Here is a 72,089-nt window from a genome sequence, read left to right on the forward strand (position 1 = left end):
GCATTTGCCACAGCAGGAGAGTGGGATCCATGAGGTTCTTTGGAGGACCCACTGTAGTGCCACCAGGTGGGCAGGGGCTCCAGAGAGACCCACCAGCAAATGCCACAGCAGGAGAGTGGGTGCTGCATCGCTGGTGGGGCTGGGGGAGGAGTGCGCAATTTGCCACTGCTTCCACTTCAGTGCCTGAGGCTGTTGATTCACCTTGCCTCATGGGTGGGCTGGCCCTGGGTCTATGCAAAGCAACACAAGTTGGAGATTTATGATGAAATTTGGTAACCCTTTACTGAATGCTTTGCAACTGCGCAATGCTTAATGATATTGATCATTTTCTGTACCTCCCGGCTGAGAACTCTTTGTCTATTTTTAAAGGTGGTTTGTGGTTGTAAAACAAACCATTTTGGGTGGAGAGAAGGAGATCTAATGTGGAGAAGCTGTTAATGGACAAGCTGAGCTCTACACATTGCATGTATTTATGGCCATATTAGAAATGTGGGTGAATTAAGGAAAAGCTTCTCAGAGTTCCTCATAGCAGAGTTTCATTCTAAATTATAGGAGGTGACATATGAGTCTCTGACCCTGTTCAGACAACATGCTAAGCCACGATGGTTAAGCAGTTTGAGCGAAACATTATGGCTTAGCGTGTGGTGTGAACCATTCCTAATCATGGTGGCTATATAACCATGGTTTAAACACACTCACTAAACATTTGCTTCAAAAGGGTTAGTGGCCTAACCATGGCTTAGTGTGTCATCTGAACAGGACCATTAAAAACAAAACAAAACTGGAAAGAGTCAAAGGCAGGAGTGGGAACCCTCAGAAGTAACACGGTCACTAACTGGATGACTAAGTAGCTTTTCAAAGGTTTCCCCTTCTCCTTTTTGAAAAGAAAACAGAAAATACAGACATACATTAAAAATGGCATTGTGGTGAAGTTGCCTCAGAACCCAGTCAAAAAATAAAAGCAATTACTCTCTGTTTAACTCCAGCCACTGCAGACAAACTTAAAACACAGACGGAAGGGGGAGGGGAACCAGTCACACTCACCAGACGTTCTAAATTTGGTTGACAGTTTTCCATCTTGGCATTCTGACTGTGTTGAACAAGCTTCCGAATGTTGCCGGGGAGGAGATTGTATGATACTTCCACTGGCAGCCACAAACGTGGGAAAATATAGTAAGGGGCATTTCCCCCCTCCCTATATTTTTTCTTTCAAAGTGTAAAGATAATCTTAAAAGACAAGCAATAATGGAGAATTAACCACAAAAGAAACCAGGCCTGTCCAAAACCACAAGGGGCAAACATGGCAAATTAATATTTGGATAGACTCAGGGAAGCTAATTTGTAAATGCTACCCTTAGGGGTTGGAAATTTCACTGCAGCTGTTGGTTCCACCTCAGCCACCATTGCCAGTCTTCTAGTCAAGTTTCCTTCCCATAATACGAAAGGAATAATGGTCTGTTTAAAGGGAGAAAATATGACCAAGGAATAAAAAGTGATCTAGAAATGTGTCCAAATTCCCTCAGGGATCTCTGGACCCAGACTGGAGGTTTGGCCTCTCTGAATGAATGGAATGCCAAACAACAAAAGAGTTCATTCAGTTCTCAGCCAAACTGTAGTGGTGGCCACATTTATCGCTGCTTGTGGTGGTAATACACTTTTCATCGTGCCACATGAATGCCTAATCATAGTCTGATTACAAGACCCCTTCAATTAGCTGCTCAAATAGATCCAGTAAATACGACAGAATGCATGCAAGATATTTCTGAAAGGCCTAAGACCAGTCATAGGCCTTAACGTACGTCAGTGCCTGCTGTTTCTTGTTTTTGTTTTTTTAAATGAGATATGCCCCTGAAAAAAATACTGTAAATAGCTAGTAAACATCATGGCCCATCTTAAATTCTATCCTAAACCTACATTCCACTTTGGGGAATTTTTTGTGTGCGTATAACTTAGAACTAATCTTTCCATCATGTCTCACAAAGGGGAGAAAGGTAAATACCCTCATCAGTGAACGGTCCAGGCTCTTGAGGGTCCTTGGGCAAGACACCCTCAATGGGTCCCTCCCTCAGTGAGTTTACCATCTAACTCCTCCTCCTTTTTCACATCATGGCTACCACTTGCTTGCTTGAAAGGCAGAGAGCCAGTGAGCAAGTAGAAAGTGGCATCTGCTGCTGCTCCTCCTCCTCCTCCTCCTCCTCCTCCTCCTCCTCCTCCTCCTCCTCACCACCACCACCACCACCACCACAGTTGTCTGGGCCAGTGCAAGAGGCAGGTGGCAGTGTTGAAGACAAGAAGCAGTTCCAGGGGGCCCTTATCAATGGGCCCCTGCTGGGGAGTGGGTCCTTGGTAGATGCCCAGACATGCTTACTCATGACGTTGGCCCTGATTCTCAAATGTCCTTCATCCTGGCTATTTTCCAACCACTTTTGTACAGCATGTTAAGGCAGGGAGAGAAAGAGAGAGAGAGAGAGAGAATGAGAGTGTGTGAGAGAGATAAAGAGAGAGACAGAGACAGAGATCTGATTTTCTATTACCTTCTTTGGAGGTGCTGTCAGTTTAACCAACCTGCCCACAGGGATATTCCACATTTCTGAGAAAAGGGATCATACACGCAGGGCCGGTGCCAGATTATTTTGCGCCCTAGGCAAGGCGAACTACCTGCACCCCCCCCCAAATTGCCAACTTCGATTCAGCTGTTCAAGAAGAGTTTCTGAACTATTATATTTTCCTTTTATTATGTTTTCTTTTAAAACAGCTAATTTGTGTAAAACTGTGACCCTTAAAGGGCAGTACTGCACCCCTCTGATGAACCTTCCCTTCCTCCCACCTGAGATGGAAAAAGCTGCTTTGATATGCTGCTGTGCTGACCCTAGCCCTTTCCCACCTTCTCTTAATAGCTTGACCCTCTAGCCCATCTCTTCGGAGTTCAGTTATGGAGGGGGAGATCTAGCTAGAATCACGATCTGGAGAAGGAAAGAAGGAGTTGGAAAAAGAACAACCAGGCGGGTGGGTCTCCGGCAGGGCCCGTGGTTTCCCGCGGCTGTGGATGGCGTGGCTCTCAATGCAGGGGACTCGGGTGGCCTGGCTGGGGTGGAAGTGGGGAGGGAGGGGGGCAGCCCAGCCTGTGAAATAGAATCATCTTGTTCCAGCACACTGCCCTCCATCTGCTCCCTAGGCAGCTGCCTAGTTGGCCTAATGGTAGCTCCGGCGATGCATACACACAGACGAAAATCAGGAATAGTGGTGCCAGGATGTTGCTGGAGAAGCAAGAAATAAAGGAATTGGTTGCTGGTGTAACCACACATTGGTCTGTGTATGAAGAGTTGGCTTCTTTCTCCTTGCATTTATAGTTATATGTGATGGGAAGTAGAAAGATATCCCGGTACGTACAGGTGAAATTGCTATTGAAACCAAAGGCATTATTTCAATTTTAGTATATCAGAGAATCTGGTTAATGGTATTGAGCAGGATATTTTTTAAAAGTAAGATTTAAGGAGCATGCATGCACACAGGCACAAAACAAACGAGGCTTGAGACTTTATGTAGTGATAGTAACTGGGAACTGGCAGGTGAAGACAGAGAAAATAATGTCCATTGATACTGATTAGAAGAGAACTGTGTATCAGATCTTGCTTGAAACGTAGCAACAAATGCCTGTACCTATGCAAAAGGACACTGCATGCTTCAGATAGTTTGGAGATCAGAGACCTTGCTGACAGAAAACGGCAACAGTGGATAATCTCTGTAAATAAGGAAAATAGTTTTCAAAGCACACACTGAGAAAGTGATCCTCAGCCTGGTTCTGCCAAACTCTGCAGTACTGTACAATATGATGGGTTTGTTTGTTGTGCCATGCCACATAAATCTGCAATCTTTTTGGATTTCAAGAAAAAAGGAGGAGACTGATTATGATGGAATGCTGGGGAATTTCATTCAAAACTAGTACTGTGCTGAAAAATGTCCCCACATTTCCCCCCCAACTGTGCTCATTCAATTCGATAGAGAAGAAATTGCTTCGAAAAAGAAATTCAGTGGTGAAGAAAACTTTAGAGTAATTCTCATAGTTTTGGTGGATGCAAAATGGGGGCCAGCCTATCAACACTGCTGACACTGTCGCCATTTGCAGTAGGGGTGTGCATGGACCCCCCACTCCGCTTCACTTTCAGATCCGCCATTTTCGGATCGGGCCGCTCCGCCCCGCCCCCACTCCGCCTGTGCCCACTCCGCTCCGCTCGGAGCTCCGGATCCGGATTGGAGCTCCGTTCCCCCCCATAGGGGGGGTTACCGGGCCCTGCCGCCATCGCCGCCCATGCGGCGACGGCGGCAGAGCCTGGTAAGGGACCAAGGGAGAGGGGGACCTTACCTGCCTCCGTCCGCGGTCCGTCGCCGTCTTCAATTGAGCCCGCAGTTCCACCAGGAAGTCTGGGCCGCAAGGGGCCCAGACTTCCTGGTGGAACCGCGGGCTCAATTGAAGACGCTGATGGACCGCGGACGGAGGCAGGTAAGGGAGAGGAGGGCGGGGGGGGGGTTTACCGGGCCCTGCCGCCGTCGCCGCATGGGCGACAGCAACAGCGGCAGGGCCCGATAAACCCCACTTACCTTTCCGGCAGAGCTCTGGATCGAGGTGAAGGATCCGCCTTCACCTCGATCCTCTCCGCCACACTCCGCCGGCCCCCCAATCCTCTTCGCCTCCGCCTTAAGGGCAGGCGAAGCCCCCCGCTCCGCTCCTGCTTCTCCGGTCCGATTAGAAGCGGAGCACATCCCTAATTTGCAGTAGAAGCACAAAAAATAACAACCACCTTACAAATTCACACCTCTTATAATACAATGGATCGAGGCCTTAATAACGTGATCAACTTTTGAACGAGTGTTATATAGACGCAATTTGCAAGTGGATAAATATACGGATATTTTGTCTGCTTTTCTTGAAACCTTTGTATAACTCTCTCCCCTTTTTTTTAAACAGTTCATACGATGGAAATGATGATAATTCTATATACACCATCTATGGTTCACCCCCCCACCCCAGGTTTTCACAATGTATTTTCTGTTTTGTTTGTTGATATTCACAATAAAAAAAAAACTTTACAAAAAAAGAAAGATATTGTGCTACAACCACTGACAATGGTGAGGTTTATCTGTGAGAAACTGTTGAGAATTTCTCCTCCTCCTGGAGAATTGTAGTGAAACTATCTTCTCAATTTCTGTGCCCATAATTGAGGTGGAGAATTTCAAGAGGACATTGCTCACAACTCTAAAACAAACATAATTCACACACCCTGGACCAATATGTGATTCCGAGTCCAGTTATCCTTGAAAATGTGCACTTCTCTGAATTTTTAATGTAATTCTTGGCTCAAAAATGCATACAAAAATGTGTATTTTATGGGAAATGCCTAGGACTTAAATACAAATGTGCATGTTTATTTTATTTTATGTTTTGCAAAAAATGGTAAGGAGCAAATTTATGACTGAAGCCATACAAAACTGATACAGACTGGAAATATCTATTGCAATTGGTTACAGAAAAATGGATGATAAACAACTTTCAGACTTGGGTAAATTTGTACATATAACACTGCAAAGCAATCTTCATATCAGTATGTTGAGCTGAAACAAATTGCTGAAATACATCTTCCAATATTCTTCAATAGAACTTGAGCTATTTCAGGTTTCATGCCAGAAAAGGCAAACAAAAAAACATCAGATTGAATTAAATTGATACCATGTAATCCCTGTTGAAGTGCTCTTTAGAAATGTGGAAACACAATCTGTCATTTTACATACACAGAATTTTAACCCAGTAGTTTAAGTCATATACATGGCTATCTGAAGGTACAGGTGAAATTTCATATGGAAGAGGGGATTTTATTATGCAAATTATTATATGCCAGTGGTTCTGTTAAATATAGTATGTGGTCAAGTCACTCTTTACCAATCATAAACTTGCAACAGTTTTCTTGATCAGTCCGATGAAGTGTTCTGTGTTATATAGAAGCTTCCAAAACCCCTTTTACTAACAGAAGCTTATCTGGAGAAAGGTATATATGTGTCAGGCCGAAGACTGTCCTACATTCCTATTGTTTTTGAGAATCAGAAAAGTAGGATTTTCTAATTAATCAAAATGAGCCTATTTTTGCTGGACTGCAGACTACAAAGGACAAATCATAGGAGGCTGGTGTTAGAAACAAAATATATTCCCTGGTTGGGGGAATGCAATGAGATCCAGATAAATGCAGGACACCTTCGTTTACTTTGGGCTGCAATCCTATACCCACTTACCTGGAGTAAATCTTATCAAACCCGATGGGATTTACTTTTGAGTAGACATGCCTAGGATGATGCTTTGAATTTCCCTTCATGGGAGGTAGCCAGCTTGCTTTTGCACTTCTGGAGCGCCATACTGGAGGGTCCTGGCGTAGCTCCAGCCTTTCTTACACCCCCCAGGGTAGAACCTGCATGAAATGGGAGCGGGGTATCCAAGTTTCTGGTATATAGTGAAACCGACAAGTGTTGGCTCCTGGCCAGTTTCAGAGAGAAGCAAAGAGGGAAGAACATTCTTTGAAGTTACAATTTGGTAAGGGGTGTTATTATTATTATTATTTTAAATAGGAGCAAACCAGTCTTGTCTGGTAAATAATGTGTGTATGCGTGTGCATGTTTGGGGAAAAAAAGGAAAGAACTTCAGACAATGTCACGAACAAGGGCTTTAAACTTTGAATTAAAAGCATGAAATGTGGTGCCTGAATTTAGAGAGAGGAGTTGTTTATATCGCATTGATGCAATCCTGGAATAGGGATGATGAGAAATTCATTTCAGTTTGTTTTTGATCAAGATTTATCCACTTCACACTTTCTAGGTCGAATATGGACTCAGAAACAATCTCCCGTCAAAGAGCGCACATTTTTGAGCTTGCAATGTGATTCATCGACACACACACATCCCAAATGTGTTCGGTAGCATGCATATCTTTTAAAATTGCACACTAAAAAAATGCATATTTGTGAAAAGTGTGCAAAAATATGCTTTAATCAATGGGAGGAGATGCACGCGGCTGCACATTTCGAATATGCGCACACAATTGATGTGCATGTTTGGAAAAATACACTTGGATTTTCATGTAAAAAGAGGAAAAGAAAAGATCGGAAACTGATTCGGCGTTGAGTCAGAACAAGCTTGAAAATGGAATCTGGATAACTCTGCGGTCCTTGGGTTTTGTTGGAGCACACCTCTTTCGCCTGGGACTGCCATTCTCTCTCTCTCTCTGCCCAATGAACCTCATAGGGCTGTTTTGAGAATAAAATAGGATAAATGCATGTGTGCTGCCCCTGAAACTAGCCTATTTCTATAGTGTTGTTTCCCACTCATTATCAGCTTCCTCTCTCCTTCCCCACCCCTCCACAACGATAATAACAGTTCACTTTGCTGATTATCTTCTGCTGATTATCTTTTGTGACAGGAAGTAAGGGGCCAAATTAGGCACAATGCTAAATGTGTCTTTGCATTGAACATGTTCGTTTTTGAAAAGGTGAAGAGCATCTACTGATAATTATTGGGACCGGGTGGGTGGGATTTAAGTCTCTCCTCGCCTGCCCTGGTTGTGATGAAAAGACCTCTTCTGGCATTTCTTTTCCTATTGGGAGGAAAGCACCTATTGGTGAGAGAATGAGATACAATCAGCAGCCCAAGAGGAGAGATTTTCCTCAGCATTACAGCAGAGAGGAGAAGGTTAAATATTCCCTCTCCTACTGGCTGTAATCCCGATAATTCTCAATGTCTCCCCCTGACAGATGCTACTTGCATTTTTTATAATGTGCACGTTAAAAGTAAAGACGAACACCTGTGCCTGTAGTAAATGTGATAGTTTTTAAGGTGCCACAAGACCCTTCCTTGTTTTTATTCAATGCCACATCTGCTCAGCCCACAGTCTATAGTGGTGTCTGAATGTGATTACTTGGTAAGGCCTTGGGAGCAGTGCTGTCCCATGCTTTCAGAGCCTTCCGGATTCCCTCCCCTCCTCAGAAGTCACCTCCAGCAACAACAAGACACTTGGGGCATAGCTAGACCTAAGGTTTATCCCTGGATCGTCCAGGGGTCAAACCTGTTCACCTAGGTGACACACAGGGGATCCAGTGCTCAGGCAGGGGCGAACCCTGGATGATCCCAGGATAAACCTTAGGTCTAGCTGTGGCCTTGCATGTGTTTGACATTCAGCTGCCAGTCTACCTTGATGTTAATCTCTCTCTCCCCCCCCTCTCTCCTTCCCTTTCCCCTCTCCTTTCTCCCCTCCCTCTCTTTCTTTCTCCCTCCCCCTCTCCCTCCCTCTCTCCCTCCCTCTCTCTCCCCCTCTCTCTCTCTCCATCCCTCCCCTCTCCTTTCTCCCCTCCCTCCCTCCCTCTCTTTCTTTCTCCCTCCCCTCTCCCTCCCTCTCTCTCTCCCCTCCCACTCTCTCCCTCCCTCTCTCTCCATCCCTTCCTCTCCCCCTCTCTCTTTCTCTCTTCCCCCCTATCTCCCTGCCTCCCTCCCTCTCCCTCACCCTCCTCTAAGTTCTTGGCTGCTGCTTGCACAACATGACAGTTTTCAGCCTCTGACTCATCCATTTTGTCTTTCCTTCAGGCCAGAATGTGTGTGAGAGAGCTCCCGAACCCTCTGCAGCAGATTTGGAGGCACACATGGTGCTGCAGAAGAGAGATAAATCTGTTCAACGAGCAGTGGATCCAGCCCGAAATCTTTATCGTTGATGTGTTCATATTTCTTGGAAGGGTTGCGGGGAGGTGCAACTTCACATGGGGAGCCAATTTGGGGGGAAATGAAAATGTACCACGTCAGACACAATGATGCACTACTTGGGAGTGTTTTAAAATAATTCATCAGAGTAAGCAATAATACGGTATCTTCAAAATCGCTTTCTTTTAATAAATTGAACTGAGTTCCCAGAGACAGATGCCAAGCCCTCTACGTTTGTTAAAATACCAAATATTAACCCCAAAGTCTAAATTTAGATTTATAGTTTCCAAACTTCTGTTCCGTTTACAGGGAGGATTGCCCTGACCTATGAAGGACCACACTAGTTGGTGAAATCAGAAACGTGCCTGAAAACTCTCTCACTTGCAGCAAACATGATTTAATCAGGAAGTAAGATATTGGCTAATCAGAAAACGGTGAGCCTGATATTTCTCTGGGAATGTATTTCAAACAGAGCAGGCACGTATTGAGATAAGATAGTGTTAACCGCACTGAGAGCACCAAAAGAAATCTAGACCTTTCATTCCCATGATGCTCAGTGTGATTCCCAAGGATTGTATATAACATCTTTGCTGTATGTAGCAGGAAATTAATTACTTCCATGAGCTTTATAACTTGTGTACTAGATGGTGTAGTGCTACACTAGAAAGCTGCTGCTTCTTCTTCTTCTTCTTCTTCTTCTTCTTCTTCTTCTTCTTCTATTATTATTATTATTATTATTATTATTATTATTATTATTATTATTATCATCATCAGTTTAACTATCAAGAACTGCAGTTTGGTGGGGGTGCTCACATCCCTTGTAATATAGATCTGCCCCCTCCCCCATGATACAAGTTTTCCAGGCTTCCTGGGATTGTGTAGGTGGGTGGATGAACATAGTGTTTAAGGGTGAGATCCTATGCATGGTTTGAAAAAAAGTCCTACAACCCTCAACATTCCTCAGCCACCAGGTCCCACCCAAGGTGGGTCACCACCTGAAGCGGGATCTTTCACACCACCTCCTCCCCACCATGGCCTCCTCCTTCTCCTGCCTCCTGGCCTCCCCCCCCCCACAAGAAGCAGCCACCCACTCACCCCAGCCACACCATGCCTACTGATCCTGATAGTTAGCCAGCTTACTTTTCCTAGTGCAGGCCCATATACTGCCATTAAGATCTTTCTGCCTTCAAGAGCTGCATGGTGCCTGCATGTCCAGCAAAGTATCGTGAGAGATCCTGGAACTTCTGGGACTTCTTACAATTGTCCAACCTCATACAGGCACAGCGTGGGCCCACACTAGGGAAAGTAAGCCAGCTGGACACTGAGGCAAAGTGGGGAAGGGAGTGGTAAGGTGAGGCAAGTGGAGGAGGGATGAGTGGGTGAGTGAACAGGTGGCTGATGCTTCTTGGTTCTGCTGGTTGAAGCCAGCAGAACCAAGCAATAGTGGAGAGTGACGCTCTTCCCATCCTCTGCCACCTGTTGCACCCGCTTCCTACCGCTTCACTGGTAGGGCTGGCCCTGCCAGCCACTCATGGGAGCTGTAAGACATATTTTTCTGCATAGCATTGGGCCCTAAATGACTTTAAATCCATGTTGTAGACAAATGCTTAGGGTGTGAAGTAAGAGCCCCTGGACCAGTTTCACATCTCATCACAGCCTTGAACTCTCTAGGTGACCTTAGATAAGTCTATCAGCTTTAGCAACCCCCTATTCTACACACAATACAGAGAGGAAATCTTTGTGTTCTTCTAAGTAAGCCAGGGTACAGAACCTTTTTTGGCCCAAAGGCTGGATTCAGTTTCAGAGAGGCTCTTGAAAGTGGATCCTAGGGATGGGTGGGGCCAGAGGCAAAAGGGACATGGGCAAAACACCCCCAATGGCAGCATGTTTAGTTTAAAGCTCTTACTGACAGCCAATAGGCCTTAGGAGAAAACCATGCAAAACTAGCAAAACCACCCAAAGATTGGCGGTTGGAGGAAAGGGGTGGAGCCAGGGGGAGGAGTGTGATCATCTGGGGGAATCCCAGAGGGCTGGACTAGGAGCCCAGGTGGGCCATATTCAGCCCATGGTTCAACACCCCTGTGATAGAGATACATAACATTATGCATAGTCTGGAATGAGGGTTTTTCTCATCTCTCATAATACTAGAAATTGAGTTTCATCCAATGAAATGGATTGACGGGAGATTCAGAACAGATGAAAGGAAAGATTTCTTCACAGGGTGCGTAATTTTGGAATTCACTGGCACAAGATGTTGTATTGGCCACAAGGGTAGATGTCATTAAAAGGAGATTAAGCAAATTCTTGGTGGAAAGGCAATATGCAGCCTGGTTCAGAGGTAGCGTACTGCTGAAGTAATATTCGGCAAGTTTCTGGGGATTAGCAATGGGAGAAGGCAATTGCCACCATGTCCTGTTTGTGGGTTTTCCATAGATATCTTATTGGACACTGTGGGAAACAGGATTCTGGCCTTTGGTTTGATCCAGAAGGGCTCTTCTCATGTTCTTATGCTCACAGGCTCCAGGGGTTCTCTCAGTGACACTGGGCACGTCTACACCAGCCCTATATCCCGGGATCATCCCTGTGCATGCAAATGACACACAGGGGATCCCAGGAGCAGGCAGGGACGATCCCTCCATTTGCCTGGGGTAATCCTTAGGTGTAGAAAGGGCCCATGTTCCAACTTGCCAGGTGTCTGGAGAACTGTCCCAGAGTTTCCAGATACAAACATTAAGGACTTGCCAACCAGCTTAAATCCAAGTATTCCACCTCATCTCATTTGTAGATCGAACGGTTAGGGGACAATTCTTGACTTCGGGCAACATCCATTCCGTTAGCAGAAGACTTCGGGCAACATTCATTCCGTTAGCAGAAACTAGGTTCTGGTGTTAAGAAAGCCCCTGCATTTTGAAGGAGGGGCTGGAGCAGCATAGGGTCAGGAGGTGAGCATGGCTCACCCCCCCCCTTCAGCCCTGAAGCTATTGAAGGGGTTGAGGCTGGAGAGGCTGGAGCACGTGGGGAGTGGGGAGGCACATGGCTTGCCGCAATCACTGGTTTCATCGGTTGGGTGCTGTCTATGTTTTTTATTCCTGTGTTTTCAATAGAGTTGCTATCATGTTTAACTTTTATTTTATTGGTTGTAAATAAATAAGTTTTTAATATGTTTTTTATTAATGTCTGCTACCTCCAGTACCGTTTTGGCAGAAAAACAGGATTAAACATTATATAAATTAGGGAACAATCCTGTACATGTTTATATAGGGGGGGGGGAACATTCTATAACTCCCAGCATTCCCCAGCCAGCATGGCTGACTGGGGAATGCTGGGAGTTGTAGGACTTTTTCTTGTCTGGACATACATTGATGGCACCCTAAATAAATCCATTTGCTGAGCTTAAGGCAAGCTTCCTGGTGATATATGGGGGGTGATGTGAGGAGGAACAGCAAAAAGGAATCGTGTTGACTGTATCCTGCCCCTCTTCCTTGCTCTTTGCTTTTGCTTGTTGGTTGGTTGGCTCCTGCTTATATACATCTGAAAATCAGCTTCAGTTAAATTGTTGTTGTTGTTGTTGTTGTTGTTGTTGTTGTTGTTGTTGTTGTGTGGTGTTCCCTCTTCCACAGAGCTCTGTGACCTTTCCTCATGCACCCCATTGTTTCCAAGACAGAAGGAAGCCTTATGTTCAGCCTTCACCGGCTGCCGCTAAACTTGAGGCAGTGTTCCGCTGAGGCCCACCCCTCCGCTTGCACATTTTCTGCTCACGCTGTGTCAAGCCTGATTATCTTCATAATCGCCGTCCTGTCACACTCTATAAATACAAATCCCAATAAACTAAACAGCGTTAATATTTCTGTTCTATTTTTGACATGGGGGAGGGAAAGCACAAGGAAGGGTTTCATTAGGGCCGTGCACAACATTTTTACCCACCACGCTTGGGAACTAGATAGCATCCAGACGTTGGAAACAGTCGTGCTGATAGGCTTATAGTGTGGAAGTAGATGTGGGGAGGGGGGAGGAGCTCACCAAGGGACCATGTATGGAGTAAGTTATTACTTAGTGGATGTGTGTGTCCTGTGCTTCCCTCCTTGTCCTATGATCTCCTTCACTGTTTCAATTTTCTCCTGAGCCGTTGCCACTAGCTAATCTGACCTGCCTTTGTGAACAGACATGCCATGGCCACTCTAGCTGCCATTGTCAAGTCAATGTATTGAGGGCTGAGGGCCAAGTTCGATTATGGAGAAGGTCTACCCAGAGATGGGTGGGGCCAAAGGAAAAGGGGGTGGGGCCAAAAATGCCAGTGTATTTTAGCTGAAAGCTTTTATTGTCAGTAACCAAGCCTTGGGAGAGGCATTTCAGCTTTTTGGAATGGGGGAAAAGCCATGCAAAAGCCAGGAAACCACCAAATGATGAATGATTGAAGGAAAGTGGGCATGGACAGATGTAGAGGGCGTGGCCATCTGGGAAACCCTGAAAGGCCAGTACGAAACCCCACATTTGGCCCACAGGCCTGAGCTTCAACACTCCTATCTTCTTATATCACAGCCTGGACAGCTTTGAGGGACAGATAATTGAGTTTTAAGGTGCACTTGGGATATGTTAGAATTGGAATTCTAAGCTCATTCAGAAACATCAGCTCAATTAAAGCATATTAAAAATTGCTTGGAAGCTGCACGGTATGTATCATCAAATCTTTCATAAGTAGTTGCCAACTGAGCCAAATTCAGTTTCCCAGCAAAGCATGATAACGTATCCAGGACTGAATAAATGGCCTTATTTCACAGTCTGCCTCAAACTACAAAAGCAGGGCAGTTGGGACAAACATCCTTATGGCCTCAATGTATGGCTAAGTGAGCTTCTTTCAGCTTAGTACATCACAAGTATGCAGACTTGTTTCAAGGTATTTGACCTTTCTGAGAAATTAGCCTATTATCTCTGAATCTCATGCCTGCGAACATCTGAGGCATCCTTTGAAAATGTCACGCACACACACACACACACACACAAGTTTATTTCATAGTGTAATGAGTTCCTCTTAACGGACAATGAGTCTCATATTAGATAACGTGTTACCTAACACAAACATTTCTGGGATGGGAACTCGGAGAGAAAAACCTGTTATTTTGCCTCAGGGTTGACTTGTTATTATGATGCTCAATTATTTTTATTTCATTTTCGGGGTAACCAAATTCATCACCTAAAAGAGACCATTTCGCTTGTGTGTTAGTTCATGTCATTTGTCTCCCTTGTTTTATTACATGCAGGTAAATGGTTGAGAATTGTACTTTTGCCAGACTTAAACAAAAGGCTAGAAGATCTGTAAGTGTTGGAAGTAGGAGCAGGTACTTAGTACCTCTTGCAATCCACGACCAGTTCGAGGGGGGAGGGCAGACTCCCCACCTGTGTTCTACCTGCAAATCCATAGTTCCTCAGTACTATCAACCAGTGGAGGAGGATGGCTTTGATTTTGGTGGGCCTATAAATCCATTCTGGGTTTCAGTCAGAACCAGCCAGAATTCAAAAGGAGCTCTCGAAGGTGCTGAACCCTATCCTCAAAATGGATACAGCACCTTGAATAACACCAAAATTATTATTATTATTATTATTATTATTATTATTATTATTATTATTATTATTATTATTTATATAGCACCAACAATGTACTTGGTGCTGAACAAAATAAACAAATAAAACAGTGATACCCTGCCTAGAGGCTTACAATCTAAAATCACATTAAAACATATGAAGGGGGGGGAAGGGGTTCACAAAGCAGAAATAAGAGAAAAATCATAGTAATAAGAACAGTAAACCAAGCTAAAATACCAAAAGCTATTGAAAACAAATGAGTTTTCAAACGCATTTTAAAATCTACAATGGAACTCGTGGTACGTAGTTGCCCTGGAAGAGCATTCCAAGCAAATGGGGCAGCCAGAGAGAATGGGCTGCCCCATTCACCCCATTAGAGCAAATGGTCAGGGAACAGATCTCTATTTTTATGAATTGAAGATGCACAACTGTGCATCAGCAAAGTAAAGGATAGGTCCTGTACAGTTTCATGTGAGTGGGTATGTATGGGTGGTGGGTTTTTTTTGAGGTTTGGTTCTTTTTTTAATATATATATATATATATATATATATATATATATATATATATATATATATTCCTAAAAATCAAGGAATGAAGGGATCTGCTTTCAACTTGGCATGGCTAAAGCCCTACTTAAGAGCTACCAGGGTGCTAAGTTTCATCTCTTTATCTATAAAAATGATGGAGATGTATGCATTTTGTTAGTTCCCATTGACACTAATAGCATGGTGCTACGAAAATGGAGTGGTTTTCCTATGAGTAATCCAGCAGTGCCGCCCTGAAAATCAGGGCAGGGAATCGCCTCATCGGAGTACTGTCCCGAATTTCAGAGAGGAGCAGACTTGTTCTGCACACCCCTATTAGGTAGTCTTTCAGCTGCCCTTGTGGAACCATCTCATCTCCCTCAGTACAGACTGCTGGAAACTACAGTTGCCCCATCCAGTCCCACCCTCCATGGCAGCTACAGCATGAACTGTCTTTTCCAGTAAACTGCTGTACTTGAATAAATGCATCTGAACCCTTCACCCTCCACTTTTCGCTGCTTAGCATTTCGAATGCCTACCTCCAGTATCAGAGGCAGTACGCCTGTGTACACCAGTTGCTGGGGGACGTGGATGGGGTGTGTGTACTGTTGCATCACGTCCTGCTTGTGGGTCCCTGTTTGACAGTTGGTTGGTCTCTGTGTGAACAGAGTGCTGGACTAGATGGACCTTTGGTCTGATTCAGCAGGGTTCTTCTTATGCTCCTATGTTCTTATTAGATCTCTCTATTGTTTTGCCTTAATAAATCCTGTTTTCTTTGCCTGTATATGTGGGGTTTCATCATTGTTTCCCTCTGTCTTTTCACAAGGTATTTGCGAATCATGGAATCTCCTAGTCTATTTAATCCTGGCTATTTTCGTTGAAGGACTAAAAAATAAAATCAATACTGACGACAGCAGTTTAACACATCAGATAGTTTTCTGGGAAGCTGAAAGTGGTGAAAAACGAGCTGATATCCCTTCTCGTTCTAAAAAATGATAGTTGCTGAAAAGAAAACTGGGATTAACAAAAAATGTGAGAGATAAAATACAAAGGGTGGAAAATCAAGTGTTGTTGGCTTTCAATTTTGTAGTTCCCTTCAACTTAGCTTCCAGGAATATGTGTGCGTGTTGTGGGGGATTTTCTTTTTCTTGCAGGATCACTGTGCTTTTAAGAGTTGCATATCTGGCAGAAATGTAACTGGTAAAGGCTTTCCCATCACCGCATCTCTGTACTGAAAACACCTCTGCTGTTACATTCTAGCCAGTTATACAGCTTTTATAGGTATGGGAACCTGCCAGGAAAAAAAAGAAAAAGCAGCAATCCATAGGGCAAATCTATAATGCAACTGATATTGATATTCACTGTCATGACTACCCCCAAAGTACCTTGGGAATTGTGGTTTGCTGAGAAACCTCTATTAGTGACTTCTTCCCAGAATTTCCTGGTAAGAGGACCAGAGCCAGTCCAAGGCATGTTACCTGAGTAAGAACAGCAAATCTACCCTGTTCCCCTGACAAGTCAAGGGGCATAGTATTTATCTATTTATTTATTACATATTTATACCACCCAATAGCTGAAGCTCTCTGGGCGGTTCAAGTTATTTTGGCATCTGAGGCCGAAAAGAACATCATCATCATCATCATCATCATCATCATCATCATCATCATAATGCAATATTCCCTGACAGCTGCAGACTTGATGGGGGGTTGTTTACAAAGATCCCTTCTGTTTAATAAGCCCTTATACACAGGCTTTATCATATTTTTTTGGCTCTCTCTGTTGTTTATCTTCTGTTTGCAGCTGTCCAGCTGGTAAACTGCTGCCAACTAATTCAGTGAACTTCTCAATCCCACTGCTGACACCATGTAATGTTTTTGAGTCTAAAACCAGGCTAGAGGAATAACTCATAGTATAACTTTATTATTAGGAGCATCTAAGAACCTACAGACCTTTGGAACTCCCAGGTCATGTGAGTTTAGAGCAAGTCCTCAAATTTCCAACCCCTTAATGCTAACTCTGTGATTACAATTGGTATTAACATTTTGCTGCCCTTTTATGACACCTAACATCAACTGCTTGAGGCAACAACCATCACAGTCTTCCTTATGGTAGGGCTGGCCCTGCTGAGAGTGTGGTTTAGATAGGCCCATACTAGTAAACGGGTTACATACATAGCAAATGATGTAACTAAGAGAGCCACCAGGCAGAGGCTCCTAGTGCTACAAATGAAAAGGCATTGTGTACCTATCCCATTAAATGGAATAGGGCTACAGATGGAAAATGTGGTCTGCCCTTCCTGTAAAATTCTTTTGGAGGCAGGGCAATTTCAGGATACAACTGTAAGCATCCAAAGCATCTACAGCATGGCATACACTATATTTTAGAACCATCAGAAAATGAAATGTGAACAACATCCCCATAAGTGGCGTTTAGGTTGACCATATTTGGGAAACAAAAGGAAAGAAAAGAAAAGATGCACAGTGGCAGGGAGGAATTACACACTTTCCTCTCTTCTGCTCCAATTTTATTTATTTATTTATTTATTTATTTATTTATTTATTTATTTATTTATTACATTTATATACCGGCCCACAGCCGAAGCTCTCTGGGCGGTTTACAACAGTTGGGGCCTTAAAGGACCTGATTGGAGCAAAGGAGAGAAAAGCATGTCATTCCCACCCCCACCCCCACCCCCACCCCCACCGCTCCAATTGGGGCCCTTTCCCCTTTAAGGCTCCAATTGGAGCAATGGGGGGGGGGGGGACTGATGCCCTTAAAGGGGAAAGCATGTAATTCCAGGTCATTATATAGAATATTACAGAAAATTCACCTGGACGCCCAGGATAGAACAAAAAACAGGACAAATCCAGGGAAATCCTGGCAGTTGGTCACCCTAGTGGCACTTCCTATCTATCCCATACAACATGGTTCTCAATCTGAACCAGAGTCATTCTTCAAATATGTGTGCAGAGCTCGGCGCAGAAACCTGACCAAATGCAGGCAGTGGCAAGACTGCACCCGCTCACTGTCATTTGTGAAAACCAGAAATGACTTGGTAGCGTATCTGTGATTAGGTAAAGCTTGTAATTTGTGTTTGCTGCAGTCAGCTCGGTGGTATTTTGGGACAAACAACCACTATATGCTACTTATAGCCTGGAATTCTGTGGCTTTCCTTTTTTGAAGTTGCCATTCTGCAGTTGAGCGGGGATTGGGAGAGAAAGACAGATGGCCATAATGTTTCCAATATATACAGTTTCGGGGCTAGACGAAGACATCTCTGGGCAGCCCAAGTCCCCATTTGACTTGTGACATTCCTGAAATAGGCATATCAAAGTTATTTCCTTATGCTTGTGTAGCAATACTGAGCTAGGTGAGGAGGGACCCATTTTAAAATAGGACAGAAAACTACAATCCCACTTCCCGACAGGCAACATGGGTGCCATCTCTTTGTTTCACTCTAATGTAACCAAGACACAGAATGGAAACCAAGGCAGGACTCCAAAGATTGAGTTGAGCTATGCAGCTAGGGCAGACTTCCCCCACTTGGTCCCCTCCAGATGCTTCAGACTACAACTCCCATCAGTCCCAGCCAACTTGGTTCTCAACAACTGATCTTGCATGGTAGGGAATAGTTGATGGGCTGCAATCTGGATTCAAGGTGACTGTGATTGGCAAATTGTGGTTTGCAAATTGCATGCTTGGAATTATAGTATTTAATATAGTAGGAATTATTTTGTGAACTGGCCAGAGAGCTTCGGCTATTGGGCGGCATAAAAATGTAATAAATAAACAAACAAACAAATAAATAAATAGTAGAGGCATGAAAAGGAGCTAGGAGGAAGAGGAAGTGGAAATGGTTTCAGAAGCCTGGTTCAGACAACACACTAAACCATGCTGCTTAACCACAAAATGGTTAATGGAATGCATTGACCTTAATGCATTCCATTAACCATTTTGTGATTAAGCTGCATGGTTTAGCGTGTTGTCTGAATGGAGCCAGAGTGAACAATCAGGATGTTTTCTTTTTATTTGAAACACAGTGATAACAACAATACCCAAAGCCAAAACAAAGCCAAAAGGGGGAAAATTCATACCACGAAATATATCATTATACAGTAAACATTACCTATAGGGAAAAGGAGAAAATAAAATAAAACAAAACAAAACGACAAATAAAAAAACACATGAAGGGGGAGCGAAAGAATTACCATTTCCATTTCAAACACATGCATTAATATATTGCATTTTATTCTATTTATATTGCACTATACTGTATTTTAGTCCTTTGAATAGTTGCATTGTATTTTATATTTTTTGCTGTTCTATGGCATTTTAGTTTTTAACTGTCTGCATTCTGCTGGGAGAATATTAGTTATTGGGCAGATTAGAAATGTAATAAGTAAATAAATAAAAACAGCCCATGATGCTAAATAAGTATCCATACAACGCTGACCGCTGTAGGAGATCCGCGCAAACATAGCAAGAGCAAGATGATCTTCAGTCCATTCAGCCATGGGCGGTTCTTGTTTTTCCTCCCAAGCTTGTAGTATAAGTCTCTTTGCAGCTGTAAAGCATCAGGACGATTGCAGAGTGACCAACATGTTGGCTTTAGTTTCATTTTTAGTGAGTGCCTGGAATAAGGAAGCTTTTAAGAATTTGTCCCTGGTATTTTGGGATCCTGACAGTGGAGGCTGGTGACACTGATTTTGGTGGGGCTATGAATCCTTCTGAGTTTCAGTCAGAACCCTAAAGTAATGGTCCAAGGAGCTGAACCCCAACCCCAAAATAGATTCAGCACCTTCGATAGCTCCTTTAGAGTTCTGGCTGGTTCTGACTGAAACTCAGAACAGATTCAAACGGGAGCCACCAAGTCTCCACTGGATTCTTGCAGTACTTCCGTTACTAGGAGCACATTTAGCCCAAAGTTTATCTTCTTACTTTTCCCCAGGTAAGTGAATGGCTATGAGTCACTCCTGTGGGGGAATGTCATATGCTGCTGGTCTTGAATTGGAAGCCCTACACATCAGGCTCATTTCTTGCTTCCTGCTGAATCAGGGCTTCTGCTTAAAGTACAGGTGGGTAACTGTGGGTGGTCCAAGGGGGCATTTTCACCACCTGGACCCTTCCCATGGCCCATACTGGTGGTAATTTTTTTTAAAAAAACAAAACTGCTGGCTTGCCACTGAAATTTGGCAGGAAACCACCCTGTGGCACTCAGCACTAAAAGGGTTAACTTTTGCTTGACCCTCTTTGCACTCTGTAGTCACTGTAGACTGCCATTTTGTTTTTGTTTCTTTAATTTTTGTGAGTTGGGGGCATTGCAGCAGTGGTGGTAGGGGCTGCATAGAACACATGGGCCTTGCCTTACCCACTGCTGGCTTAGAGCATGGAAGTCTAGGCAGTTCAGGATGGATGTCAGCATTGTTACACACAGAATTTCAGGTGGTTTCAGAGAGCCAGTCGTGTTTCAAAGCTCAAAGACATGGGTGGGGAAATTGTGGCCCACCAGTTGTTTTGGCCTACAACTCCCCTCACTCCTCACCATAAGCTACGCTGGCAAGGGCAGATGGGAACCGTAGGTTAAAACATTTGGAGTGCCACAAGCTCCAGGTGGTCTCCATTGCTCTCCATTGGTCTGGACAACTTGTCTTTGAGGAGACCTGTGGTGGACTGGCGAATGCCTACTGGTCTATCAGTCTGCTCCAGATGTGTGCCAGCTCTCAGGCCTGACAGGAAAAAAAATACTGCACTTGGGGACATTGTTGTAAGGGGTGTGTGTGTAAAAAACTTGGCCTTCATCCCTGACTATTCCTCACTGACTGACTGGAAACCCACAAGAAAGATACATAGACAGGGAATGTGGTCATCTTTGTGGAGTACTTGCAGTACACAGGGTAACGATTCAGCAGCCATTGCTATCTTCATAATAGCGTCTGTCTGAGCACCCATGATTACACATAAGGCAGCTGACGCTCCATGTAGGCAGATCAAATCACAATGACTTTTCTCCGTGATGTGGCCATGCATCTGCATATAGCATCGCTTGTGGGAGCTTGGCAGTGCGAACTTTTAAGAGGCCCTGCTCGGCAAATGTAAAGGGAACCAAGGCAGTCATGCGTGTGTGTACGTAGGGCAAGGGAATCATCATAATATTTCTCTGCTGGAAAGCTCGCTGCTCTGTTTCTGCGGCTTCTTTCCCTTCTTTCACAATCTATTCTTGTGGTCATCCGTTGGTTTTATAGGAAAGTGCTGCCAGATGGGAAGAGAATTGGCAGCATTGGCTTGTTTGTTGGGGTGTGTGGGTAGACGCTGCAGAAGGAATGCCACATGGAAAAGTGAACAATTGTAATAACTTGACAGATGTGTGTTGCATTCTGTGTCATAACAAAAATAATAATAGAACTCGGGCAAGTAGTACATGGAACCTAAACTGGAGGAAAATTCCCTCAGCCCATATATACTTTTCTTTTATATCATTCCTTCATATTTTGGACAGGATAAATGGACATTCACACACAGCAGCTGACTTTCTCTGAAATGGTAAAAAAATAATTGCCATACAAATGGGTTACTATTAGTCATTCTGTGATTAACATGGGATTTACCTCTGACATGCAAAGTGTGAATGGGGGCCATTTTCAGGAAAGAAATAGTGTGTAGGGAGTCCTGAACTCTTTACATGCCCACTGCTTTTCATCTGCAACTTCATCTGACAGCTGCTTTCCCCCCATTTGACTAAGAAACATGTTCTCAGAGCCAGGTTGTGGGGGAAAGCAACAGTTGAAGCTGATTGTTAGGATGGTAGATCCTACTCTCTCACACTGTTACTTCTTAGTAATGGGTGAACCACCCTTAGGTTGGCTTAGAATTGGCTTGGATGGAAACTTCCTTAGAACTTTTTCTACATTAGGCTATTAATCCACTGTATCTATTTTCAGTGTTCACAGAATTGAGATCTGAGCTCTACAGAAAGAGTTCTTGCTTTCCTGCTTTTCCACTACCAAACATTTAGGTGGCGCTACGCTATAGGGGACAATTGCACAATTAGGAAAATACTTTTTTTCCACTTTCACAAAGAATACTCCATTTTCCCGGCACTAAAATAAATAAATAAATAAATAAATAAATAAATAAATAAAAATGGGCAAGTGCTCTTAAAAACAGAAGTGAAACTAGCGGGTCACAACATTATCTGAAGATCCCATAAACAACCACGAGTAAGGAATGATTCATGTGCAATAAATGCCTTGTGTAGAAAAGCTTTCAGTGAAGCTAACATGAAAGAATCTGAGTTGCTGAACACAGTGTGAATGCGACCAAAAAATCATTTAATACCCTGAACAAGAGAAGAGCTTTGAGTGAAAGCTCACAGTACAACAGAACATTACAGCCGGTGTATTCCAGTCCAGGTATTTGCAAACTTTGGTGTCCCAACTATTTGCGAGTGGAGGAGGAAGCATGGAATAAAGACACAGACGCTAGAGCCTCTTTATTAAACAATAAAGGAGATTCAACCCCTCCCTGGATCTGCATGTGAAAGTGCAAGAATCAATGTCATTATCTCTGGCCAGTTGCCTGCCTTTATGGGTGAGCCACTCTCCTAAGCCAGGAGTCGGGTAAACCCGGCCCCTCTTATGTGACACTTTGGAAGTGTGGAGAGACTGCCCCATGTCAACTCCACTCCGAGCTGTAAAACGCTGAGTAAATGAGGTAGGAGGATCTCCAAAGGCATACCATGTTCTGATGTGGGAGCCGTAAAACTCGTGAGGAGCAGGACCTCCGGACGTACCAATCACCAGAAGGTGCCAGAGTGCTCACTGTCCATATTCTCATATAGCAAGCTCCAGAGAGGCTGAGTTAAGGTGGGGCCAGCCTTTTAAAGGCTCTGCCCTCACCTTCGCCTCACGTGAGCCATGTGCATAGGACATGTGAGGCCTTTATTCCCCTCCTCCCCACCCGCAGCACCTGTTTTTCCCGCCCAAGCCATGCTGGCTGGGCGGGTAACGGATTTCTTATCTGCCTATCCACATCAGAGGAAAACATGAGCGTGGGAATTTGTGTCTGCCCACAATTTCCACCCTCTGACTGATGGAAGCCAGACAATCATTTTTCAGCAAACTGAAATAGTTTGAGAGGTTGGACTTCCCATAGAGTACTAATGTATTTCTTTTGCTCCACTGTTGCTGTTGGTCCAGTTGGGGCTGTCATTTTTGGTTTTTTGAATGATACGAAAATCTGCAAAACGGTACCACTGAGAGCTTTCCTTCTGGGGCTAATAATCAGAAGGGGCTGGGGTTGTTGGGATTGCAGTATGATAGGAAAGGGTAAAATCTCTTTTTCCTATGTTCTGTGACACAATGAAAATAAGACTTCAGTGCTTCTAATAAAGTTTCTTTTCTTACTTTTTTAATGATGTGATTCATAAAGGCAACTTTAGGATTGGATCCAGCATCATGCTAGTAGCAGCAGAGGCTACTGCTTGTGGAACAGGACTTCTGCTTCCTCTCCTTTGCCCTGCAGCCTCCCCTTTGATGTGGATTAAACAATCCACAGTGAATCTAAGAACTAACTGTAGGATGTGGATTGTTTAAGCCATAGTTAACCCATATTGTCCAGACTCACATCTCATGAAATTAACCCCGGTTGGGCCAATCAGAGGTTGTGTATTTAAAATGGCAGCAGCACATTGTGGGTTAATTAAATGCCTTAATTAACCCACAATTTGTCACTGTGATGTGTGAGCTGGGTCTTAGTGTCACACCTAGTTTGGCTCTTATTAGCCATGTAGATCCCATTGAATGAATGAGGTGACTGCAAGTCCTCTCTGATTGTAATGCAATGTAACTGTCCCCTACACTAGCCCCCCCCAACACTGGCTGAACAATCCATGGTTAACCTAAGAACTAGTTGTAGGTTAATTGTGGGTTGTTTAACCCATGATTAAACCATAGTGTCCAGGTTTACATGTCATGGAATAACCTCTGATCGGGCCAATCTGAGGTTGCATATGTAAAATGGCGGCTGCACAACCAACACATTGCGGGGGTAATTAATCCATGATTTGCCGCCGTTACATACAAACCAGGTCTTAATGTCACATCGAGTTTGGCCCTCATTAGCCATGTAGATCTCACCAAATGAGTAAAGAGACTGCGAGACCTTTGAGATTTTAATGCAACATAACTGTCCCCTGCACTCAAACTAAATGGTGGATTTTATCTTCAAGGGCTATGGGTAACCTGCTCACCAGAATCTAGTTTTTCATGACGGGAGGATCAGGATATCCGTATGAAACCCAGATAAAATCCAGACTTTCGCCATCATTATTGTACTGCCATTTCCAATATAGGTTGATAAATTCAATGCGCAAGGCCTTTTGGCACAACCCTATATACAATCTCTCACGCTTGAAATGTTACTGTATACATCCCAGTACTTTTATAACCCATTAAGAAGCACGTTCTGAATAATTGCAAGCTACAACCAGCTGTCAGGCTTCTTAAGGCTCTCTAAACATTTGGGTTCAGGTTTAACTAGAAGAAGAAGAAAAATCAGCTAATGCACAGCACTGCTGGCCCTCCAGAAACTTAACAAATATACTAATTCTTCTTGCAAGACAGAAACATAAAAAAAAACCCAAATGGCTTCCATATGTTCCATTGTCCTATTGCTTCTTTAATTCCATCTGAAAGCACAACACTTAGCAACCTTTATATTGATGCTAAACACATTACGTCAGTCCCGGCATTGATCTGTTTTCTTCTAATACAATTAAACTTGCTGTAGCATAATCCCCATAAGATAAACATCATTGTTATTATCATAAACATTCCTGCTGTGTGTCGAGAAAAATATTACGGTCCTCTGAGCACCCTATGGAAGATAAGGGGGAAAGAGTGCCATTGCACTCCCCTACCCCGACAGACCAGATGTTTTCCTGAGATTTGAACACTGTCACTACCAATGTAAATATGGCAAAAACAAGAACAAAAGGTGTGTGTATTGGGGGCGGGGCGGTGACATGTGTAATGCCACACTTGCATGACATATGAAATTCCTGGGTAAAAACAATATTGCATTCTCCACTCAAAGGCTGTAGCTAGACCTAAGGTTTATCCCAGGATCATCCCAGGTTTGTCCCTGCCTGAGCGCTGGATGCCCTGTGTGGCACTTAGATGAACAGGTTTGACCCCAGGACAATCCTGGGATAAACCTTAGGTCTAGCTATGACCAAAGTCTATGGTTCTAGTTAATTTTAAGAACTTAACTGCATTGAGGGGGTAGCTTTAGCATTAGGGGATAGGCCATAATTATCTATAAGAGGCCTGTGGCTAAAATGAATTGTCTTCTCTCTCTCCTGCTTTGCTAAATCCAATCTCAAATACAGGGAAACAGCCTAGGCTGCCTACATTTTACTAATGGAGTTGACAGGGTCCATATATTTATTTCTCTAGCCCACAGTACACAACTCAATTTCTACTTGAGCACACTTGACATGTTATTCTGCTCACCATTTAAATCCAGAGTACTAGGAATGTGTTTTAAAAATGAAAATTATAATTTTTAATTCGCCCAGGACCTTTAATGTCCACATCTGTGGATGGAAAAACAAAGAACAAACAAATTAAAAAAAAATTACAGAAGTTATTTTTTAACTGTTATTTTTCATTATTGCACAGGGGACATATAGAATTCATGCTAAAAAAACTCAACTACTTCACAGACTTGCACATTATAGTGAGATTTTTCTTTTGGTGAGACATTTTCTCTTTTTTGGCCTAGAGGGCATTTGCCCAAGGGATCAAGTTATACCAATTCTGCAACAGCTGCACTGGTTACCAGTCTGCTTCTGGGCAGCCTAGGGGCACAGCTAGGAAACTTTTATATATAAATAAATATATTATAAATAAAAATTAAATAAATAAATAGGTAATTTTTACACCCCACCCATCATTCCATGCTTTACAACAGATTCTGCATTCCCAGTGTTAGAACACACACACACACACACACACCTGATAAAACGAAAGACTCTGACCATGTGCAGCTTTGCATTTTAAATTCTCTTAAATTCTAGTATCATCATGACTACAGGAATAAAACGGCATTTTCTTCCACTGCCCCAGTTCTAAACACATTTACTTGGGAATAAGTAAAGAAAAGGATAATATCTAGAGAGCTTTGGCTATTTGGTGGAATAAAAATGTAATAAATAAATAAATAAATAAATAAATAAATAAATAAAATATTTTAAAAGTAAAAAAAATAAGAAAATGAACGTCTATAAACATGTAACAAGAAGAAAATGAACATTTATAGACATGTAAAAATAAGAAAATGAGCATTTGTAAACATGTCTATGTCCAGCCAGGGGCCTTCTTTCTATGAAACGTTCTTAAAAATAAGAAGAAAAAAATGACCATGTCTAGCACACTGCTCCCATCACCTGCCACTCTCTGAGTGGTCATTTGAAGGCCATTTAGGCTGAGGGACCCTGGACTTCAGCTCCAAGATGCAGCCCTAGCCGTACCTCTATTGGACGTGTTTGCAATTACCGTTTTGGTCTTAACTGCCTAAGGCCTGAGTTAGTGTAGGGACTGCCTCCTTCCATATGTTAACACCTGCTTCATCAGGTGAGAAGGAGAGTGCTACACAAGATACTTTTGTGAGGTTTAAGAGAGAGAGAGAGAGAGAGAGAGAGAGAGAGACAGAGAGAGAGAGAGAGAGCCTACTTGGTTTCTGCAACCTGTTTATGGAACACCTTGCCCCATGAAGGACATTTGGTGCCCTCCCTCCCTGTTTTTCACCAGTTGTTGAATTCCAATTTCTTCTTCTGGCAGGCTTTGGTTGTGTGGAGCAGATAATGTTTTGGTTTTAACTGCTGCCCCTGTCTTGTTTTATACGTGTTTTTTTATATATGTAAATGTAATTCTTATTTATTTATTTATTTATTTATTTATTGCATTTATATCCTGCCTTTTCCCCAAGGAACCCAAGGTAGCATACATAATCCTCCTCCTCTCCATTTTATCCTCACAACAACAACCCTGTGAGGTAGGTTGGGCTGAGAGTCTGTGACTGGCCCAAAGTCACCCAGTGGGTTTCCATGGCCAAGGGAAACAGAACACAGAACACAGATCTCCCGACTCCCAGTCCAACACTTTAGCCACTACACCACACTGGCCCTCCAGTCTGGTAATTCTTAAATGTTGTAATCTGCCCTGAGTGATGCTTTTCCAAAGAAGGGCTAAATAATATAACTAAATATTTAAGTAAGCAGTGCTGGTGTCAAATGTAGGGATGATCGGGCATCTGCCCAAGGCCCACACCCAGCAAGGGCCCACTCACAAGAGCCTTCCCCCACCAGGCTTGTTGCTGCCCTTCACCATGACAACTGGCTTGTCCACCTGCCTCTTGCTCTGGCCCTGACAAGGATGGGGGTGAGAAGGAGGAGCAGGAGATGACATGGCCTCCTTGCTCCCTGGCTGTCAAGCAAGAGTGTGGTAACAATGACAAGAAAGAGGATGAGGAGGACCAACAGCCACCGATGACAATGATGGTGAGAAAGTAGGGCCCCCATTGAGGGTGTTTTGCTCAAGGCCCCTCAAAAAGCTGGAACCAGCACTGTAAGAAAGTAAGCAAGAAAGTAAGCAAGCAAGACTCACTGCAATTAAGACTCGCACTGCTCTGTTAATCCTCTTTCAGGGTATTGTACAGGGTACAGCAGACATTCTCCATTTCCATTTGTAACTGCAACAGGAATTGCTTTGAAAACCAAAATTCCATAAACATCTGGAATGGAAAATAATAATAATAATAAACTTGTTTGCACAATGTGACTCTGGAAGGCACTTTTCAGACACTGCCTTGGGATTTTTTTAAAACAAATCTTTTACTCTTTCTTGTAAAAATATCATTGAAATAGTTTTGTAGCTTAAGCTCCAAATGGCCCAAGACGATGAGCAGAGAGAGATGCAATTAAACAAATATTTCACAAGCAACATTTCCTCCTCGTCTTCCTCTTCAACAGGTAATGCTTAAAACCTATACTTCTCTCTCTCTCTCTCTCTCTCTCTCTCTCTCTCTCTCTCTCTCACACACACACACACACACACACACACACACACGTCTTTTATTTTTATGCTAAAGTCCCTATGATGCAAACACACACACAATTGACCTATTTGTGTGAATGTAGGGCGGGTGTGTGTGTTACAACGCTCATTGGTTGGTGGAAAAAGTTAAAGCCTGCTATATAAATAGCACTATACTAAACCATATAGAGAACAATACAATTCATCTTTCTACTCTTATGTCACTTCAATTTGCATGGGGTGTGCATATATTATTATTATTATTATTATTATTATTATTATTATTATTTATTTATATAGCACCATCAATGTACATGGTGCTGTACAGAGTAAAACAGTAAATAGCAAGACCCTGCCGCATAGGCTTACAATCTAATAAAATCATAGTAAAACAATAAGGAGGGGAAGAGAATGCAAACAGGTACAGGGAAGGGTAAGCAGGCACAGGGTAGGGAAAAACTAACAGTAGAAAGTAACAGTAGAAGTCTGCACAACATCAAGTTTTAAAAGCTTTAGGAAAAAGAAAAGTTTTTAGCTGAGCTTTAAAAGCTGCGGTTGAACTTGTAGTTCTCAAATGTTCTGGAAGAGCGTTCCAGGCGTAAGGGGCAGCAGACGAAAATGGACGAAGCCGAGCAAGGGAAGTAGAGGCCCTTGGGCAGGCGAGAAACATGGCATCAGAGGAGCGAAGAGCACGAGCGGGGCAATAGTGTGAGATGAGAGAGGAGAGATAGGAAGGAGCTAGACCGTGAAAAGCTTTGAAGGTTAACAGGAGAAGTTTATATTGGATTCTGAAGTGAATTGGAAGCCAATGAAGAGATTTCAGAAGCGGAGTAACATGGTCGGAGCGGCGAGCCAAGAAGATGATCTTTGCGGCAGAGTGGTGAACAGAAACCAACGGACTGATGTGAGAAGAAGGAAGGCCAGAGAGAAGAAGGTTGCAGTAGTCCAACTGTGAAATAACCAGTGCATGAACAAGCGTCTTGGCAGAAGAGACAGACAAAAATGATCGAATCCTGGCAATATTATACAGGAAAAATCGACAAGATTTAGCTACTGCCTCAATATGAGGAATAAAGGAGAGCGAGGAGTCGAAGATAAAGCCAAGGCTACGAGCTTCCTTGACCAGAGTAAGCGTAACATCATTGACAATAAGAGAGAATGAGAGATGAGGAGAAGGTTTAGGAGGAAAAACAAGCAATTCAGTCTTTGCCATGTTAAGCTTCAAGCGACGATGAAGCAGCCAAGCTGAGATATCTGAAAGACATGCCGAGATACGATCGTGAACATCAGGAGAAAGTTCCGGAGATGACAGATATAGTTGTGTATCATCGGCGTACAGATGATATTGGAGGCCATGAGATTGAATAAGCTTGCCCAAGGGCAACATGTATAAGGAAAACAACAACGGGCCAAGCACCGAGCCTTGCGGAACCCCTACTGAAAGGGGAAAGGAGGAAGACGAGCTGCCATTAGTCAACACGCTGAAAGAGCGACCCGCTAGATAGGAGGCAAACCAGTTATAGACAGAGCCACAAAATCCAAGGTCATGAAGGGAATCTAAGAGAAGATCATGATCAACCGTGTCAAAGGCTGCAGTTAGATCAAGGAGAATAAGAACGGAATAATGGCCTTTAGACTTGGCAGTAAGGAGATCATTGGTGATCTTAGTAAGGGCTGTTTCGGTGGAATGCAGAGGACGGAATCCAGATTGAAATGGATCCAAAGCAGAGTTACTAGAAAGAAAGTCAAGACAGCGAGAGTAGACCGCACGCTCCAGGATCTTTGAAACAAATGGCAACAAAGAGACAGGCCGGTAGTTAGATAGAGATAGCCTATCAAGAGTAGGTTTCTTGAGAATGGGAGAGACTGTAGCATGTTTAAAAGCAGAAGGAAATGAACCAGAGGACAGAGAAAGATTAATAATATGTAGCAAGGAAGGGAGGATAGCGGGAATAAGATTAATAAAGACGCGAGAAGGAATCGGATCACGAGAACAAGTGGAAGGCTTCGAAGAGCGCAGTATTGTAGACAGTTCATCCGCAGAGACCGAAGAAAACGCAGAGAAATTTGCAGGAGGAGCTGACAGATGAGGAACAGGAACTGGAAGAGGAGCAGAGCTGGCCAGATCAGAGCGGATAGTTTGGATTTTAGCATTGAAAAAAGAGGCAAAGTTATTAGCAGACAGAGAGGCGGGGAGAGATGGCGGATTAGGCTTCAGAAGAGAATTGAAGGACGCAAAGAGCCGCTGAGGATGCCTAGCATTTGATTGGATCAGCGTTGAGTAGTACTGCTGTTTGGCCAGTGAGATGGCAGAAGAGAAAGAGGAGAGTACAAATTTGTAATGGACAAAGTCTGCCCGGTCCCTGGTCTTACGCCAAAGGCGTTCAGCTGCCCGGGAACAAGAGCGAAGGTAGCGGAGGGAAGAGGTGAGCCACGGTTGGGGTTGAGAAGGGCGAGCTATCCGAGTTGTAGATGGAGCAAGATTATCAAGAGTTGAAGATAAGGAGGAATTAAAGAAGGAGACAGCTGAGTCCAAGGAGACAGCCGAACAGACAGAAGGAAGGGAGGAGGCTAGAGACTGGGAAAAAGCCTCATAATTGATAGATTGCAAGTCACGACAAGAGCGAGAAGCGGGACGTGAAGGAGGAGGATTATGAGTAATATTGAAAGAAACTAGGTGATGATCTGACAGCGGAAAGTGAGCAGTAGAAAAGTCCAACACAGAGCTCCCCTGCAGTAAAATCCTTATGTGCATAAAATCCCAAGGAGAACCTGATTGTTTTCAATGTATAGGAAAATTACTGCTGCTGTTGTTTCAGTATTGAGGAGCACATCTGTAGTCTGAGGGCATGTCTAGACCATGCCTTATCCCGGGGATCGTCCTGGGATCATCCCTGTGCATCCACATGACTCACAAGGGATCCCAGGGGCAGGGAGGGAAGATCCCTCCATTTCCCCAGGATAACCAGCATGGCTTTTAGCTCGATTTTTATCATGGTCTCGGGATCGTCCTGAGTCCACGGGATGTGTAAGCCGCACAGGCTATTATTGTTGTTGTTGTTGTTGTTGTTGTTGTTGTTGTTGTTATTGTTATTAATATTTGAAAAAAGAGCCTGCCTGACTGCCCACCAGCTCAGCGACAGGGAAGGTACCCTGCCCACCCAGCACTTCTTAGCTAAAAACTGGAGATCCCCTTCATGTCAAAGGCTGAAACTGCTCAAGATGCAAGACCCCAAAGAGGAGGTTTGACAACCTGAGATATACTTCAAACTTGGCATAGCTAAAGCTCTACTTAAGAGTTATCATGGTGCCAAGTTTCATCTGTTAATCTTTAAATTTTTTTGTTAATTTCCATTGACTCTAATGGAGGAGTTATTTGAAAACGGAGCGGATCTTCGACAGAGCTTCGATGAATTGGAGCAACTGAGCTGCTTTGAAATTCAAAGTGGAGCAGCCCCTCAATAGAGCTTTGCTTCAAATTTCAAAGCAGAGCAGACCTGCTCCACACAGCCCTACTTTTTATTCCACATTCATAATGATTTGACACAAGGTGTGGATCTGGCCCTGGTCCCAAACTCTGCAAACATGTAATGAATTCAGATGCCTTAAAAAAACCCAAAAAGCAAAACAGTACACGGACAGAGTGTTTTGAACACACACACATACACACACACACACACAGACACAGAGAGAGAGACAGAGAGAGAGACAGAGAGAGAGGGGGAGGAGGGAGGGAAGTGGAAGTTAAACCCTGCTGTCTCCTGCCTCTAATTGCTCTGAATTGCACCCATCACTGCCCCCCCCTTCAGGGTTCAAAGTTGTGGGGAGACATGTGCTTTGAACTCATGGAGGGGAGAAAATGCTGCTTGGAAAAGATCAGAGTTATGGCAGGAATATTTCCAAGCTGGTTGTAGAAGTGAAGGTTTGTAACTGATTAGAATAGAAGCAGGTGTTTCCTGTCCACTCAGTACATCACTTTCCCAAGTAATAGGAAGTTCTCAGGGTAGCTTTACCGGGCAGTTTCGATGTGATGAAAGAAATGTGGAGAAGATTCACTGTCGATGAACCAGTACGTTCTGCGTGGGAATGCTATACAAGAATGTAAGAGAGGGATGATTAGATTATTTCGTGAAACCTACGATCTGCAACAGAAAAAAAAATCTAAACGTATCTTCTAAACACATATGATCTGCAAAAGAAAAAAAAACCTGAATTATTTATTTATCACATTTCGATACCACGCCATAGATGAAGCTCTCTGGGTGGTTCACAGATATTAAAACCTCAAGGCATAATGTAAAACAATATAAAATATAAAAGATTAAAACTACAATATAAAAGTACAACCAGAACAAAACTTTGCAGCAGCAATGCAGAGATTTAAAACATAGGTTTAAAACAGCAGAGCTAAAAAACCAAAAAGCAAAACAGCACATGGACAGGGTGTTTTGAACAGAGAGAGAGAGACACGGAGGGCTAAATGCTAAAATGCTGGGAAAATAAAAAGGTCTTCACCTGGAGCCAAAAGGAGTACAACATGGGTGCCAAGCGAACCTTTCTAGGGAGCTCATTCCACAACTGGGTGCCACAGCAGAAAAGGCCCTCTTCCTGGTAGCTACCCGCCTCACTTCCTTTGGGAGGGGCTCCCAAAGGAGGGACCCCTGAAGATGATACAGGGTCTGAACAGGTACATATGGGAGGAGAGGCCCCAAGACTTGTTAAGCAGCAATTCACTTTGTGCAATAGACTTTGGGCCTTGCTAGACGACGGGTTAGCCCGGTGTGAGGCCTGGGCTCATCCCTGTGCGTCCAGATGACGCACAGGGGATCCCGGGCTCAGGCAGGGGTCAAACCTCCATGGCCCCAGGGTAACCGGCACTGCTTGCGGCCCGGTATTTCTTGCGGTCTCGGGCCGAGCCGCTTTTACTTGCGAATAGCTGGGAAAAGCGGCGGATGGTGCGCAGCACTCTGCAGGAGCGCTGCGGCCATCAGGGCAGGGTGGGGAGATGGGGGGGGAATTGGAGCCGGGGGGATGGGGGGAAACAGAGTCAGGGGGATGGGGGGAAATGGAGCTGGGGGGATGGGGGGAAATGGAGCCAGGGGGGCATGGGGGGAAACGGAGCCGGGGGGATGGGGGAATCGGAGATCATGGTTGGAGGGAAATCGGTGATTGCGGTTGGGGGAGATCAGAGATCATGGGCGGGGGGTGGAATTGGAGATCACAGGGGGGAATTGCTGCCAGGGTGGGGAAATCTGGGGCAGGGGGGGAGCAGGGACCCCCTTTTTAAAAAAAACAAAACAAAGACATGCCTACCTTAGTTGCTGGGGTGCTCCTGTGCGCCCGGCCCCTTTAAGATATTAAACAAAATGGCCAATGCGATGGGGCTTTCCTTTACCCCATCATATCTGATGTTTGGATAGGAGCGACAGCCTGCACTACTTCTAGCATGGGCTGGCCCCTCCACATGCCCAGATTTTCAGGTAGGTCTAGCAAGGCCCCCAGTTGGGATTAGGGTGGACATGTTTCTTACTTTACAGAGGGCAGTCCTCTTTTTGAGGGGATGCCCATTCCAAGTCCAGTTTAAACATAGAGAAACGAAAGTAGGAAGGGCGATCAGTGGCACCTAGAGAGCCGAAATACACAGGTCACCTGGACAAGATCTACACCTCATGTGATATTGGTATGATCCCATCATGGAGAAGCTATATCCCTCTTGCGCACTGATATGCACACACAATCTGTTATGGCATTTTGGGTAATGCAAAAATTAAAAGCAGGAAATATTGCTAGAAATGTGGTATATGGAATGCATAATGTGCCCCAAGCCATATCAGGGCCTTAAAAAAGTGCCAGTGTTGTTCTAGCCTTGGTCACAGTCTTATCCACTATGGTAAGTTGTAGGGATGTGCTCCGCTCCGATTAGAATCGGAGAATCAGAAGCGAATTGGCCTGCTCTGCCTTTCCCAGAGGCGGAGTAGAAGCAAACCACAGACCCTTAGAAGCAAGGCGAAGAGAAGCACCCATAGGCGGAGTGCTTCTCTTTCTGCGGAGCGCTCCGATCGCCATTTTGAAAAATTTCGCCCATAGGATTGCATTGCGGAAAAGAAAAGGGGATAACTGTGTTGTTTTTAAAGCTATCTTTCTGAAACTTCTTGTGCTTAGAGAGTCATGGCTGGGGGTCATTTTGAGCCTACTCTCAGCTCTCTGCATGGTGCAGTTCGCTTGCTAGAATTTTTTTTAAAAAACGGGTAAAAAACCCGGGAGATTTACCTTTTTGAAGTGCTGAGGGGCAGAGTCAACTCCCGGTCATGATCACATGATCCCAAAGTTGGAGGAGGGGATAGGCAAAACAGGATACTTGGGATACTGGGAACTTCTCTTTCTTAGTCTGAACGGACTTTTCCCAGTGTTTTTTAAAACAGTAGCCCCACCAAATGCACAAACACAACCTGAAATCATATACTAAGCAAATAAATAACAGATAGGAAACACAGCACTGCTACCCACCCTAACCTTGGTGAACAACTGAATAGGTGTGGTGCAAGGGGATGAGGTCCCCTAGGGCATGTGGATGTGCCCAGTGAACACACTCTCCCACCCTTGGAGGGTCATCAGAGCCCTCCAAAGGTAAACCAGTGGAGAAGCAATGCCTATCATGAGTTGAAGTGTAAGTTTGCTCTTAAAGAGTGGTCCCTAGACAGGGACAGTCAAAACTGGCATTATTTCCCCCTCCCTCTGGGCACGTCCACTTCCCTCTTACTGGTAAAAGACAGATATAGCCTTTTTAAAAAAATTCTTCCTGTTGTTTATTCAGCAACACTGCTGCTTTTAATTCTACTCCTCCTTTGTTTATTTATTTATTTATTTATTCCATTTTATATTTACACCCCATAGCCCAAGCTCTCCTGGCTTTTCCTCTTCAGTGAAGTCAGGCAGGCTTTCATTGTGGTTCAACTCCCTATTGTTGTTGTTGTTATTATTATTATTGCTATTAATATTAATTAGTACTAGTGTTATTAATGTTACTATTGTTGTTGTTGTTTAATAATGGCTGTGATCACAGTGCAGTCAATCAACTCTGAAGCAAGGATCACAAAGCTTTACTCTTATCCTCCTGGCCTCCTAGTTATGGGATGCAAAAGAAAAGGCATCTCTCTGTGCTGCTCCCACCTCACAGGGATGGTTTGCATTATTGGCTTTGAAACTATCCTTGGCTCACTTCCTTGTGCCCCCAAAAATGTCTGCTGCCTGCCTGCCTTCCCTCCCTCTACCCCTGCCCACCTCGCAGGGATGGTTTTTGTGTGTCTTGCTTTGACTCAGGGGATAAGTCCTTCCTGCGCTCACTTAGACTAAGTTCCAAATCAATTTTTCAAGTGTGGAAGAAGATTCATATAGTTTTATCGACTCCCCAATTCATGGCATGTTGGGATTTCTTTTGAAATGGCCCCTGTCTGCAGCTTTAAAATCCCTGAGATACTGGGGTGTCCGATTTTCATAAATTCCCCCAAAATCAGGGGATGATGGGATTTGCTTGAAACTTGGTGTCCATGTGGACACATGGATAAGCTGTCATGGGACTGAATGTGAGGTTTCTGACATGCAAATTGATGTAGTTCTAGCATGGGACTTGATTTGGGGTGAGTTAAAAGGTTTAAGCCCTGCCAAAAATCAGGGGATGATGGGATTTGCTTGAAACTTTGCATGATTGTGGATCTAGATGGCATCTGGGAGGGTGCCCACTTCAATTTTTTTTATCAGTCAAAATATCGGAGAACAGTCCATGTCTGAAAATGGGGTGTCCGATTTTCATAAATTCCCCAAAAATCAGGGGAGGCTTGGATTGGTTTGAGTCTTGGCATGCGTGTGTATACATCCATGAGGTGTCATGGTGCTAAACTTGAGGTTTCTAACTTTAACAGAAAAAAAGTTGTATACTTTTTTAGCTTAATGCAAGCTAAAAGGGGGGGGAAGCAGAGCTCCGATCCAGATCCGGAGCTCCGCAGCAGAGCGGAGCGGACTATAGGCGGAGCAGGGTGGAGCAAAGCGGCCTGATCCACAAATTGCGGATCTGCAAGTGAAGCGGATCGGGGGGTCCGTGCACACCCCTAGTAAGTTGGTTTGCATTTCTAATTTCTATGGAAATTATAATAATTAGTTCTACATTGGCAGCTTTACATATAAATTAGTGTGTGAAAATTTTGTGCAAATGTGCCTTCTTTGTTCTCGTTTTGGGTGATGCATTTCCTCTTTTGGGGCAATGCCACCCTAGGGGATGTTTGCTTTAAATACTCTGCAAATGTAAGAGACAATTGGGCCATAGCTAGACCTAAAGTTTATTCCAGGATCATCACGGTTTCGTCCCTGCCTAAGCGCTGGATGCCCTGTGTGGCACTGAGATGAACAGGTTTGACCCCAGGACAATCCTGGGATAAACATTAGGTCTAGCTACGGCCTAGGTCTTCCAGAGTAGGGTGGGGGGTCAAAACAGTGTGGGCAGTGGTGGTCATTTTCAGCAGACAAGCAGCAATAGGACAAAGAATGAAGGATTATTTTTATTTATTTATTTATTACATTTTTATACTGCCTAATAGCTGAATCTTTCTGGGCGGTTTACAAAAATCAAAACCACGAAGAGCATAAAAACAACCAACAATTTAAAAACACGAATACAAAATACAATATAAAAAGCATTGTATTTAAAAAACCCATCTGCCCAGTGTTTGATGGAAACTTTATGTTTCTTTTTAATATTCTCAGGGGTGGGGTGGGGGAAAATATATATTATCTGCAACGTGTAGTTTTACCCTGGGTATGCTTGTTTACTCCTCTTTGTGTGTGTGTGCGACTCTGCCTGAAATACCACTCTAGAATTCTTCCTTTCTCCTCGGGGATTTTTTACAGAGCTAGATGGCAAGAAATTGGTTTGGCTTCCAGGCACACTGAGGCATTTAGGCAATGCTGGATTTCCCACTGTTTACACAAAGATTTCATTCTGGCGAGCAGCTCATTCTCATTTCAGCAAGATGGCACAGCGATCTGGGCAGGAGTATATTAAGCGTCTAATGGGCATCAGAGTTGTATGGACATTATGTTCTTCTGACTCACTTTTGCTTCAGAGGTATTTTTAAATTTTTATCCTTCAGTGAATCAGCTCTTATGTAAATCTATACCCAAACTCAAGCCCTTTTGTGGTCAGGAGCTTGTGTTTTCTTTTGCTTCTTTATATTTTCTGTGGAAATTTCTGCATTTTGGACTCCCGTCAAATTGAGCGGGCTGGCCTGCTCTGTTCAAACAATTAGGGGCAGATAGACTCCTCAGGGCCATCAGTTTCTGAGTAAGTGTTCAAGTTCAACAAAGCAATTTACTTTTTCAAAAGCCATAAATGAGGAACTAGTGTACCTGTTCAGAAGTGGAGCTGATTCACAAGTAAGTGTAGACAGGCCTGAGGCCTTTTGGTGGGTCTATCACTGTGGTGCCACACAGCACTTCTTATAGGGTGAAATCCCCACACTATAGCCTTGTTGAACCCAAGTGGAGGCTGGTGGCTGCAATCTCAGTGGCGCTGCGAATCCATTCTGGGTTTCAGTCAGAAGCAGCCAGAACTCAAAAGAAGCTATCCAAGGTGCTGAACACTAACCCCAAAACAGGTTCAACACCTTGGATAGCTCATTTAGGATTCTGGCTGGTTCTGACTGAAATCCAGATTGGATTCGCAGCCCCCGCAAAATCGGAGGCACCAGCCTCTACTGGTTGAACCATTTTCAGCCTGATGGCTGAGTTCCATTTCAGAGAAGCTCTCTGAGGTTCCATCCCAGTGGTGGGAAGTACCAAAGGCAAAAGTGGGTACAGCCAAAATGCCAAAAAATATCCGCATATTGTAGCTTAAAATTCTTACTGCCAGTAACTAATCTTTAGGAGAGGCATTTCAACTTTTCAGAATGGGGCAGGGGAAGGCACAAAACCCAACACCCCACAAAGGATCAGGGGCACCAGAAAAGGGCAGGGCCAGGGGAAGGGGGCGGAGGCAAGGTAAGGGGGCAGGGCCAACTGGGGAATCCCAAGATGGCCAGATTTGCCCCACAGGCCCAAGTTTCTGCTCCTTCTTGTAAAGAATCCCCATGTCCTTGGCAAAGGCAAAGTGGGTGGTGTGTGTTAGTGCCCTGGATGTAGCAGATCTAAGCCCAAAACAAATACAAATGCTGGTTCATTTTTGAAATGCGATTGTTTATCAGCACACGTCTTGCATTTTTCAAGAATGGAAGGAAAAGAAAGTTCCCCCACCCTTCAAGCAAGCAAGTGGATCAGAGCGCAGCTGAGCTGGCTGCCAGATCCTTGAGTTAAGCCCATCCTTGAGTTGAACCCAGAGCTATCCTGCTCTGCTTCCACTCACTCCACAGGTTGGCTGTAGCCTGACCTTCTCCCTCTCTTTGGGTGCCAGGTGTGTTTAGCTGCCATACCCGAAGCCTCCTTCCCAGTTTAACAACATGTTAGAGCCAGTGAGAGAGCCAGTGAGAGAGCCAGTGTGGTGTAGTGGCTAAGGTGTCAGACTGGGAGTCGGGAAATGCGGGTTCTAGTCCCCACTCGGCCATGGAAACCCACTGGGTGACTTTGGGCCAGTCACTCTTAGTCCAACCTTCCTCACAGGGTTGTTGTTGTGAGGATAGCATGGAGAGGAGGATTAATATGTACACTGCCTTGGAGAAAAAAAAGCGGGATATAAATGAAATAAATAAATAAATGTTATGCAGATTGGAGACTGAAGCACTAAAACATGGGAAGCACAATCAGGTTGCACCAGATCTTCACCAAACAGGATAGAACACTTTAAAAACGGATTGAAAACTGTATATGGAGTGTGTCCTGGGCCCCAACAGTTGTCAATGCTGTTATGAACCATTTTAAAGCAGTAGTGTAGATTCTACCTTGGTGTCAGTGATAGGCACCATTGGGCAGTTGTCAACATCCTGAGCCCTCACCCACTGCTGATTCTGCGGCTGACCCAAAATGCTGGCTACAACCACCAAGGCGCCAGCGCTGGACAAAAGAAAACCAGCAGCCTTGCAGTGCTGCCATTTTAATTCCTCCATGATATATCTGGGACTCCAGCATAGCATCCCTCTGGATGTAGCGAGTCCAGAGTCATTGTGTGTGTCTGTGTGTGTGGTGGTGGTGGGCTGCCATTGCTTATGGAGCCAGTGAAAAGTAGCAACATGAAGTTTCTCTTATTTCTACTGTGGAATGAATTGTACCAAATGGGAGGGCTTCCCAGTGGTGGTGGTGGGGGGAGGGGGGAGAAGAAATATAGCTATCCTTCCCTTTCCTCTTCCCTGTTTGTCCTTTGCCACAGAAGCTAGGGGATGAGAACAACAGGTTACTCTGATCCTTGCCTAAAAGAAAACAGAGAACCTAATTTCTATAGACTTCTTCATGGTGCATTACTGGCAGTAGCATCATAATCCTCTCTTAATCACCCTGACAATGGGAAATACCTAATGGCAATGTATGGGATTAGGAACCAGCATAACTTTGAACATGAAGGCAAACATACACAAAGGAAAGGTATAAACAATGGCGTGTATTCCGAGAAGGGCACTTTGTTTACAACATGCAAGCTTACACGCACAAGATGGTGTGATTTCAAAAGGCAATCCCATAGGTTGGTTCTTTGTTCTTTACGGAATGGACTTAAAAAGTATATGAAATTCCTACAGGCAAAACCATAAGGCAGGGATAGAGCCAATGAGTGGCTTCAGAACACAATCTGGACCCCAGGTTCAGGCATAGGCCCCCAACATAGCTTCCAATCTCACTAGAAACTCCCCTATTATAAATTCAGCTGCTCACTCTGCACGACACCTGGGCCATAGCTAGACCTAAGGTTTATCCCTGGATCGTCCAGGGGTCAAACCTGTTTGTCTAGGTGACACACAGGGGATCCAGTGCTCAGGCAGGGGCAAACCCTGGATGATCCCAGGATAAACCTTAGGTCTAGCTGTGGCCCTGGTCTACATATGCAGCAGAATGGGAGAATGTGCTTTATCATTTCAAACTATAGGTTGGGAGTAGCAGTAGTTTGAGAAATCACTGAAAAGCTAGCCAGCAGAGCCAGTGATCAGGGACTTTGGGAGTTGCCGTCCAAAACATCTGCGAGGAACCAGGTTGCCTACCTGCTGGCCTAGATCTTGAGCTGAGGTTGCTCATAATGCGTGATGGTGGTGCCACAAACGAAGTGGCCGTGTGTTCCAGGCTGTATCCTCGTTTCCGGAGAGAGGTTGCTGCCAAGTTAGCTATATAAAATGACCTCTAAATTCTTTGAACATTGCATTCTCATGCTCAGACTCAGGATGAGTCAGTGCAGGCGGCCTTTCTGAATCTAAGGTGGCGGTGCCTATTTCCATCCTCTCCCTTGGCAGCAGCTATTCCCTTGGAAAAGGGATGTGCTGCCTGAAATGTGTCGGTGTTTTGAGTAATCTGTTGAAATAATACATTTCCTATGCACCTTATACTCTCTTAATGCAACAGAAATGGCCAGCTGGCAACATGGAGGCCAAAATTTGGCCTCGGCCCTGATTCTTGGCATTCCCTGCATTTATTCCATGTTTTCAACCTTGGCAGGCTTTGCATGAAATGGTGCAGAGGCCCTTGTGGTATTCTCTCATTTTGCATCAGGAGTTGTCCCTGCCAGATGCTACTTCCAAGCTTTGAGAGGGGAGGAATCCAGGTATTTATTAACAGCACCATGTACATTGATGGTGCTATATAAATAAATAAATAAATAAATAAATAATAATAATAATAATAATATTGCACTTGCATCCACGGCTGGTTCTCTTAAAGTAGGGGTGGGCAACTCGTAGCCCTCCAGATGTTTTGGCCTACAGCCCTAGCCAGTGGGTGTAGATGAAGACATCTGCCTACCTCTGTCCTAAAGGATCTACATTACCTGGGGCCAGGTTATCTGAAGGATCACCTCCTCCCATATATGAATACCCAGACCAAAAGACCATCTTCTGATGCTTTTCTCCTGGTGCTTCTTCCAAATGAGGTCTGTCAGGTGGCTTCTAAAGCAAGGGTCACCCCAATTATGGAATGCCTCCCCCCCTGCTGTAAAATGGTCCAAAATATTAAAAAGCAGAAATCAATCGCAACCACTTCAAATAGGCACATCATTATATATTATTATTTTTATTTTACTTAAAATATGTGTACCTTGCTTTTTAAGATAATATCCTCACAGAGTCCTGGTGTTCTCTAGATTTGAAGCCACCGCAGTGTCCATATAAAACTCCCAAAGAAGTATTTGGCGATCAGTAATCTGTAGCACAGCATTTAAGAAAGTGAGTAGACACAAAACACTAAATCCACAGGCAATTTTGTCTATTAGATAATATATATATATTTAGTGTTAGGAAATCAGAAGCATACAAGAAACATTATTTCAAAATCTGCTAAAATCTAGGTAACCAGTTTTAATGATCAAGGGTTGTATTAAGGTGAAAAGGAGGACAGGGCTCCTGCATCTTTAACAGTTGTATTGAAAAGGGAATTTCAGCAAGTGTCATTTGTATGCATGCACCACCTGGTAAAATTCTCTCTTCATCACAACAGTTAAAGCTGCAGGAACCCTGCCCTCTTTTGCATCTGGTCACGTTAGGCAGGGCTCCTACAGCTTTAAATGTTGCGATAAAGGGGGATTTCAGCAGGTGCTGCATGCATACAAATGACACCTGTTGAAATTCCCTTTTCTGTACAACTGTTAAAGATGCAGGAGCCCAGTCCTCCTTTCCATATGGTCACCCTAAAGTTGTACAGTATGCAATGGTTCACTAGCAAAAAAGCATTTCCATTTGTGTAGGCATGACATTCAATGTCTATGGGTCCCTTTTTACCTACTGCAGTCCTCCACATGATGTTCCATATGGTTGTGGAGGGTTCCCCAAACATCAGAAGCAACTTTTCAGGGAGCTCTGGGGCAGGGGAGGTGGCTGCAGCAGAAAGGCGTGCTTGATGGAAATTGGGTACTCCACCTTGTGTGAGAGGAAGTGCTTTCCTCTAGCTCCAAACCAACATTGGGTATAAGCCTTCATTTCCAAAGTCCCTTGTCTACCATTTCCAAAATGGTGTAGGCAAAGCGTTCCTTCCAGCTCAGAGGTATATTGAAGCTGACACCAGAAAGATTCTGAATGAGAAAATAGCTAAAAGCTGAGAACTCCTGGCCCTGTGCTGTTGCTTCAATGTAGAACATTCAGGTCTAATCTACACCAAGCAGGATAATGCACCAAGCACAGTATGAAAGTGGTTTATAAAAGGCAGGAGCCACATCAAGCAGGATATAGCACTATGAAAGCGGTATATGGTATGTGTCAATGGGCCCCAACAGTTGTTAGTGCACTTCAATACCACTATAAAGCAGTAGTGTGGCTCCTGCCTTTTATATACCACTTTCATAATGCAATAACCTGCTTGGTGTAGATTAGGCCTCAGTCTTTTACAAAAGAAGGTTGCCCTATCCCTGTGATGTGGACAATTAATTTTGGAAGAAGCTGGGCTTGTCAAATTACCACTGATGAGGTTCAAAAACCATACCCCACCCTGGGCTCAATGGATATTTTGTGGAGCTCTATAAACAGTGTAACAATATTCTAAGGACAAAAACAGAGATTACTTTGGCCCTAATTCATTTGTGTATAATGGCAATTTGCTAAGACACAATAAAATATAATTGATTGATTGATTGATTGATTGATTGCCCCAATGCCTTATCTGTTGACCTTGTTTCACCAGATTCTTGAAAGTGGACAGATCCCATTGATGTGGAAACAATCCATGATAATAGTAATTACTAAGCCTCGTGTGGCGCAGAGTGGTAAAGCAGCAGTTTCTGCAGCTGAAACTCTCCCCACGACCTGAGTTTGATCCAGGCGGAAGCTGGTTTCAGGCAGCCGGCTCGGGTCGACTCAGCCTTCCATCCTCCCGAGGTCAGTAAAGTGAGTACCCAGCTAGCTGGGGGAAAGGTAATCACGGCCGGGGAAGGCAATGGCAAACCACCCCACTATAAGGCCTGCCAAGAAAACGTCAGCGAAAGCTGGCGTCCCTCCAAGAGTCAGTAATGACTCAGTGCTTGCACAAGAGGTTCCTTTCCTTTCCTTAAGCCAGGTAAAGATTCTATTGACCTTGGGTTGAACTGGCCAATCACATTATCAAGACGTGACACTCTATACTGCCACCCTTGCAGAAAGATTGTGTAATATAGAGCTTTTCTACACGAGGATGTTAATCCACTGCACCTACTTTTGATATCATATTACAGAACTGAGATCTGAGTTCTGAGCTAAGAGCTTTTCCTTTCCTGCTTCTCTCCTATATAACCTCTAGGTGGTGCTGTGCTATTGCAGAATTAGGCAATTACACAGGTAGGAAAATATGTTTTCTTTCACTTTCAGAAATAATACTTATTTTCCCAGTGTGCTTTTTTAAGAGCACGGGAAAGTGCTCTTAAAAAAAAAGAAGCCAAACTGGAGGGTCATAGCATTGTCTAAAGAATCCATAAACAACCATGAGTGAGGAATGATGAGTGCACAGTACATGCTTTGTATAGAAATGCTCATAATTCACAATGACATATGCAAGGGCCAAGTGTGTTTTATTCTGGGTAGGCAAATGGTAGGTTCAATCAGATGTGCCAGATGAGTTATTAATATTGTTCATCACAGTAATCATTTAAACCTACCTGAACTGAATATTCCACCCTCTTCAATCAATTTCATGGGGCTATATTTGATGGGGGTTGGGATATTTGCAGACTTGTAAGTGGCAGGTGAATTTTAAGAATTTTCAGGATGGTGGTGATCTCACCTTAAAATACTAGGTGGTAGAATTTCCCCGCTTTTATTTCTGCTCTTTTACCCCACCCCGAGAAAAAACCTTAGTGAGACAGATAAGCTGGGTCCCTTAGCATCATTCCCAGGGGCATTTTGTCATGGGAAATGATTCAACTCCATTGCTTTTTCAGGGTTCCAGACTGAGTGTACAGAGATTACATGCATGCAGTTTGCAGACAGTATAGTGCAGTTTCCCTAACCTGGTGCCCCCCAGAAGTATCAGCTTCCTGGCTGGGCCATGCCGGGAATTGTAATCCATCACATCTAGACAGCAACAGGTTAGAGAAACACGGTCTAGTGAAAGTGCATAGATTGGGAGTGGTCTCTCCCACACTAGAGACATTCAAGATGCAGCTGGACAACCATCTGTCAGGGATACTTTACGGTGGATTCCTGCATTGAGCAGGGGGTTGGACTCAATGGCCTTGTAGGCCCCTTCCAACTCTGCTATTCTATGATTCTATGATTCTATGAATCCCACTTTCAACATCTAAAGAGTGCTGTCCTGCCGTACCTGTTTCCACATAATTCCTTACAGTCTGAGAAAGGCCACGTGGTGAAGTAGTTAGATGGCCGCCACTTCGCTGTGTAGTTATGTATAATGCACTTTGAACACACCATGCGCTAAGCGCATGTTTGGGCTTCTCTGAATGTTGTCACAGTCAACACCTCCTAAAGGGAAGCTTGCTCTGAATGTATGCCTCAAGCTAGAAATATATCCGAGCCAAGCTGTTTAATGAGATGCAGAGTGCTGCCCTGATTCAGGCAGGCTAGAAATATTCACAGTGGCTTTTCTTGTGGTCTTCCACACTTGGTCCATGTCTATTCCTTCTCCAAATCCAGGAAGTGCGCGGGCGTTCAAAAACGAAGCCCTTGTAAAAAGTCAACCCCATGACTCGCCGTCTCTCTTCAAACCAGCTATGCGTGTGCTACGTCTCCCAGATTAGAATGTAAAACAAAACAAAGGCCTCCAGACTAATCATCATGGATAATTAAGCTTGAATTGAGCGGCAAGAAGAAAACCCATCGGGCAATTTTAGAATGCAAAATAATAATAGGTTAACCCATTCTCCTGACCAAAGAAAAATAAATTTGAACATGGTTTTGTGAGCATAACGAAGTGTCTTTTGAGGAAAAGTTTGAGAGTACCTTTCATTCAAATGTGCACATTTTTTTTTGTTAAAATGTTTGTTTCCATTTATTTTATTTATTTGCTTATTTGTTCCATACATTTACAATTGGCACCTGCAACAAGATGTGGAGTGCTGCTCTTCACTCTTCCAGCCCACCAGCCATATTCTCCTATATAATATTCTATTCCATTCCTCCTCCCATCTGGTTTTCCATCCTGTCCCCAACCCCCTGCAACCGTCAGTCAGCAGTCCATGGTCACTGAACAGTCCTTGTTGGATCCATAGTGGTTTCCTCCAGATTTTTTTTTTGTATTGATGAAAATGTTAGAGTTTCCTAACTCAACCTTGTCTCCCTCTTGTGAGCAGATGGTACAATTTTGGCTACATGGGCCCTGGGACTCACCTTTGCACATCAGAAATGATATCCCACCTTTCTTCCATCATGAAATGCAAGATGGCATACATAGGGTTCCTAGTAATCTCCCATCCAGGAACTGACCGTATTAAAAAAGAATTAGCAAGTAAGTGGCATCAAAGGCCCCAGATCATGCCCTAACCCTCATAACAGTTGCAGAGAAAATTCTGGAAAACTGTGGGCAGTGAGAATGGTTAAATTAATGACCAGATTCATGTCAAAGGAAGCCAATGGAATTTGATTTCAGCAGATCTGCAAGGCACCTCCTCTTTCTTAACAGGTGTTTTAAAGGTTTTTAGTGTTATTACACTGTGGAAAATTGCATTTGCTTACCGTTGCTTCTCCACATGTGCATTTGTCCCTCATCACTTCCTCTTTTGTAAGAGGAAATAAACAACTTGCATATGGCCCATTCAGTGGGCCGTTTTGATCCCACTGCTTCTCCTGCACAGACAACTTTGTGAGAGCAATCCACAAATATTATTATTATTATTATTATTATTATTATTATTATTATTATTATTATTTATTGCATTTGTATACCGCCCCATAGCCGAAGCTCTCTGGGTGGTTCACATAAGATAAAAACACTTAAAAACTATATACAAAGATTAAAAACCACAAAAACAAGCAAGATATATATACATTTAAAACCACTATAACAACTTTAAAAACAATGAGCCAAAAAACCAGACCCAGGGTCATTACATATTCCTAAATGCCTGGGAGAAGAGAAAAGTCTTGACTTGGCGGCTAAAAGATGACAATGTCGGCACCAGGCGGGCCTCATCAGGGAGATTGTTCCACAGGTGGTGGGTCACCACAGAGAAGGCCCTCTCTCTTGTCGCCACCCTCCGAGCTTCCCTCAGAGTAGGCACCCAGAGGAGGACCTTAGATGTTGAAGGTAGTGTTCGGATAGATTCATGTCGGAAAAGGCGTTCCATCAGGTATTGTGGTCCCAAGCCATGTAAGGCTTTGTAGGTTAAAACCAGCACCTTGAATTGGGCTCGGAAATATACAGGAAGCCAATGCAAGTGGGTCAGAGTGGATCTTATATGCTCCAACCTTCTAGTCCTAGTTATCAATCTGGCCACTGCATTTTGCACAAGCTGCAGCTTCCAAACTGTCTTCAAAGGCAGCCCCACATAGAGTGCCCAGTAACAAGCATGCAATAAAACACTCCTCCGATGGAGCTCCTTATGAATGTTGATGTGATAAAGGGGTCTTGCCAAAATACTAAAAATACCGGATTATTTAAGTTTAAAGCTCTTAGTGCCACTACCTAAGACTTTGGGGTGGCATTTCAACTTCATAGAATGGGGAGAAATGAGCAAAACCTTTTAGATTGTAAGCCTGTGGGCAGGGACTGTCAAGAAATACTTTTGTAAGCGCCATGAGAGCCTTTTTTGGCTGAATGGCGGCATAAAAATCCTTAAATAAAAATAAATAAATAAAACCTGGAAAGCCACCAAATGTTGGGGGCCGGGGGAAGGGTGTGGGATCAGGAAAAGGGGGCGTGGCCATCTAGAAAACTCAGGAGGGGCAGATTGGGACTTCAGGAGGGCTGGATTTGGACCGCGGGCCTGAGGTTGTTCATCCCCATTATCAAGGAAGAGAATCGTCTTGATCCAATCGAGCTTGTAGGTAGGTGTCAGCCTGTTCAAAAAGCAGTCATCACGCTGATGAGACTATTCAGCAGGGATGGAAACGCTGCAGGGAAGCCTGTATCTAGCACCTCTTTCCCTATAAAGAGATTATAGGATCAGGCAGAAATATTGCTTTTTGAACCTAGTGTAATATGTAGACCTTTTGCAGCTGAATTTGGGGGATGTGGGTGGTGAGGAGAGGAACCATATGCCCGTTCACATCCATCGTTCCTCATCCAGCTATGGACACACATGCAAAAAACCTAGTTCTACACACATCTGGCTTTTAACTGGATTGGGGTAAATGGCTGTGTTAACTTGGTTTTAAAACTCATATATTCTCCTCTGAAAATTTCATTAATGTTTAATTTAATGTTTGTGATTTTGTTCAATGTAAGATACTACGAATTTCATAAAGAAATTGGAGGAAAACAACAACAGTACACTATCTGAAATTTCTCTTCCTCCTGTTCAATATGAGCTCAATGGATTATCTCTCCCTTCTTGCTTCTAATAATTCCATCTAATAATTTCCAACAATTTCACATTATATTTTTTTTAATTTCCTGAACTTTTCTCATACATCTAGTCTTGGAACCTACATAACAGTGTGGCAGATTTCCCTTGGGAAATTAAAAGCAATAGCTCTTGTTCAATTATGGAGTTGTTCTTTATTAATATAAAAGCCAGCAGATGCATAGCCGTTATTATAAATCAACGTAATGATGGCAGACATCAAATTCTTCATAGCTGTATACAGGCTCTTTGTTGCCTGGGTTTCTTTTAGTTTATATAAGAGTACATATGTAACTGACATGGACTCTGATCTGCCGAGAGATATGAACAAATCTTTTCTATAATACGTATCTTCAGATGAAGAAGGAAACGCCTTGGCTAATATCCAAAAAGCCACATGTGCAGCTGGGATCCATCACTAATTATGGAAGGAAAAGAACCATTGGTAAAATCCATTCCACTGTCAAAAACAGCTGTGCTTATGAAACAGACCCAATCTTTTGAGGGAGAACTCTCTCTCTCTCTCTCTCTCTCTCTCTCTCTCTCTGGCTTTAGCTAGACCAGGCTTTATCACAGGGTGAACCCCGGGATTGTCCCCATGCATCTACATGACGCATAGGTGATCCCGGGATCAGGGAGGGATCATCCCTCCTTTGCCATACAGCCCTTCCCTTTGGGCCTGCTTTTTCCGTGGTCCTAGGCTGAGCCCAAGACCGCGGAACGTGTGGCCCGTTGCCGCGGTTTGACCCAGCTGTGTGCAATTATTGGCATGGAGCTGGGAGCTGCGCCCACTGGGGTTAGGGTGGGAGGAGCAGGGAATATACTTAACTTTTTTAAAAAAACTTACCTTTAGCGCACGAGCGTTCGTGCACTCCGTCCTCTTTAAAAATTAAAAAATGACGGGCACGACGCCTCTCTTCCTGAGGTCATCGCACCTCACATGTAAACGGAGGAGGGATCTCACATTAAACACAATATGAGATCTTCCCTCCTCTGTCCTGGATTAAATGGTAGGTCTTTCTCTCTCTCTCATGGTTCAAATAAAATGGTTTTATTTGTATGTTACGCAAGAATGTTACCCATCAGTGTTGGAAGCAATATTTGCAAATATTCAAAACAGGTAAAATTCCTCATGTTGACGTTCAAATTTTTCACAATTGTGATTTTTTAAACGTCAAAATTTGAGTCCTTTAGACTTTTTAAATTGCGTTGATTTTGGTAAATGTCAAACATGAAATGGTAAAAAGTGTTGGCTGTGAAATACTACATACAATTGCATGTATTTTACTGTCACATTCTAAAATAGCATTACAAATCATCAGACTGAATGTTGTCAGTTGCTCAGTACTATTGTATTTCAATGATCAAATTCAGTGAAATATGAAATCCCATTGTATGTAAACTATCAGACATCAAAGTCAGGTATTGAAATAAAATATAACTGAATGTCAGATATGTAGATTGAATATTCATTAAATACACAGAATATTATATCTGAATAATATTCAACACCAACCATCATAGAGAAAAATATATGGAACGTAATAATTGCAGTTCTCATCCATGGTGATGTCTACAGGTAGTATCCAATGGAATCTCTGCAGCGTGCTACAAAAAGTAAACAATGTTGACAATTTCTGTCTTGAATTTCACACTAAAGGCAATAGACAACTTCTGTTTGATTTGATTTATCTTGTCACTCTTGGTTTGTTTTCTGATAAACTACAGGAAAACATCCCATGGCACATACATTGCATAATGTCAACAAATAGGAATTAACATTTTTGGATGCTCTGGTTATTCCAAAAATAGTTTCACGTACAGAAAGATTCCTTTGCTGGACTTGCAATTCTATGCATAGATTGTCACAAGATTCCTATATACACTGTGTGTATGTGCGATACCCATCCACATTGCAGGGTATGAATGTTGTAATGTTGTAATCAATGTTGACGGGTTAGATTAGATGTTATATACAGAATTATATAAAGGTAAATGTACGTTGCTTCCAATTTGAGTCTTCAAAATGCTTACTGCAAAGGATGTCCCTCTGAAGCTGGCAGGAATACTTGGAGTAAGGGGATTGGAAGCTGCATAGCCCTTCTTCACAGTGGTCAATGGTAAAGGTGTGCCTGTGACATATGGATTTCAGTGGAAACGGTGGCTACCTGTGCATTTCTACAAATCTACATTTCAGTTTAGGTCTTCCCATCTTTTCACTTTGACAGATGAACATTTGCTCTATTGTTGAAATTTATAAGGCAGGGAAAAGAGACAGAATGGACTTTGGGGGAAAAATCATGTCAGCGACTCTCTCTATTACATAATATTCTCATTAGTCTTTCTGCTGAATTTCAGATATGTTATCGGGCTGCTTGCCAAAAGGAGTAGTGTACAACACAACTGCATACCAAGCTGATGAAGACATTGAAGGTCATAACGCAGAGGACCTCTTAAGGGCGGACCTTTGCCTTCGGAGTGGCCGCTGTGCTTTATGCGTGCAATTAGGAGAAGAAGGCAGGCAAATAGCCATTTCCTGTGATTCCTGTTTTCCATGGCTGGATCCCATATTGCAGAAGCAGGGGCATCTAAACCCAGATCAAAAGGGAGAAACTCAGGAAACTCCCCTACCCCCAGCTGTGTGTGTGTGTGTGTGTGTGTGTGTGTGTGTGCTACTGCTGTGGTGAGTCTCATCAGTTAACATCAGTGTTTCGCTATGTAAACACACCCACACCCAATTTAATCCTCTGCGCCAAGATAAACAAGATGGTGGAGATCGGTGACAGCAGCTTTGACTCAAATTTGGACAGTTGTGCTGGGAGGGGGGGTTAATCCTTTCCCGCCATGCCATTTACCTGACCGTCTTAGGGTGACCATATGAAAAGGAGGACAGGGCTCCTGTATCTTTAACAGTTGCATAGAGAAGGGGATTTCAGCAGGTGTCATTTGTATATATGGGGAACCTGGTGAAATTCCCTCTTCATCACAACAGTTAAAGCTTCAGGAGCTATACTAGAGTGACCAGATTTTTAAAAAGGGCAGGGCTCTGCAGCTTTAACTGTTGTGATGAAGAGGGGAATTTCACCATATTCCTCATATATACAAATGACACCTGCTGAAATTCCCTTTTTCAATAGAACTGTTAAAGATACAGGAGCCCTGTCCTCCTTTTCATATGGTCACATACCTGACCAAAACAACAACAAAAAACAACCCATTCAAAGTTGCTATTTTCCATCAAGGAAAGGGGCCAAATCCTCCTGGGGTTCCCCATATGGCCCCACCTCCTTTCCCCCAACCACTGATCATTGGGTGGGTTTCCAGCTTTTGCATAGTTTCCACCCACCCCATTCTAAACAGTTAAATGCCTCTCTTAAGGCTCAGTTAGTGGAAGTAACTGGAAGCAAAAATATGCTGGGGAGATATTTTGGCCTCCCCCTTTTGCCTTTGCCCACCACGTGGCCCTTGGGCTGAAAGAGAGTCAATTTATATGAACACACACATTTCCCATTATGGGACAAAGAGCAGGAAAACAGCACTGGAAGAAAGAGCCTGACCCATCTCAATCCAGATTTCCCCCTGGCTGGTGTGTGTGTGTGTGTGTGTGTGTGTGTGTGTGTGTGTGTGTGTGTAAATTTAAAGAGAGAAATCTGATCAGGGATCTCCAGGTCATCTAATCTATTTTGGCCCAGTCCAAATTATACAATTACTTAGCACAATTACTTAACATATGTCATGAGGCTTATCTCCTGCCTTAAATTATGTATCACTCCCTGTAAGGGTGATATAGACTGTGGGAGTATTGAAAGTCAGTACTGCTGGTCTCAATTCATCTTTATGTCATTTTCCTAACATTAAGCAAGCATGGGACTTAAATCCATGGATCCAAATGGGAGGCTGACCGTAGATGCTTGAACTGGACCTTAAATTATTTGGTTATTCTGGACATACCTAAAGCAGAATCCAAGGCCTTTGCTAGACCTACCTGAAAGTCCGGTCGGGAGGAGGGGCAAGCCCACGCTGCAGCTAGCGTGGGCTGTTGCCCCAGTCTACACGTCAGACATGACGGGCTACAGGAAATCCCCGTCGCATCTGCCATTTTTTTTGTCTTAAAAGGCCAGGTGCGCAGGAGTGCACCAGCGACCAAGGTAAGTTTTTTTTTTTAAAAAAGGGTTCCCCGCTCCCTCCTGCCCCCGCTCCCTCCAATCTCTCCCCAGCTGCGATCTCTCCCCCCCGATCTCCCCACCCCGGCTGCAATCTCTCCACCCCGATCTCTCCTCCCCAGCTCCAATGGGCCCAGCGCTCCTGCGGAGTGCTGTGCCCCATGTGCGGCTTCTCCTGGCTACGCGCAAGTAAGCCGTGTAGCTGGGAAAAGCTGCAGACCAGGCGAGACATTCTGCGGTCCTGGGCTCAGCCTGGGACTGTGGAAATACCAGGCTACAAGGGTTGGCCTCTGCCTGACCCCGGGATCCCCTGTGTGTCATATGGACGCACAGGGGAGAGCCCCGGTGTCAGCCCGGGCTAACCCGTGGTCTAGCAATGGCCAAAGTTTGCCAAGAGACAATTAAACTTGTCACACACTTTAAGATAAGATAAAAACTACTATAATGTCCTCTTTTGTTGAATAAAAAGGGGTTATTTTCTCAGAAAAACTTTATTCTTTTGTATTCCGATTTTCTTCTTCTTTTAAAAATAGAAATGGAAGTATTTATATCAATGCATTAAAACATTGGGGGAGGAGCCAGATGTGACCAGTTTTCCCTTTTGGCCCTGATGCACCATGAAACCCACCACCCACATTGGACTGCCACCTTCATTTCGTTCCTGTTAAGACATTTTCAGCCAGCAGTTCATGGATAAAGATACTTAAAATGTCAATTGTGTCTACCTATGATTCTAGCTAAGATTGTATTGTTTGTGGGCACTTTTTGTGCAATAATAAGAATTTAAATCATTTAGCAATACTAACTCTCTCTCTCTCTCTCTCTCTCTCTCTCTGTGTGTATGTATGTGTGTGTGTGTGTAGGATTCATAATTTTGGGAGAAAGATGATTCCTGGAGTTCAACTCTCCCCCAAGAAAACAGTCCTGATATTTCAGGCACCCTCTTATTGGCTGTGCTTGTAGCCATTCAACACAGTTGTGTTGTTGTTTACATTGGTGCCTCACTTCCCTGGGGAGAAGCTGAAGGTCATCATCTCTGACCATCTGTGCTTTTTCTCTTGCTTTATTACACCAGTGTTATAAGGGAAACTTTGATTCGTATTCCAGACATGGAAGATCTAGCCTCTGCCTCCACAGCTGTTTCAACATCCCCATCAGTTATATACATAGTTTCCAATCTAATGAGATTTAGGCCTGGTTCACACATTGATGTTCATCATTTGACGGCTGCAGTGTTTTGATGACTTGTATGTGTGTGAATGGGACGTCACAGATCTAATGCCACAGATGGCACTTCCCTATAATTTCACATCATCTCAAACACACTGCTTTTCATTGGCTCATACGTTCAGTCGCCAGTCATCAAGTGTACAGCAATCAAGGGGTGTACATACAGAACCACCACAACACAAGAGAAAGTCATCACGTTGATGTCACTCATCATCATCATCATCATCATCATCATCATCACACATAGCTTTTTATAGAACACTATAAGCCAAAAGATGAAATACAATCTAAATTCTGATAGAAGAGGAAACAACAGAGGAAGAGAAGGAAGACAGAGGTGAGCAGAGAAGCAGAAGAATGTACTTATACATACTCAGGATTAGTTTCAGCTGGGGATAAGAATTAACAGTGAAAACCTAATCCAGAGATCTGATGACTGGAGGGCTTTACAATAAGGAAGAAAGTCTTCTTCTGATGGAAAGTGCAACCTATCAGGCTCTGCCAACAGATCCAGGTCTACTTGACCTCAGTAGAATAGCCAGCAGACATGGCATGGACAAGGCATGGGTGGATAGCATCCAAGTTCCTGTCATTCCAAGGTCATCCCCAATTTGAATACTTAAAATTACACCTGATCAAGGAATGGTTTGACTCAATTCTCCCTACAGAGTTGAGGGGCAGCCTAAATAATCAATTTCTGAAGTGCAGCCCTCACCCTGACCTGTTACACCCACCTGGAATGATGCTGTTCAGGATGTGATGTCAACCAGCACCCAATCGCAGCACACTACCACCAGTATATAAACCTTACACTGGCAGACCGTAACACAGGTGACAGGCCACCCCCCTCTGGCCTGATCTCATGCTCACTTTGAGCACACCAGGTGGTGGTGAAGCTGGTGGGAAACTTTGGTGGTGGGATTCTAAGGAGAAACTGCATTTGTCACTGCATCCAAAAGGGGGGCTTTGCAAGCAAACAAAAACCCTCTCCTCACCGCACAAGTGGAAGTCCATACACTCTACTATTAACTCTGTGCTTAGAACCTATACAGCAGGGGTGCAGAAACTCAGGACCCAGGGCCAAATCTGGCCCTCTGAGGTTCCCCAGATGTCCATTCCACCTTCTACTTCTCTTTTCCCCAGCCACCAATCATTTGGTGGTTTCCCAGATTTTTTGTTTTTTGTTTTGTTTTGTTTATTCGTTCAGTCGCTTCCGACTCTTTGTGACTTCGTGGAGCAGACCACGCCAGAGCTTTCTGTCGGCTGTTGCCACCCCTAGCTCCCCCAAGGTCAAGTCTGTCACCTCCAGAATATCATCCATCCATCTTGCCCTTGGTCGGCCCCTCTTCCTTTGGCCTTCCACTTTCCCTAGCATCAGCATCTTCTCCAGGGTATCCTGTCTTCTCATTATGTGGCCAAAGTACTTCAGTTTTGCCTTTACCCTTTCTAAAAGTTTGAAATACTTATCCCAAGTTTCTGGCAGTAAGAACTTTAAATATGCTGGTAGTTTTGGATTGTTTTTAGGGCTGTGCACCCCCATGCCCAATTCTCCTCAGAGGCCATTTTGGAGCTGCCAAATCAGCCCCAATTCAACTCGGGGTGCCTCAGAACTGCTCCGGTCCACTTTGGGTTCAGTTCCAAATCTGAAGCAGGAGCAGGGGCAGCTGTTGTGGCAAAGCATAGCCCTAGTATTTTGGCCCTGCCCTCTTTTGCCATTGGCTCATTCCACCACTGGATTGTGGGTCCCGAGAGTTTCTCTGAAATGGAAATTGCCCCTCAGGCTGAGAGAGGGTCTGCACCCCTGGCCTACAGATCAGCTTCTGCAGAACTGCACCTTTTTTTCTGAGCTCATGCGAAATGCATCCATCTAGGAGTACATGCTATATAGAAATTGCAGTCTTATGTACATGTAATGTCAAGTATTCAAAATATCCCACGAGAAAAAAAGGGGGAAGAATGTGGTGACATGTCCTCTTCATGACAAACTGAAGCTTGTTTACTTTTTATAGCTTGTCCCTAGCGTAGGTAAATTCAGACTTAACGGTTTTACGTGGACCTCCTTTAGACAGCCTTGTGCATTACTTCAATTGTGCAGCAGAGAACGGACATTTCTCTCCCTGCTGCCTCCATGACCATTGTTCCATGCTTTGAAAGTGTTTCTGTATTCCTGAGATGGTGAAACAAAACTGTTTGGCGGCCCTGATGGAACGGGGCCGGGGTGGGTGGGTGGTGGAGCATCTCTGAGCATGCCCAGTTTTTCATTTTAAACTCACTTAAATCATAGCACCATCATGACGTCAGAGGGGGGGGGGAAATGGAGATTGTGCGCCTGCTACTCCACATCATCTGTCACTTCTGGTTGTTCATTTGGGGATGGGGGGGGGGCTGAGCTGTGAAACCCTGGACTTTCAAGTACTGTGAAATTCGAGTACTGTGATGGATCTAACGGACTTCTCAGCAACCCTACAAACGATGCGCTGGATTTCTTGCAGGAAGCAATTACTTTTAAAATAGTTTACAATTAGATTATGTTTGTAGTGCAGATACATTCATAAATCAGTTATGTTAGACCTGGGCCTCAGTTATTACTGTGTAAAAGAAAGAGACAGAAGTAGCTTGTTTGTCATACACATCTCTGACACACACATACACCCACCCACACACCCACACACCCCACAGTTTTTACTAATGCAATATATAGGCTATAATAATAAATGCAGAAGTATGGTTGGGATGACATCAGTCTTGGGGCTCTATGAGCAAGATTCCTAATGGAGGCAAACTTAAAGGTTAAAAACATTTTCTTTTTCTCCTGCATCTCATTTCAAGCTATGATTACATACGAACCGCTCATGCGGTTTCAGTTCCGCTTTCTAAATGTAAAAGAAAGGAAAAAAAGAAAGAATGAAAAGGAAATCAAAGCAAAACCCAGCTTGTCTGTTTTGGGGTCTGAACCACTGAGTTTGGCTTAATTTCACCTAAAACCACAATTTGTCTCAGCGCGGCTTAGAATTTAAGCTCAGGATCATGAACTTTGGCAAACCTTTCCGAGCAAGTCAGGGTCCAATTATACTGCAAGTTACTCCCGATGAAATCACCGAGCATTCTGATTTTTCAGAGTTTTGTATGGAAACCTGAAACCGGACATATTTTTGCCTCGTTTCTCCCTTGCTCTAACAACTGATATCCATGATGCAAGGATCTTTCTGATGCATTCTGCAGCATTCCATAATCTAACATGTTTATGATATTGGGGCTATTTATTATGTCCTGAAGATTAAAGATCCAATCCACTGGGACATTCTTCTGTGCAAACACTGTTAAATTTGCTCTTCTATCTCTCCGCACTCTAAATTAATGGGAGTGGGATACAATGGATGAAATCCCATGTCTTGTGAGCAAACCTCTGCTTATGCAATGGGCCTTTCCCCTCGTCTCGTAGGAATAATAGCAAAGTGGACTGTTGGAGAGGGAATTTCATATATGACAAGGTTGGTCCCTCCAGATGTTTTGGCTTACAACTCACCATTGCCCCTCATCATTGGCTATGTTGGCTATGGTAGGGTGACCATATGAAAAGGAGGACAGGGCTCCTGTATCTTTAACAGTTGCATAGAAAAGGGAATTTCAGCAGGTGTCATTTGTACATATGGAGAACCTGGTGAAATTCCTTCTTCATCACAACAGTTAAAGCTGCAGGAGCTATACTAGAGTGACCAGATTTAAAAGAGGGCAGGGCCCCTGCAGCTTTTACTGGTGTGATGAAGAGGAAATTTCACCAGGTTCTCCATATGTACAAATGACACCTGCTGAAATTCCCTTTTCAATACAACTGTTAAAGATACAGGAGCCCTGTCCTCCTTTTCATATGGTCACCCTAGGCTAGGGCTCATGAGAGTTATAGGCTACAAGTTGCATAACCCCCCAATAAAAGGAGGTTTGCTACAAAAAAGGCCTTGTCCTCTAGATGGATACCTTTTGGATTGCTGGCCCTGAGGATTTAAGACTCCTTGGAAAAGTGAGGTTAATCATGTACATCTTGCCAGTCTTCAAGCAGTAATAGGAGGATTTGAGAAAGGTTCTTGGAGGTACTCAATACCTCCCATAGATAGGGAGTTGTTCCTAAAATTCTGAGGGTGGCTGTGGTGAGGCCCTTATTAAAGAAATCTAACCTTGGCCATGGTGATATTAATAAATGTCATCCTGTATCCACTTTCTCACATATTATTAATGTGGTTGCATCTCAACTCCAGAAAAGGCGAGCAAACGTTTTTTCATTGGCCATGACTAGACCAGGCCTATATCCCGGGATTGTCCCGGCATCCCTGTGCATCCAAATGACACACAGGGGATCCCGGGAGAATCATAGAATCATAGAATAGCAGAGTTGGAAGGGACCTACAAGGCCATCGAGTCCAACCCCCTGCTCAATGCAGGAATCCACCCTAAAGCATCCCTGACAGATGGTTGTCCAGCTGTCTCTTGAAGGCCTCTAGTTTGGGAGGGACGAACCCTCCATTTGCCTGGGATAATCCTTAGGTTTAGCTAAGGCCATTTTCTCTTCTGAAGGTGAGGCTACTTAGAGCAGATCCTCATCAGAAAATCTGAAAACCTGGGCCAGGATATGACAGGATATGAAAATGGTTTGAAAACTGTAGATGGAGTCTGCCCTGGGTCCCAATAGTTGTCACTACTGTTATAAAACATTTTAAAGCAGTAGCATAGATTCTGCCCTGGCAGGTTCACTATCTTAGGAGCAGGTGGTGCTTCAAATATTCTTCTTGCCAGAAACTCAATTCGGTGTGACACAGAACTGGAAATCTCCAGTTGTCTGAACAATGCCACTTTGGATCCGTAAAGTATGGGCAATTGTGGATAAGCAGAAACAAACTGAACAGGGCTAACAGCAAAAGATCTGCAAAATAACACCATAATTTTGGATACATGGATCCTGTTCTTAGCATTTGCAGATCAAAATGTATTAGTTGATCAAAATACATTGTTGAATTTGTAATGGTATGTTTAAGGGGCATTTTAAAATTGTCCCTTATCATGTCTTAGAGGCATGACATTATCTTTTCTGCTTTTTGTTGTTGTTATGCGGGTGCCCCCCGACAGCTTTGGCTATAGGGCGACTCATAAATTGACTATATTATAAATAAATAAATAGCAGAAACTGTACATTTTTTAGAAAAATAATGAATGGAAAAAAAACCACCATCCTGCTCCAAATTGTTTCTCCCCGAGACAAGCAACACACGGCTTAAGTGATAATTAGATTCTTTGGATCTCATTCCTAATTCTATTATATGTATACTAGTTCATATTACACTCGCCCCATTCCACTTCTATCTTATAATTTCCCAGCAAGATGTCAGTTGCTGTGAGGTCTGCTTTATGATATTGTGTCAACATCTGATTGAAAAAAAGTGTTGAATTGTGATGAAACATACTGAGACAAACCTCTCTGTCATAACTCCAAAACATTTGACCTGACTCCATCTTTGGGTGGTAATGCTTAACACTTAAGTAGTTCACTCTGTCCTCAAAGTCCTCTGAAACTGTTGGCAAAAGTCTTGCTCTTATGAGGACTGTTGTATCTCTTTGTCTAACAAGAAACCATTTTAGACAGTGAGTTGCATTAACCTCTTTATTCCTGTAACATTTGCTCTGATTTCCAGCTCTTTCTGAACTCCCTTTACAACTCACTACTTCCAGACTTTCTTTACCACCTGTATCCCAGACGCCTGGGAACTATTCAACTGCAGAAGTATGTATAAAGAGACTACACAAGCCACTCCCAACCTGGTCTCCTCTGGATGTGTTGGACTGCAACTCCCATCATCCCCAACACTGTCTCATGTGTGAGTGTCATATATGATAATTCTGCTCCCATGTTTGTTCATCCTTTGATACTGGACTCTCCTGCAGACACCATCAACCATGTTCCCTACCCCTCCTGATTTTATTTTATTTGAATTTGTTATTGTTGTATTAATTAGTATTTTAAAAAAACACATCAAAAGACACTGCAAAACAAAAGTGCTGTTTTCTGGGCCATCTTTATTTAGGTTCAAAAGATTAGCTTTGTGTTTTGAAACTCAGATCCCACCTCTGCCTTGTACTTAGGGTCTTGGACAAATTCCTCTTCTTCTAGTCTCACTAATTTGCCTACTGAGAAATGAGAGTTTTACAACCAGCCATGACTACCACGGCAGCCATTTTACAAATGGGCAACCTTACCTCATTCCAGCCACTTTGTAAGAACACCCACAACACTCTCTCATAATTCCAAATATGCCCACTCACCCAAAAGTTGGAGAGCCCTGTTTTAATCTCATTGTGCAAAACCTTTCCCTCTACTAGGGTCTCTTCTGTGCATGTGTGTGTGTGTGTGTGTGTGTGTGTGTGTGTGTGTGTGTTGACTGACTTCATTAAAGGCATCCGGTAGGTGATGAAGTAGGATTTTGCCCATGAAAGCTCATGTCACAATAATGTGTTACTCTGTAATATGCCACAGGACTATTTGTTCTTCTTATAGGGTAACCAATAAAAAAGAGGACAGGACTCCATCTTTAACTGTTGTGTAGAAAAGGGAATTTCAGCAGGTGTCATTTGTATGCATGCACCACCTTGTGAAATTCTCTTCATCACAACAGTTAAAGCTGCAGGAGCCCTGCCCCTCTTTTGTATCTGAATGCAAACAAATGACACCTGCTGAAATTCTCTTTTCTACACAACTGCTCAAGATACAGGAGCCCTGTGGTCACCCTATAAAAAGGATTTTAAAGACCTTATGGATGTTGATGTGATAAACTATGAAGCAGTCAATTTATAGTTTATCACATTGATGTGATAAACTATGTGGTAAATGATAAAATCACCTTATATATGTTACTTTTGTGGGATAAATTCCATTTGTGACTATCCATCAATACTCCAGCGTTCTTCATAACACAGCCTTCCCCAACATGGTTCCCTCCAGATGTTTTGAATTGTAATTCCCACAGTTTCTTGCCACTGGCCATGCTGGTGGGAGTTGTAGTCCAAAATATTTGGAGGGCACCAGGTGGCGAAAGGCTGCAATGGCCCACTTACCCATATTATTTCCTCCACACTTCCTTAGTATACTGAGATGGGTCTCAACCTTGCTTAGTAACCATTGAGTCATTGGAAGAGACCATTAGCACTTGATTAGAATCTGAATAATAATGTCCTATTAGCCAATGAAACATGTGATGGAGATGAGACATTCTTTTTTTTCTTTTAAAGATGCCTTTGGTAGTTGAACAGTTACAGGGAAAGGGAAAGAAATCTAGGAAGAAAAGAAAGAAGAATTGATAACCTAGGAACTGAGGAAGAATGACTAATGGCATTTTCTTCTAAAGATGCTTTTGTTTCCTTCCTTCCTTTTTTGTGTGTGCAAATGCCCAGTTGGGTTGGTAGTGGTTATACTAGAAGTGAACTGCACATTAGATTATTATTTTATTCACAGAGCAGAAGAACTGAGCTATGCAGTAAGGGCAGACAGATGTTACTTGCACAAAAGCCACTTGATGTCCAAGTTATCTGATGTCCATAGGAATTACTTAAGATGTGTTGAATAGCCACCAATTATTAGCTGGAAGTAACTGTCCCCCTCCAGAGTCTCATCTGTGGATTTGAATTTCATCCTACCACCGATTTCCCAGCTGTTGGACTTTGGGTAAAAATCTTAGGAGATCTGTATTGACACTGAAATATAGGGGAAATGTTCATGAATAAATACAGCTGGTGTCATTACTGCATTTCATGCATCTATTACTGTATAGCAATTGATCACAATGAGACATAATGGATTGGATCCAGATTTGAACTGGATCTACTGTACTTGCAGAGGTGGACTTCCCACCGTCTCCTTCCCACAGCAGCTCCTTCCAGCCACTGAAAATACTTCACAGAAGGTGTGTGTGTGGGGGGGGGACCGTGTTGGTTGGGGTGAGCTGCACTGTGGGGAGGAAGTGGATCCCTCCAAAATAAGGCAGGGGGGCCTTCTGGAAGTAGAGCCCTTCCTCTTGCAGAATGTCTCTTGTGGAAAACAGATTCTGGGTCCAACCCCCAATCCTTAAGGTTTGTAGGAACTAGCCAGTATAACACATAACATAGGAACTAGCCATTATTATTATTATTTATTTGTTTATTTATTTATATAGCACCATCAATGTATAACATTTATCTGCATGTGTTGATTTTTTTCTACAAATTTGTAGTTTCCCCTAAGAATCCTTGTGAATTAATGTTGTCCTCTTCTCAGTTCAAAATGGATCGGTGCCTACACCAGGGGAGGAGAGGGGGAGGATCTCGTAATATGCTGATTACGAGATCCTCCCTCTCAGTCAGCATACGGCACGCGATGTCCCGGGAGGAAGGAGGATGTCACAGCTTCTTCTTCTTCTTCTTCTTCTTCTTCTTCTTCTTCTTCTTCTTCTTATTATTATTATTATTATTATTATTATTATTATTATTATTATTATTATTGAAGAGAGCACAGAAGCACTCCAACGATAAGGCTAGTTTTTTTGTTTTTTGTTTAAAAAAGATCCTGCTCCCCCCCCCACACACAATGGCCAAGGAGCTCCTGAAGAGCTCTGTGCCCCATGCCTGGTTCCTGGCTCCTCAGGTTTACTCGTGAGGAGCCAGGATGAAACCGGGACTGCCGCCCACACCTCCAGTGGTCTCGGGACGATCCCGAGATTGCGGGAAAAGCTAGGCTAAAAGCCATCCCGGTAATCCCAGGAAAATGGAGGCCTCATCCCTCCCTGCTCCCGGGATCCCCTGTGCGTCATGTGGACGCACAGGGATGATCTTGGGAAGATCCCCAGGATAGGCCTTCATCTAGCCATGCCCTCAGTGTGTGTGTGTGTGTGTGTGTGTGTGTGTGTGTGTGTGTGTGTGTTCCCCTTTCCATGTGCAGGAAGAGTAAATGGGCCAAAAAGTCAGAACCGATCTACATGTGCAGCAGAATTACACAGAATTTTCCAGAATGGTTTCACATCTGATCCCATGTTGTGTGTGTGTGCATATTTGAATGCACAAACCAGGTTTAAAACAATCAAAACAAAAACCCCTCTCAACAACATTCCTCGTAGATAGTTAAAACAGCCTTCCCCGTCCTAGTCCCCTCCAGATGTACTGGCCTACAATTCCACCATTTACTTATTTATTAATTTCAAGGGACAGTAAGGCCAAGTCTTTCCTCAATAATTTTTGTGACTGAGGTGGATCAATAAATGGTGCCTCCCCGACTCCTCCCCATCTTGCCCAAGGTTGGCAGGGTTATTCTAACACCTGAGACAAACAAACAAACAAACAAACCAATAAGTCCACTGGGAGTAAAAATACAATAATAATCAGTTAAATTACAGCAATAATACCTTGCAGTAATGCTCACATTAAAGTGAAACAAAATAAATGAAATAAATTTATTAATAAATTGTTCTCCTTTCACGATACCCCAAATAATCTGGCAGAGTCTGTCATGTCACTCTGCCTAATGTTAGGGCTGGCCCAGTTCCCCCTTCAATTGCGACTGGTTCCTATGGCAACCAATCAGCCAGTGAGGAGAGAAGCGCCACATTCCCCTAAGTCTTTTTTTTTTTCAGAGTGGAGACAAAATTGGCAGGAATCTAGAAGCTGGAGGATTCTTGCTGGAACTCTGGATTTGGCTTCTGAAACCAATACAGAACCCCAAATCAAGAACTCAAATTGATAGTAAGGTACAAACCTGCACAACAGCTGTCAGGATGTTTGGCTGACGTAAACTCGTAAAGTGCAGTACGGCTAATTCTCAGTTGGTTTGTTTATTAAGTGAGAACATCTAATTAAAGACAGAGAAAGGTACAGGATTTTTTAAAGAAAAAAAAATACTGATGAAGATAAGTATAAAACCCTAAAAGATCTCCAGTGTTCCTGCAGTTTGGTTACTTATTACTATTATTGTTTTACATACTGAGCTCATGTGAGGAGAAGTGGTTTCTGACATGGATTTCTGATGTATCTTCACAGCCAGGGAAGAGGATAGTGAGGACAACAGGAGGGAGAAAAGAGAAAGTGAAAAAAAAGAAGAGTAATTAAATAATTATTCCAATAAGGCAAGTACAGTAATCTCTACCAGATGTTCGGAATTCCACGGACCCGTGCGATCCTCAGAAGCACATGTGTGTGTCTGTGTATGGCTACATGTCCTCCAAAAGTCAGAGTGATCCTCCTCAGGGACAGAGCGCTCTTTACATTCCTGCACTCGATCGTTCTGATCTGCAAGCCAATGGCATTACTCAAACTGGGGGCTACCGGACCCAAGGCTTCCAAGCCAGGCGTATTTATTGGGGTTTTTCCACATCTGCTTAAGCAGGTGGTAGCCATACCGATCAGGAAACACGGCGGGTTGCCAAGCAAGCCATGGAGCCTTGTGCAGCTTAGTATTTTTCATGATTAAGAGCAGCTTAGCGTCAATGGAGCTGTTGCTGGATTCCTCCATTTCAGCCTGCAAGAGGAGAGGTGGGAAATCGTATGTGTGAATGCTTCCCTACATTTAAAATAAATGTTAAAAAGCTAGCTAGGTTTTGGCAGTGCAGGTTTTGGAGGGCCTTTGGACAAGACACCCTCAATGAGCCTCTTCCCTCGGTGAGACTACCTTCTCCCCACCCAAATCACCAGCTGCTATTGCTCCTTATCCATTTTCTCATCATTGCCATCACTTAGGGCCTTGCTAGACGAGGCCTTAGCGCGCCTTGAGAGCTGGTTTCCCTGCTGTGCGTCCACATGGCGCACAGGGGAATCCAGCCCCAGGCTGCACTGAAGCCTCCTCTAACGCGCCATAAGCGAAGTCGCTTATGGCGTGCCTTTTCTGCAGCTCCGGCCTGAGGCCGGAGCTGCAGAACGTCTAGAGACTTCCATAGCTTTTTGCGGCTACTCGCGAGTAGCCGCAAAAAGTCACGGACTGGGCACAGCGGCACTGTGCCCATCGGGGCAGGGGGGGAAAGGCCGGACCCGGCAGGAGGGGGGAGAGCAGGCATCGGGAATGGCAAGGGGGGAGGGCAGGTGAGAGAGAGAGTGGCGGGCACCGCTGCCCGGGCAATGCCCGGCTTGGAGGGGGTGCATCGCCACCCAGGGAAGCGGCGGGCGCTGCTGCCCGGGCAATGCCCGGCGTGGAGGGGGTGCGCCGCCGCCCGGGGAAGTGGCGGGCGCTGCCGCCTGGGGAAGGCCGGGGACAGGGAGGGCGGATGGCACAGGCATCAGGGATGGGGAGGGCAGGGGGGCTGGGGGGATGTCTTGGGGGGGCTTAGTTTTTTTAATAACCGGACTTACCTGGTCCGGAGTCTTCGGGCCGCACGTGGCCCCTTTAAACTTGAAAAAAAAAATGGCAGATGCTGCAGGGATCCCGATGTCCCTGCGCGTCCCGCGTCTGGAAGCTGGGGCAGCGCGTGCTAACGTCAGCGCTGTTGCCCCGCCTCCCTGCCAGCTTATCCCGGCAGGTCTAGCAACGCCCCTAGTTGCTTGACAGAAGAGAGCCAGGGACCAAGTAGACAGTGTCATCTCCTGCTCCTCAACAAACAAGATCCAATGATGATGAAGAAAAGTAATTCCGGGGGGCTCCTGTCAGTGGGTCCCAGCTGAGCTGTGGGTTCAAGCCCTCCCACCAAGATGTGAGGCAATTAAGAGACCTGCCATGCAACCCACAAAGCTTTATTCAGTAAACAGACATCTCTTCACATCTGAAGGGAATGTGAATGCTAGGAACTATTTTCTAAGCTTTATTAGCCTAACAAAGCAAGGCAGTTGCCTATCAACTAAATGGACAGTTTCCCTCCAGTTCAGTCACTTTTGTTTCTCTAACTCCCCTAAATTTTCTTACCTTCTGCTTGGCCTTTTCCCCTTTTGTTCCAGTTGTCAACTGGAAATTTGGTTCTGGATTGGTAAAAGACATATTGGGTGGGCAGAAACCTTCAAAAACAGTATTCTTCTATAGTTTTAGGCAGCTGATGTTACCCTAGGCCTTATCAGGGTATACAGGAACAATATGGACCGATGGAGGTGCTAGCTGTTAGGAGTAACAAACATCACAGCTTCTTCTCATACTAGTCCATTTTTTCCATAGCTTGACCACAACGTTGTCAACATGTTTGTCTGCATCTCACACTCCAGGCAGCTAAATGTAGTGACCTTAAGGGGGAAAAGCCCTGCTTGTGAACCAATGTTTTATTCCTATTCCATTTCATGACTTCCTTGTTAACCCTCTGTTCAACCCAAAAAGGGACCTGAATAACAGTAGGGAAGTAAGCAAAACAGGGTGAGTAAGGCACCCACTAAATTAAATTTCACCTCATAGTTCAATGTAATCTACACTTTACAGCACCAATTTAGAACAGAATCCTACGATGTCCACTTACGAAGTCCTTTGTAGAATTATGTTTCAGTGAGTGTAGATCTACACTACTGCTTTATAGAGGTATTGAAGTGCACTAATAACTGTTGGTACACATGACACATTCCATACACCGCTTTCAAAGGCCCAATCTACACCAAGCAGGATATAACACTTTAAAAACGTTTTGAAAACAGTATATGTAATGTGTCCTGGGCCTGAACAGTTGCCATAACCATTATAAACTGTTATAAGCAGTAGTGTAGATCCTGCCATAGTGCTATATCCTGCTTTTGATTTGACACAAGATGTAGATCTGGCCTGTGAGGGAGTTAGTACGTATTTCCGAATTCCACCCAAAACCTTGATAAGAACCAATACTTTTCTCATATAAAGCAGGGACAAAAATGTCCTCTGACACTATTAGGGACTTGCAATTGTAGTTGCAGGTATCTATTTTTATTATTAGCCCAGTAAATACTTGTGTAATTCATGCCTGGTATAAAAGAGCAAAAACAGAAGTTACACTTTTAAATCTTGTGTAATCCTGAGAAAGAAAAAGGAAGATGGGAAAGGAAATGGGTATATACTTAATTGAAAAGGATTAGTTCTTCTTTTTGAATGGCAGAAGTCCCATAGAACTAGACAAAGTTGGTGTGAAAGTCACCTTCACTTCTTGTTTACATTTGAAAGCTTCCTGTTGGGTGGCAGGACTAGTGCTGTGCCAAACATTTCTTCCACATTTTTTTACTGTTCTTATTCAATTTGATAGAAAAGAAATTGCTTTAAAAAAAAATGGCCAAAGGAGATGAACATTTTGGAGAAGTTCTCACGGGTTTCACCTTACTTATGACATGGCCAAGGAGTGTGTGACTCTTCTGCCTTTCATTGTACACTCATCTTTATGGCATCTTGCAACCACTTTGGCTTCTCACATTTAAATTAAAGCCCAGGGGGATAGTAAGATAGAATACATGCATCTCTGATATCAGTGGGGCTGTGAATACATTCTGGGCTTCAATCAAAACTAGCCAGAACTCTAAAGGAGCTATTGAAGGTACGGAACCCTATCCTCAAAATACATTCAACATCTTGGATGGCTCATTTAGAGTTCTTGCTGGTTCTGACAAGGGATGTAAAGGTTGTGCAAAATCCATTCTGTCTGTGGTTCACAAACTATCAAGGTTAGGGTTAGGGCCTTCCATGAAATTGGACTTTTTTTTCCAGCTTCCACAATTGTGCAATTTCCCCAAATGCATGAATTTCCTGCAAAATGTGCATTTCCACACTTTAGCCTGTGGGGAAAATGTGCATTTTGGGCTGGGAGTTTTTATTTTTGCATATTTTTCTATGATGAAATTTGCACAAAGTTCCCAAAGGTTAGGAAAATGGTCTGCAAGACTACGGACTTGCAGACCATTTTCCCAACAAGGGATTTTCCCAACAAGGGAAAATCTGGTCTGCTGTGGAATTTTCAAGTCAGATTAATAGAAATCTGAAATTAGTTGGTTCTGTTGAAGTCTTCTCTGTCATCCCTAGTTCTGACTGAAACCCAGAATGGATTCACAACCCCACCAAAATCAGAGCCACTGGCCTTCCCTGATATGATTACCTTTGGGGACATAGAGCAGCATCCAATGTCACATATGCAAACTAGGCCCAGTCACTTCAGTGGGTCTACTCTGTGTAGGACTACCATTGGTTACTTTCTATAGTGTCACATTGACATAGTTTGTATATTATCATCATGCTCATTCACTCATGAACAACCCAGGATTAAAAAACCCCAAGAAGCTAGGGTTGGTATGGCATACAAATTTGCCCATTGGTTGTGGTAATGTTTATAAATATATAGGCACCTCTGTTGTACCAACGAATTGAACTAAAAGACTGGAATTAATTCAACTATACAACTCAACAAATGTAATCATCACATTCAAAACTGGTACTTAACTCTATTTTATTTTCATTTTCTTGTGAATGTGTGTTTAGAGTTGGGGGGGAAAAGTGTCCAACAACTCACTTTTCCTAAAGACATAAGGTGCTTCCATATGAGGCCTTTACTGTGCAATCGCCTTGTCTTATTCATACAGTTGGACGAATCTATCTAGTTCTATTTCACTCATTTTCTCATTTTTCCAAAGTTCATATATATTTTCATGCACATTTCTCAAGGATATGCATTTTGGAGGTGATTTCCTGCAACATTCCTGTGCATACTTCTTTGTGATATACACATCTTTATGTACTTTTGTGTACTATATGAATTTTTGTACACGTTCTTTTAATGTGTGCAAATATTGATGGTCAACTGTGTTCGAGTTCGTGTATGGGTCTGTGTAGAGCAAATTTTGTATGTTTGCATAAAAATGCAAAATAAACTACTGTTTCCCACATCCCTATTAATTAATGGCATTTAGCAATGGATCCAGACAATGATGTCTTCCACTCTAGTGATGGACAAACTTACCCTAAACTTACCCTAAATGAACTTGCTTATCTTCCAAAAGTAGTAAATGAATCAATGTAATCTCAAATGGGAGTTGTCCTTTAATTCGAGGTCTCATTTTGTGTATACAAGGTTATGCACAAGCACAATATCAAACTGCATCTTGGAATCTGTGATTTGTGCCCATTCTGAATTGGCTGTTTTCACGTGGCCTTTTTACATAATGTTGAGTTGCCATCACCAATCAGTTCAGTATGGAGAAACGACAAATAGCACCACTGAGTCATCATCATGGAGCCAGAGCTTCAGCAGCAAAGGCAGAAACTTCAAGGTGGATACCTCGCTGGAGAATTCAGGCTGGTGTTAAGCGTATTAATCCAAAAAACTCTGTGCATGTGCAGAAATGCCATAATTCAGATACGGAGTGAACACGCTCAAAAGGTCACAATTTATTCTGAAATTAATAATGAATTTGTAAGACAGGTGAACATTACAAATGCACTGGATTGGACTAACAAGCCAACTAGCTACAAAATGTGGTGGCATCACAACTTGTAACCCAACTGTAGTTTATCACAGTTTCTTCCAATGGGTTTCCTTCCACAAAATATCCAGAAAGGAGGCACTTCTGAAAAAAAAGGACAAAGGACGCTCCTAAAATGATCTCCAGCAGGCACGTCCAACATGTGGCCTACCAATGCAAAGGCACTCACAAATTCTGGATTGTGGTATTTTGGTTCTGTCTGTTTTCACAGTCTTTGGTAGTCAAGAAAAAGAGGAGTTTTATCAAGCCCCTGGTGAGCTGTCTTCTGCTTGGTGGTCCAAGTTGGACAGGCCTGACCTGCCATAACTGCACATTTCATTATTATTTTCCTGTATGAGCTCTTTTTTCTGAGACAAAACTAGCATATTCTATAAAATTACAGAGATTATATCATTTACATTTTGGCAGTGGAATAACAGTGGGATTTGGTGAAATGCCTTTTTGTCTCTCCTCATATTCCCAATGTAATCCTGCTGAATAGATCTTGAAACCATCACTTACAATCCTTATTTCAGCTCTAGCAACAATATGGTAGTTCTTAAGAAAACTCATTAAAAAAATGAGATATCAGATGCTGAACCAGCAAATGAAGCAAAAAGGATATTTTCCTTTTTTTCCAGGGCAGTCCGTATCCAGGGACTGGATCCTTGCTTTGGCTGAATTCCTCAAATCAAGCAAGAAACATATTTCCCTCGAATTATTCTGGAGTGATCTCACTGACGTCAGTGGGCCTACTATGAAATAAGTGGTTTTAGGATTGAAGCCCTGGTATACGTTGGCAGGACTCCACTGAAAGCAGTGGAAATCTGTCAGTTAACCCCAGCTGAGAGTAAGGGCCTCTATTTCTTCAGACAGGATGAAACAGGAATTGACAACAAAGAAAAACAAAGATTATGTCCAGAGAAAATGGCAAGGAAAGAATAGAAGAGAGGCCGCATCGAACTTGGTGACCTTGGTATAATATTAGGTAGTTCAGATTCCAGAAACAGAGCAGGACAGGCATCACCAAAAAAGAGGAAATGCATCACCAAAAAAGAGGACAAAAGAGGGCACATGTTTGCATAAAATTTGCACATGCAGATTTATATATGTAGATGCAAATTTGGAAATAACCACTATAATTTAAATAGAAATGCAATATATCTCGTCATAATGGAGACGCCTTGGCCTGCTCAGTCAACTGTCCAGATGTAATTCTCAAGGCTCCTTCTGATGGTCTTTTAGCCAGTCACTGACTCTCAGCCTAACATGCCTCACAGGGTTGTTGTGAAGATAAAAGACAGAGGAGGAAGATCTTGTAAGCTGCCATGGGTTTCTTGAAAGAGGAAAAATGGCAGGATATCAAGTCCTGAATGCTTGGATATCAACATTCTGCCCACCTCTGGTCTAGTTGATACTGACTGGCAGACTTTCTCAGCCCTATCCTCATCCCAGGGCCAGAGTGAAAATGTATTTTCTTTCCAATCATTGCATGTTTCAAATTTCACTTCTGTATCTGATGATCTTTTGCAATTACTTTTCTTTATAAACCATTAATATCTTAAGACTTCTTGCGTGGCACGTTTTCATTGGTTTAACAAGTTAAAAGGGGTATTCACTGTTTCCCTGCTTATGTTATAAAATCAACAGGCCTTTTAACATCAAGGGTAACAGAGTTACCCTTTCTCATAGGCACTGAGAAAGGTAACCCTGGAGATAATTTAGATGGACTCCAACCACATAACACTGTTGCCCCTTCTGAAGACCCCAGAGTACTAAAGAAAAATGAACTATCATTCCATAATAACAGTTTTCATGTGCCCATTTGGCTACCAAACAGAGGGCCTAACAGGCTACAGAGCTGCCTGGGTGGGTCTGCCAAAAACCCGGCCTCACCACTCCTTGCAGGTCCACATTCTACAGCAACTGTTCTCAGATGAACACACAGTACTACACTCAGCCTGTCAACATTAAAGGAGACAGCCATGTCTCACTATCAACCCACCCAGTAAAGGCATGGGTCAACTCACAGAATAAAGCTGTGAGTCACCTCACAAGGGATTACTCGAGCAATACAGTGAAGCTCAGATGCTTCATAAGACAATACAGAACCAGAACAATGTGGACCGTCTTTGCTGGTCCCAGGCACTCCATCCTCACCATCTGGATCTGGGAATGAAAGACCCATGAAAAGTGTGGGTGCATGGAGAGAAATTTGTAAGCAAGCGCAATTTGTGACATTGCATAATATCATGACTGATCACAGGGCATGTCAAATAAGGCATCAGCCTTAGCTTCCAATTTCCTGGCTTTGTAGAGTTTGTACCAAAGTGAGAAAGCCTTTTAAACTGGCAGGTTTTTTAAAAACTGAAGAGAGAGAGAGAGAGGGAGAGGGAGAGGGAGAGGGAGAGGGAGAGGGAGAGAGGATTAATGGGGAACCTGTGTGTTCGTACCAGTGCCAGTCATTGCCACAAGGGAAAGTGCTGCCTTGAAGCCACATCCTAGTAACTTCCTGATGAAACAGGTGAAGAAAGATTAGTGGGAGGGATGTGTGCTGGATTGGCCAGAATGGATTTGTTATGAAATTAATGGGAAATGGTTACCGCTGTGAGTAGAGTGGACCTGTTTATTTTGGTTTCTGCTTCTGCTAGGTGGGCCAAAGAATTTGGTCAGCTGATGCCTCTGGACTGTTTTTGTCTCCAAATGTGTAACTGCTAGTGTAACTTCCTCTGCCTGTTGTGCAACAGACCTTTTTCTTTTCTTTTCAAATAAAAAGCATGCCTTTATTAAATGATTGCTTCACTAGGAAACCGAAAGTGTTACTAAACACAGCCTGCTCAGACATCTTGGCTTAGCTGCCTGCCCATCAGATCTCGTTGGGCTTTGCTGCTTGGCAAAGGCCTCTTCTAAAGACCTCTGATAAAATAAAAGGAGGGTCTTTGTGGAGACCAGAAAGGCAGAAGCTTTTTCAGCTGAGTAGCTTCCTAATTTACAATTTCCTTTGTAGTGCCTCTCATCTTTCTGATTTAGGGCAACACCTTATGTCGAATATATATGGGATTGTCTCTAGTTGTGCTTTTTGCTTTTAACTGGAGAGCCTGGAAATAAAGGCCACAGCTAGACCTAAGGTTTATCCTGGGATCATCCAGGGTTCGCCCCTGCCTGAGCACTGGATCTCCTGTGTGTCACCTAGATGAACAGGTTTGACGCCTGGACGATCCAGGGATCCTAGCTATGGCCAAACTGGCAAGTGGGAACCCTATAGGGCAAACACTTAGGAATTGCTGGGGGAAAAAAGGAAATGTATCACCCCAAAATACAACACTGGTTGGCAAAGCATTTGCATATGCTAATCGATATGTATAGATTCAAATTTAGAACTGTAGTCCATGGCAAGATTTATACCAAGCAGGATATAACACTATGAAGGCTGACTGAAAACGATTTATGGAACGTGTCAATGGGACCAACAGTCGTCAGTGCACTTCAATACTAATATAAAGCAGTAATGTAGATCCTACCCACATCTGGGGGGTGCGGAGAATTTACTCACAGCGCAAGCCTATGAATGTTTACTCATAAATTAATCCCACCATATTCAATGCCCCTTTTTTCTTTTATTCCATATTACTAAGGCAATGGACTGCAATAAAAACACACACACACACAACTTTATCTTCCAAAACTTCATCTTTTGGATCTTTAGACTACTACTTCACATGCATTGGGTTTCCTAGGTGTTCGGGGACCAGGTGTCTCAGTTTGCTCTTACTTTCTTTGCACCATGGCCTTTGCTAGACCTACC

Source organism: Elgaria multicarinata, chromosome 6 (assembly GCF_023053635.1).
Source record: "Elgaria multicarinata webbii isolate HBS135686 ecotype San Diego chromosome 6, rElgMul1.1.pri, whole genome shotgun sequence".
In the NCBI taxonomy this organism is placed as follows: domain Eukaryota; kingdom Metazoa; phylum Chordata; class Lepidosauria; order Squamata; family Anguidae; genus Elgaria; species Elgaria multicarinata.